This window comes from Salminus brasiliensis, chromosome 17, assembly GCF_030463535.1.
Source record: "Salminus brasiliensis chromosome 17, fSalBra1.hap2, whole genome shotgun sequence".
NCBI lineage: Eukaryota > Metazoa > Chordata > Actinopteri > Characiformes > Bryconidae > Salminus > Salminus brasiliensis.
The window spans coordinates 2,598,428-2,666,945 of NC_132894.1; the positions used below are offsets into that span (position 1 = coordinate 2,598,428).

Below are 68,518 nucleotides of genomic sequence, written 5' to 3' on the forward strand. Positions count from 1 at the left end.
GAGATTGACAAAGAGTGAGACAGACAGAGAGAGAGGGGGGGGGGAGGAAGGGGGTTGGGGGGATAGTATTGACCTGATCTGCTCCCATGCAGGAATGAATGACTGCTGATGTCACAGCTCCAGGTGTGCTCACACGCAAGGATTTCCCTCAAAGAACAACGGTTGCCCGGCAACGCTGACCGCGCGGCAACAAACAGCCTGTTTCCGTGCGTACCTGCTTCCGAAGCGCTTCAGCAGTCTGCAATCCGGCACAGAGATGCACGTCACTGCTAATCAGACCACATCAAAACCACATACAGAACAACAAGAAGCAACAGCAGCAGCAGCAGCAGCTCTTCCCCTCGGCAGCTTCCTCAGCTCATCAGACTAGATCACTTTCACTCATCACCATCGTCCAATCAGCATCAGCGTTCCAGAAGCTGTCAGTCATATCAAAACCAAGCGTCTGCTTTCACTCGATCGTTTTAAACCGTTTAAAAAGAGGAGCGGCCGAGATGACTGTTATCAGTATGCTGTTGCACAAATAGCAGCTTTACACTTTACAGCCAGTTGTGCTCTCTCTGAGTCCGGCTGCTGATGGCAAGCAGCATGACCCCGGATTCAAACCGGTGAGCCTTACTCCACTGGACCGCTCGGAGTCCAGGACTAGATTATTTTGACTGATAAAAGTGTGCTCCATGATCGTGGGCCCATCTTTGTTTGATAGCTTTACGTTATCTTTGAGGGTAGCAGGTCCGAAACTTCGAAATACTGTTCGTCACTTTTTTCCTTTCCTTCAAAAAGCTGCTAAATGCCCATTTCAGCTGGCCTTCTCAACTGTGTCATCTTTGTCTGTGCATTAATATTAATTTTACGGCACAATTTCACTGCATTTGTTTGTGAATTTTATTTTATTTGAATATAGCTATTATTATTCCTCACTCTTAGCTTCATATACAGTGACCCTGGGCCATTATTATAGGGTTCAATTCCCCAGCTGAGCAAGCCCAGCACACTACACCAATAAGACTCCTTGTGCAAGACCCCTAACTCTACATTCTCCCCTCTGTGTAAGATGATCCGCATATTAACCGCTCTGGATTAGAGCGTCAGCCCAACTGCAGAGCTTTATAGGCGCACCCCGCACAGAACGGGGACGAAGGTTCTGCCACTATGATCTTAGGATCGCTGGTTCGAATCCCGGGTAACGCAGCTTTCCATCAGCAGCCTGAGTCAGAAAGAGCACAATTAGTGGGTATATGGCACTTCCTCTCCACATCACTCCTGGCGTCTGTTAGCTGTTGCATCGGAGCTAGGGGAGCTATGCGCACTGGCGACCTAGCATGACCATGCAAAGCCTTCACATGTGTTGCTTTGCTAGTGATTGGGTTATTGGCCTTACAAATTGGGGAGAAAATGGAGTAGATGTGGTGTAATGGTGATTACAGAAGTGCTCAGAATGACCGACTGAGCGCTGTAAGAATCCAGTCTGACTGAGAAAACTGTGTGAAAATGAGGCCATTTCATATTAACACCAAGAAAACTTTATATTTCAAATTTCAAAGCAGAAAACTAGACAAAAACGACTGTAATCAGAAAGCACCGTTTACCTAGTTTCTCAATTTTTGTCATTTTTCATAATAATGTAAATCTGGCTGTTGTTTTTTACATTGTATTCAAATTTGATGACGAAAGGACCAATAGAAATGCTCCAATCTGACCTGGAATAAAAGCTTTTTACATTGATGTCTATGCTAAAAAGTTAAAGCTGCTGTTTTGAAGATGTGTGGTAGAAAATGGTGAGATTTATTATTGTACATGCAATAGCATGTTTATTAATATGACGCTTTATTAAATCCCCTTATCCATAAATAGCATAATCCCCAGAAATAAAGTTCATGGCGCAAGCGTACCTTCGAGCGATTTAATCTTGGATGTTGAGTCCTGTTTGCTTCCCGCTGAGTGATTGGGCTGTGATTGAAAAGGTCCACACGAGTGTGTGTGACAGGGGAGAACACATCGCTGCGTAATGGCCTTGGCGAAGCTTCAAGTCCAGTACAGTGGAAATATAGATTGTGGGAATGATTTATGGGGTAAATGTGATCCCAGGTACCACTGAGGTCTGTCAATGAGTAACACAGCTCAGGGCCTGCAGGGCTGAAACTCTCCGCATGGTGTCTTGCAGTTACGTTAGCACAAACATGACACGTACGGACAAAAGTATTGGGACACCTGCTCATTCATTGCCTCAACTCATTATAAAAAAAAAATTCTCCTTCTTTTGTTGGAGTAACTGTCTCTACTGTCCAGAGAAGAAGACTTTCTACTAGATTTTGGAGGAGGAGCATTGCTGTGAGGATTTGATTGAATTTAGCGTCAGGAGCGTTAGTGAGGTCAGAATGTAGGACTGAATGATGGCCTCATCAATCCCAACTCATTCCATTAAAAAAGTACTGGATGGAGCACCAGCATCCATCATCCCAGAGAGCACAGTTCTTCTTCCACTGCTCCACAGCTCCTCAATGCTTACGCATAGCACATGCTTAGCATTAGGCCTAGTGACCTTAGGGTCAGGAGGTCACTGCTGCCCTGGAGCGTCCAGTGATTGCTTTTCTATGGCGGTTCTATAAGCTTCAAGTCCAGTACAGTGGAAATATGGATTGTGGGAATGATTTATGGAGTAAATGTGATCCCAGGTACCACTGAGGTCTGTCAATGGGTAACACAGCTCAGGGCCTGCAGGGCTGAAGCTCTCCGCATGGTGATGGGTTAGTAGATTCAGCAAGGATGTTAAGAGGCCTGAACCTCAGCAGGGAGCAGGCTTAGTGTGTCGGGTTGAGAGCTAGTGGAAGGTAGCGGCGCCCCCATCATGTCAGTTTGTGCATGTACATTGTTGGCAGTTACTTAATCAGATTTCCAAGCGTTTCTCTCTCACTTTGGGAATGCTGGCGACTCCCTGACGCTGGTTTCACTGACGATTTTCAGTTTCAGAGACCATAAATTCATACCACGTTTTGTGTTGTTGTGAATTTCCCGTCTAATTAACTGTGATTTATCATGTTGCTCCGTTATAATCCATCAGACGACAACTTGCCAAAAGCTGCTCACCATATTTCCTCTCCAGAACAACACAGTTATCCTTCATTCTGCATGTATGTTTGTGTGTGTGTGTGTGTATGTGTGTGTGGCCAAGCAGACCACGAGCACCTTACATACCAGAGGCAGCCACAGAGATTAGATAATAACACAACACTCTGCGGAAACGTCTGCAAGACAACTTTTTGCTCAAACAGCCGTAAGACCAGTATCAGACAGGCAAACAGTGGGCCGGGATTTGAGGGATTTACTAAGTGCTTTCAGGCCCACCTCCGCAGATCTGTCAGAACGGCCAAGTCGCATCCATCCAGCTCAGTCTTACAGTTACATTAGCACGAACATGGCACATGGCATGTGCGGACAAAAGTATTGGGACACCTGCTCATTCATTGCTTCAACTCATTATTTAAAAAAAAGTGTCTCCTGCTTTTGTTGGAGTTACTGTCTCTACTGTCCAGGGAAGAAGACTTTCTACTAGATTTTGGAGGAGGAGCATTGCTGTGAGGATTTGATTGAATGTAGGACTGAATGATGGCCTCATCATCCCCAACTCATCCCATTGAACAGTACTGGATGGAGCACCAGCATCCATCTTTCCAGAGAGCACAGTTCTTCTTCCACTGCTCCACAGCTCCTCAATGCTTATGCATAGCACATGCTTAGCATTATGCCTAGTGACCTTAGGGTCAGGAGGTCACTGCTGCTCTGGAGCATCCTGTCATTGCTTTTCTATGGAGGTTCTATAAGCAGTATAACAGCAATGGGTGCATGGAGTGTTCTTGATGGTCGGGACTGTAAGCAGATTCTGGTTGAGGACCGTTTCTACATCCTTACACATCTTTTCAGCAAATGTTTGAGAACATTGTCCTTTTATAAATCTGAAGGAGACGTACCAAAATATCAACGCGTCACCCCTGGTGACGCACGCCACGTACAGAACAATGCAGGAGAGCCGTGTGTGAAACTACAGGTTTCTAAACAATCGCTCTGTCCTTTGTGTCTGTACTCAAGAAAATCCTGGCAGTCACATTTCACTGAGGAACCTGGATGTTTGGCTCGGAGCCACTTCCTCTATTACATTCCAGAAAGCAGTGCTTTGCACAGGAGGAGACACGGACTGATCTAAGAGCAGGCTGCGGCCTTCGTTTACCTCACTGGCTGAAAATAGCCATCAGGTTTGAACTGGTCAGACTACAGAGGAAGAACACCCCCCCCCCACACACACACACACACACACTCACACGCTGACATCTGCGTGCTAGAATAGCAAACTTTTCATGGACAACGACACAAAGCAAATCAGAGCTTCCTGAGAACCGACCACGAGAGTCACTCAGCCGAGCTCCAGCAGACAGTACTGCACAGCTCAGTCCTTCATCCTGTCACACACTGTAGGTACTGGACCTCAGGTAGTCTAAAAGTAGCCAAAAAGTCTTATAGCAGTCTTAATGCTGTGGCTTCAAAATTAGTCTTAAACCAGTGATTGAGCCACAGATATTGTCTTAAGTCAGTGTTTATTAAAAAAACTAAAAAACTAAAGCAGTGATTTAAAGCCAAAAAAGTCTTAAACCAGTGATTTGGGGGGAAAAGGCTTAAAACAGTGCCTTATCCTTTAACATACTGATTTAGCCACATACATGGTCTTAAGCCAGTGATTTAATTAAGTGAATTAAGCCTGTGAATGCTCAAAGACAATGCTAAAGCAGTGATTTATAGCCACTAAAATATTTAAATCAGTGATTAGGGGATTAAATGTCTTAAACCAGTGAATTAGTCACAGAAAAAGGCTTAAAACAGTACTTAAACCAAAAACAGTCTTAATGCAGTGATCTGACCTTAAAAATAGTCTTTAACCAGTGATTAAGCCACAGATATTGTCTTAAACCAGTGATTGCCCAAAAACATAATCCTAAAGCAGTGATTTATAGCTACAGAAAAAGTCTTAAAACCAGTGAATTAGCCATGAAAAAAGACTCAAAATTTGGGCTAAAGCACGGCATGTCTTTATTTAAACCAGAGATTTTGGAAAGAAATAGTCTTAAATCAGTGATTTAGCCACAAAAATAGTTCTTTAAGACCAAAGAAGTCGTAAAGCAGTGGTTTAGCCCCTAAGATTATCTAAAGAAAAGAGATTTAGCTACACAAACAGCCTGAGAACAGTGCTTTAGGCAAAACAATGTTTTTTATCCAGTGATTTAGCCATAAAAAATATTTAAACAGAGAGATTTGCAAGAAATAGTCCTAAATCTATGATTTAGCCACAAAAATAGTCTTAAACCAGTGATTTAGCCACTAAAACAGTCTTAAACCAGTGATTTAGCCACTAAAACAGTCTTAAATAACAATTATTAGCCACAGAAATGTTCTTTATCCAGTGATTTAGCCATAAAAAAGATATTTAAACCAGAGAGTTTTGCAAGATTTCTACAGATTTGTACAGATTCTACAGATCCCTCCTGTCTTTGTATAGTCTGTATTTTGTGTATATTTTGTGTGTACTTTGTATTTATTTAGTATAATTTTTATATAACTTTATTTTATGTTTAGTATGTACATGGTTTTGTCCTCCTGTAGAGCATCAACCTGAGCCTCACCACAAGCATTTCAATGCATTAATGTCCTGACATGTTGTGCAAATGCAAATAAACCTGAAACTAAACTTGAAGAAATCCTTAAACCAATCCTTAAAGTCTTAAACCAGTGATTTAGCCACTAAAACAGTCTTAAACCAGTGATTTAGCCACTAAAATAGTCTTAAATAACAATTATTAGCCACAAAAATGTTCTTTATCCAGTGATTTAGCCATAAAAAAGATATTTAAACCAGAGAGTTTTGCAAGAAATAGTCCTAAATCAGTGATTTAGCCAAACAAAGTCTTAAACCAGTGGTTTAGCCACTAAAATAGTCTTAAACCAGTGGTTTAGCCACTAAAATAGTCTTAAACCAGTGGTTTAGCCACTAAAATCGTCTAAAAAAGGAGATTTAGCTACACAAACAGCCTTGGATCAGTGATTTAACCAGAGAAATAGTCTTAAACCACAATTATTTGCCACAAAATGTTCTTTATCCAGTGATTTAGCCATAAAAAAGATATTTAAACCAGAGAGTTTTGCAAGAAATAGTCCTAAATCAGTGATTTAGCCACTAAAACAGTCTTAAACCAGTGGTTTAGCCCCTAAGACTAAAGAGTCTAAAGAAAAAGACATTTAGCTACACAAACAGCCTTGGAACAGTGCCTTAGGCAAAAAAAGTCCTAAAGCTCTGGTTTAGCCACTAAACATAATCTTAAATCAGTGATTTACAGCCACAAAAAAGCAGTGATTCACCCAAAAACTTGTAACTGACTAGTGAAGGGCAAGCAAAATTGCTACCCTGCATTAATGAGATTATATACAGTTTTAATGTGCGCTGTTACTCCATACCTCTAGCTAGCAGACAGACTGATCAGGCCGCTACAGTTTTAGCTATGTAGCGTACGATCTTCTCTCTGTAGTTACAGGTAACAGATATTTTGTCAGACATCCAGGTTTTAGCAAAATCAATTTCCAACAAGACTCTGAACCGTATTCTAAATATCCACCCAAACTGCAAATCCACTCATATCAGTGGTCCGTCCTGGAAAACGTGCTGTGTCTACAAGCCCCGTTTCTGTTGGAGGGGTGAGATGCACCCTGCTCAGAGAGGGAACAGCTGTGTTGGCTTTTGGCCTCTAGCTGGGGCCAAGCGGTCAGCGCTATCTGCTATGAAATCTGGAGGCCGGCGCTGGAGTTGAACCTGACATCCGCTTCGCTCCAAACAATGGGCCGCGTGCTCATGTTTGCTGTTGGCTCTGTCTCAGTCAGACTAAAGCAGCTGCTGCTGAGAGGACCACAAGCTGAAGCTGCTCAGCAATTAAAAACAACCTGGGGTTCATAGCGGGGTCTGAGGGGGTAGAGGGGCACTGGAGCTGTGAGACTAATGTAGCTAACAAATTGTTCAAGGTTATAACCCCATATATATTTACAGTATATGGACAAAAGTATTGGGACACCTGCTCATTCCTTGTTCTCCTGACATCAATGGTCTCCACTGTCCAGGGTCAGAATGTAAGATGACCACCCCACCTCATCCCAAAAGTACTGGACACAGTTCTCAACACAGCTCTTCTTCCACTGCCCCACAGTTCCAATGCTGCTGGGGGGCTTTATACCCCTCTATAGCCCACGCCTGGCATTAGGCAGCATGGTGCCAATAGCTTCATGTTGTCCTATTGAGTGCTATTCTATTGGCAGTACTTCTCTACAGGTCCTAGACAAGCTGTATGTGTGTGTCTTAAAGTAGCCGAATGCAATCATTAGAAGGGGTGTCCACAAACATTTGGACACTGGGTAGGTTAGGGGTGCAGAACTCAGGCTTGTGCAGGCCTGCAAATAGCCTATTACTCCTCACACCCTGGCACACAATGGAGTGCTGGAGCACATGGTCAGGATTAGTGTTTATACCACAGCGCGGCACGTAGCTAACACACTCGTCCGTAAATATTTGCCATCGCGAGGCTGTTATTGCCGTACGTGTGGAATATCAGCTGCTGAAGGACGAAGGAATTTTCCCACAAGTCTAAACCATATCTTGATCTCATTGGTCCTCGAAATTTGTTTTTGCTCTAGCCTGGTTATAGACTATATGCTCCATCTGGTCGCTATGGAGACATTACAAAAACAAGGCAGTAAGCAAACAACCTGCCATGTTCAATATTCCTGATCCACGGTCATTTCGGGGGTTTGACTTGGTGGGGTTTTAACGTGGCATGTGGCTGACCTCCACGAGACTAAACAGCACGGCAACACTGCCAGTCTGGACGATACATACGCTGTGTGTCCAAAAGTATCCAGACACTTATTACAGGCAGATATCCTGAACTGCACACCGGCACACAGCTTGTAAAGTCTTCGTAAGAAAAGCATGGCCAGTACAATGTTAAAGGTGGGCTAGAGGGTACAAGGCCCCCAGCATTGCACGTGATGATGAAGCTCCAGCCAATACCTTTAGGAGGAGTCGGAGTCGTGGAACCCTTGATCTGCCATAATATTGAAACCACCAGCCTAGTATTGCGTAGGTCGCCCTCATGCCATCAAAACAGCTCTGACCCATCAAGGCATGGCCTCCAGGTATGGAGACCCTCTGAAAGGGTCCTGTGTCCTGTAAGTAACAGATCTGTAAAGTCCTGTGAATCGAGGTGGGGCCTCCATGAGCATGTATGGGCCTTGAGTGCCAATGACCTTTGGTTGACCTTCCTTGAAACACCTCACAGGACCTGTCTGATGTTCTGGAGATGTTTCGACCCAGTCGTTATCTAGAACATCCCAGTTTGGTTCTTCTTGGTGAAAGTGTCTCAGATTCTTACACTCTCACATTTTTCCAGCACCTCCATCACCTTCAAGAACCGATTCCATCCCATCACCCACCTCGATCAACCCCATGACAGGTGCCATCTATGAGCATGTATGGGCCTTGGGTGCCAATGACCTTTGGTTGACCTTCCTTAAAACACCTCACAGGACCTGCCTGATGTTCTGGAGATGTTCCAACCCAGTCATTATCTAGAACATCACAGTTTGGTTCTTCTTGGTCAGTGTCTCAGATTCCTACGCTCTCCCATTTTCCCCAGTACCTCCATCACCTTTAAGAACCGATCCCATCCCATCACCCACCTCGATCAACCCCTTGACAGGTGCCATCTATGAGCATGTATGGGCAATGGGTGCCAATGACCTTTGGTTGACCTTCCTTGAAACACCTCACAGGACCTGCCTGATATTCTGGAGATGTTCTGACCCATTCATTATCTAGAACTTCCCAGTTGTCATTGGACCCATTGGATATGGCTTTGTGTATATATGCATTTTTTTAATATTATTAAACTATGATCTATACTAATTTATAAGTTGGAGTTAAGAGTGTTTTGCTTGTTTCCAGCATCTACTGAAGGCAGGTTTGTCTCTATGTTTCTGATATGTGCAGTGTGTGTAGGAGACTGAGGGACCCGTCTCTCATTTGGCCCACGGTGTGTGTGTGTATGTGTGTGTGTGTGTATGCTGAGTGTGGGGGACCCGTGGTACAGCGCCAAATTACAACCCTTCCTCCAACAGCTAGTTACAGCAGCCAGACTGCCTATCAATTACTCACACACACACAGCCTTAAACATTAAGCTCCTCTCCTTCACCCTTTTAATGTTCTCCTCTCTCAAGTCCCACAGGCAGCCTGCGTGTGTTTGATGCTTCAGAGGACAGTCATTTTACAGGATCCTTTGGAAGAAGGGAAATAGCTATTTAGATCCATTGTCTAGACTGGGGACTCCTCACAGCATCTTAAAAATGCAGGGCGATCCTTTTTTTCATGGCATATCATGGCAGGAGAAAGCCAATTTCAATGTAGAAAAATAGACCAAATCAGCCATAACATTAGAACCACTGATGGTGGAACGGAACAACAACCGTCAGTTCCTGAAGTTCTTGAAAATGTGATGTTCTAGATAGACGACTGGGTCAGAACATCTCCAAAACATGGGGCTTTCCCAGCCTTATGCAGCGGTCAGTACCAGTACCAAAAGTGCTCCAAGGAAGGACAACCTTTGAACAGGGTCATAGTGGGCGCCCAAGGCTCACTGATCCTCATAGAGGTCCCTCACCTCCCTCACAACTTCCAGGACTTAAAGAATCTGCTGCTATTTTCAGTCTTGGTGCCAGATATCACAGCAGGACCCCTTCAGAGTCAGAGGGGGACCTCCATAATATTTTAGGCAGGTGGTTTTAATGTTATGGCTGACTGGTCCTATGAGAGATCAACCTTTAATATTGATTTGAATTCAAAGGTGATGGAAAGGGGGAATGGTGGCTGCACTTTTTTGACCTGTGTGTGTGAGTGTGTGTGTGGGGGGGGGTCCATTTGCCCCTCCCCTCTAATTTGGCCCTGGCAGCACCACATTTCTGTGAACATGCCTTGAAATCTGAAGGGCATCAAAAAATGACATAATTGCAGACACAAATGCCTCAGCGTCTCCCGCTGATAAGACCACTTGATAATGTAAACACAGCCTGAGTGAGATTACAGAGGGACCACAGCAACTGCCGTGTCCACTGGTATGAGATGAGATGACCCCTCCCAACTCCATGCCAGAGACAGGGTGCATCAAAGTTAACATTACGCAACAAACAACGTCTCGGTGACCTCCTTCCTCTCCAGTACGTGAAGATGCAGGGGGGGTGGTGAAGGCATGAGCCAGGCCTCGTGGATCAGAGCACATGTCGTGGTTTTTCCTCCGTTTTCATCTGCTGAACTGAACAGTAGGTGGCAATTAGGCCCTGACGATTTCCGGCAGCGTTTGATATCTGGATGTTGTATGAGCCCTCAGCCTTTGATTAATGACAAGATGTAATTAAAGAGGTGTGAGACGCATCATTACTGAAGAGTGCCTCGAGGTTGACGGAACTGAGAATGAGCAGCAGAAGACAAGCAGTGCAACGCTCTACGAGTCGAAGCCAGTTGAGTTTCATTGCGACCACATGAAAGTGAATTGACGGTAATCTAGCAATCCAGCAACCAGTTAAGAAGAACACTGTTGTAATAGTTTCAAATTACAAGGAAAGCAGTTAAGCGAGTACAGTAAATTGACAAAAGTATTGGGACGCCTGCCAGGTATTGGGAAATAAGGGTGTTAAAAATAGAGTCGATCCTGCTTTTGTTGGAGAAAGTGTCTCTACTGTCCAGGGAAGAAGAGTTTCTGCTGGATTTTGGAGGAACATTGCACTTGGATTTAATTGCATTCAGCCACAACAGCTTTGTGAGGTCAGTGAGTATATAGGATGCTCCCCACCCCAGCTCATCCTCCCCAACTCCAGAGCTAACGCATCACAAAAGTACTGGATGGAGCTCCACCACCATCATTCCAGAGAACACAGTTCTTCTTCCACTGCTCCACAGCTCCTCAATGCTGTTGGGGGGCTTTATACCCCTCTACTAGCCCACACCTGGCATTGGCCTGACATGAGCAAATAGGTTCATGCTGATCTGCTCCAGAGAGTCCAATAGTATTCTATTGGTGTACTGGGATTGCACAAGCTGTGTGTGGGTATGCAACTTAATGTTTCTGAATGCATTCATGTCCACAAACATTTGTCATATAGTGTATTTTGGCTGATTGAGTCTAAATGTTGTATTTTGATGACTTAGCAGAAGTTAGAAGGGGATACTGAGCTGAAATTCAAGTTCTGGTCGGTCCCATCAGTCTTTTATTAGTCTGATGTTCCGTGCAGGACCGTACGGCGGACGCTTTGCTCACGTGTTCGTTATTAGATTATCATTCAGCAATGTCTGCAATGGCAATAACCCAAAGGCACATGAAGTGAAACATAAACACTGTGAGTAGTAGAGTGTGTTTGGAATCCCAGAGGGTGACGCATATTCGTCATGAGCTGACCCCATGCTGTAAAGGTCAGAGTCACTGGCAGCCGGCACCGGCCTGCCCTTCCCTCCACGAGCATAGGTTGACAACAGAAGACTCTGAGCGCCCTCGAGCCTTTCCCTGCTTTCCCTCTATTGTTTCTTTTTTTTTCAACTTTATGACCCTTGTGAAAGATAACATCAGTGTCTGCGTTTCGAAATCGTCCTTACGTCTTTCGCAGTGTTTGCTTTTCCTTCACTACAGCGAAACTCCTCTGGTCTAATTTGTAACAAATCTGACCTCTCCCTCCATCTTGGAGGGTCAATGTCAACCGTGGTCGTAAATTATGTGCAGAATTCATTAGGACTTCCCCTCCGGTCAGTTAAATCAACGTTTATCGAGGTGGATCACTCCGGGGAATTCTAGGTAAATCAGTTTAGCAGGATTAATAGCAGGCACAGGTTTGGAAGCACAGGCCTGTCCAGCTCATCACGCGGGCCAAACGGCACTGCAATTACTGGCCTCAGCGCTGGTTGTAGTTTAAGATTCATGGCTTACATTTATTAATATCTGTGAGGTAATTTATTGCACTCATTTCAATATGCTTCAGCACAGGCCTTAATATCCTGACTGGTTTCAAGGCCTTAAAATCTGAAGGCCGGTTTTCTTGGACAAGGATTGAGCCAACTCTACAACCACTGGAAAAACTTCTTCTTTTAGACTTAAGCTTGGTCTGGGTCTGGGGAACCTGGGTCTAAGAGTCTAGATCTGGCCCCATAGCATAATATAAATAATATATAATATAATATATTGCTTTAATGTGTTATTTATAAGGAAAGAATTAAGGTGGTGTAACTGGAGTAAAGGTGTGGTAGACTGTAAACTGGAGTTCTCGAGTGAAGGCAGTGGTTCTTTATAGAACCATGGCTCCTCAAAGAACCTCATTTTGTTGTTTTTGTTATATATAAGGAATACCTTTTGTTGATGGTTCTTTAAAGAGATTTGATGCTGGTGATGTTATGGTGGTTGCTGTAGCTATGGTGGTTGTTGTGGTAGCTGTATGTTATTTCCGGTGGTTGAAAAGGTGCTCCATGTGGTCGCTATGGCAGTTGTAAATGTATTTCTTGTGGTTGCTGTCCTTTCTCCAGTGCTTCCAGGTGGCTGATGTTGTTCCCTATGTGGTTGGTTGGGTGTTACTAGTGTATTTGCATCATTGTGACATAAGCAGGGTGCACACACTTTTGCATACTATGCATTCCTATACATGTAGTATACATGAAAGTATACATATTTTTCCACAATATTTTTTTATTCAATATATTTTTGCATGGTGGTAAATATATTTGAAATATATCTTTTTTTTGTCATATATGAAATATATAAAATTGAAAGTAAAGTATATATTTGCTCATACTTTAAGATATACTACATATAGTATATATAATATATATATATTAATAAATGTATTTTCAAATCTGTTTATATTTAGTATATAGACAATATATTCTGAAATACACTTAAATGTGTGGAAAGTATTTTGGAAATGAAATGTAATGAATATGAAATGTTTTTCAAATATATTTAAAAATACTTTTTGTTAATATCCCAAAAAATACTGATATGTTCCATAGAAAAATCAGGCAGACAAATAAGAATGAAAAAAAAAAAATAGTAGCTTAACTATAATAACTTAATTAAATTTACTCATTTAAATGATAAAAATGATCAATTATAAAAATAACTCAATTAGTGCCTAAAGAAAATAAACTGAAAGACTAAACCCTGATGGTTTAATGGAGCACTTCAATCATGTAAATTTAGTCTGAGTTTTAATATACCTGCAGCTTCAGGGGCTCAGCCTGGACCTTCACTGACCTGGACTAAAAAGGCCTCAAGCTGGTCCTGAACTTTTTCCCAGACAGAGATTAAGCCGGGACTCTTTAAAATGCTTTAGTCTGGGCCTAGGCTTTATCTGTGCCCTCAAAGGCCTCCGTGTTCTGGCTGTCATCATCTGATCTTTTAATCTGGTAAACTTATCAGGATGAGCAGCGCGTCACTGGTAAAGATCTGAGGTGAGGGCAGTGTCCTGTAAGTACGGCTGACCTAGGCCTGCCCTGAGCTTCACTGCGGCTCTAATACCGCACTTACAGAACTTTCATTATGTCTGCGGCTGCAGGCTGCTGATTAGAGGCTGTGAGTGGTGGAGCGAGCGTCCTGGGTGGTGGGTGTTCTGGCTTCGTGTGTAGGATGAGTGTCTGCTGCTTCATGGTGGGGAGAGAAATGAAACAGCAGTTTCAAGCACGTAAAGCAAAGGCTGTGTTTTGGTCACGGTCTGTGTAGCAGTAATAAGAAAACTGCTGTTTTATGGTGTTTGAAGGCTGAACGGGACTGAACCGACTTGAAAACAGTCTAAAATCACATCCTGAACAAGTTCCTGAACGAACGACCTCTGATAATGATTTTAATTAAATGAGGTATTTTGAAGTGATACGACCAATAGCAAACTAAACACAGGTGGAAACAATGATAATAAGGCGGGGCCTGGAAGGAGCCAGGAAGAAAAAACTGTGACATCAATTTACGTTACTAATAATTGACCACTGGAGTGTATCCGGCAATCAGCCATAAAATTAAAACAACCTGCCTAATATTATGTTGCTTGGAGCCCATTAAGGCATGGACTCCACAAGACCTCTGAAGATGTCCTGTAGTGTCTAGAACTATTGTAGGTCCTGCAAGTTGTGAGGTGGCACCTCCATGAGCATCAGAGAAAGTTGACCCTGAAGTTGCCAGTTCACTTGTTGTCCTTTCTTTGAGCACTTTTGGTAGGTACTGACCACTCCATACCGAGAAGACCTGTCCCATAAGACCTGCCTGATGTTTTGGAGATGTTCTGACCCAGTCATGTAGAACATCACAGTTTGGTTCTTGTCAAAGTGTCTCACGTCGATTTGCCTAATAGATCCACCCCTGGACAGGAGCCACTGGAAGCAGATCATCAATGAGATTCACTACAGGTGGTTTTAATGTTACGGCATGATCAGGTGATGACTTTTAAGGGTTGATTGTATTCTAGGGGTTCAGCTTAGTTTTGAACAGCTGCAAACAATTAGCAAAAATTCAGACTGGAGGCTGAAGGTCATGAAGGACTCGATTTAGGCCCAGTCTAGACTCGATCTCGACTAATTATAGTGGCGAACGTGCCTTGGACTTGACAAGGGTGGTCTTGACTCCAGCTCTTATTAAATAGCATAAACAATGGTGTGACTCATAGCAGGGCTACTAATCACTGTGTTGGCCATATAATAAGGACGTTTAAACACTTCCTGAAGACTCATTATGTCAGAAGAGTCGAGCGAACTAAAAGACCACAAAGGAAGTGTACCTTCTGCATATTCCACAGATCTCCTCATTGGATGATGAGGGATGGTGGCACTGGGTAACACGTGTGCACATATCAAATGGTGCTTTATATACATTATTTACACATGAATACACCACAACTACCAGTCAAAATATTAAAACCACCTGCTTAATATTGAGTAGGTCCCCCTCATGCCTCCAAAACAGCTCGGACCCATCGAGGCATTGAAGACTCCACAAGAGCTCTGAAGGTATCCTATGGTCTCTGGCACCAAAGACTTTAGCAGCGGGTCCTTTAAGTCCTGTCAGAAGTGAGGTGGGACCTCCATGGATCACATCAAAGAGACTATCACAGGGTCAACAGCACTTTTTACTGGTAGGTCTCCAAAAAGGTCAGTTTTTTTAAATGACGAACAGCAACTCATGCTATAAATCCCTGAGATGAAATGAATACATGTCAAAGGGCTACAGTGAATTAGCAATTCAACATGGTCTACTCAGGCCTAGATAACATCACAACATGTCCTTTGTCATCAGAACCATATGGGGAAAGGGACTAGGTCACAGTCCCAGTCCGTCTTCTCATCGGAGCAAGAATAATTTACGGCCTGGTCCTGACTAAGGAATAAGGCTCTTGGGATATGGGCTCAGAAGAAGGTCTGGACCAGCCAGGTTGTCTTATGAGACCGTTTAACCCTCCTGAAGACATGTGTGTGAAGCCTGTGAGCTCTAGCTGAGGGAACCTCACCAGTTCTCATGAACTGCTTTGATGAAGTGGAGGCCGGAGTTTCAAAGAATGCACTAAATTACCATCCCGGTGTCCTTTCGACTGGTCTGCAGGCCTGCGGTGTGTTTAATAACTGAGAATAGACCTGAGGCATAGATCAGGGCAGGCCTCCTCATATTGGCCTGCCATACATACTCACAAAAAGGGGTCTGTGTTTCTGTATTTACTGAACAGCCATTACATTAAAACCACTGCCTTGCATTAATACTCTTATATAGTAAAAGCATGCATGTGACTGCAGACGTAAACATTAGCAACATTAGCAATGAGCGCCCTGAACACCGCGACTAGCAAAGAGCCACGGCATCATATTTCTATATGAAACTGCTCGCTTGCCAAGACCCGGCACTGAGGGGTCTGACCTGGCACTGAGGGGTCTGACCTGGCACTGAGGGCTCTGACCTGGCACTGAGGGCTCTGACCCGGCGCTCAAACCTTGCTGAAACAGCTTGATTGGATGCTAAATGAATGTATTAGCATTTTTGATCACAATCATGAGGACATAAATCCGTCCCACCGTTCAGCCCAGCGTTCGCTCCCCTTCAGTTTAACTCTCGTTTTATTGGTCGCCTCGTTAAAAAGGACACAGCTGGAGTTGAGCATGGTTAAACTGGATGGAGTGGGAACTCTGGGCAGTGTGTTTGGGTGAATTGTGTTTGGGTGTGTTTAGGAAAAGGCAGCAGCCTCAGCCATTGATTACAACACGACCGGAAGCCGTTTGAACGCTGCTGTTCACGCTTCCACGCTAATGAACACGGAAGTGTGATAGTGGTCTACGGAACCTTTCCTCACACTGAAGCAACCAGAAAAGATCAAGTATAATTCATTACATAACCATAACATGAGCTTAACAACACATGAACCTTTTATTAGAACCCTTTATAATAAGAGACACTCTCTCGTACAAATGGGTTCTTGGTAAAGGCAGTGGTTCTGTAACACCAATCAGATAAATGTAAAGAAGCCTTGACCTTTAAAGCGTTCTGCACTTACACTGTATGGCTCTGTGTAATGACTCTGATTGCCCATGTTAACCGGACCCCTGTGTGATGCTGTACCCCCTGTGATTAAGCATGTGGCGTGAAGAGCTGGGCGATATGGTCAAAATACTATATCACGATATTTATCACGATACATGTAACTACAGACTAAACACATCAGTATCAGATTCTTATAATCTACTGTTCAGATCCTCTCCTGTACTGAATACAGTGATTTATACTCTCTTCATCTAATGAACCCAGTCTAATTACACTGTTAGTAATGAAACCTGCAGCTGATCAGTGTTTATTAAGCACTAACAGTCTCCTCCATATGATTAGAAAAGCTTACCCATTATAACCATAACCAAATTTATCACGATATGATAAAATATCGTCATATCGTCCAGCTCTAACGTTACTAAATGAACTTAATAAAGAATTCAGCTTGCCATTAAACCCGTACAGGTTCTACAGAGGGCTGTTTCTCTCTGCAAAGACAACAGACACATGTGATCAGACGCATCAGTCGCAGGCTGCCCTTTCTCATTCACAAAACAGGAGTCTATGAGGATCTGGCCTGTAGACTCCCTCTGAGCCACACAGCTCTCTTCTGCCCCCTATTGTCATTGCCTATTGTCAGGGCACTGCACTTACTTCATTCACCCAGGCACTGGCAAGCATCATTTTCAACAAAGATCTAACGGCGCCATCTACTGTCTGACCATAGATGACCATAGACAAGACAGATGGGATGAATTTGGCCTCTGCCTTTAGCCCATCCGTGACAGTGAGCACACATGCCCGGAGCAGTGGGCAGCCATTGCTCAGCCAGCTTGTCGAACCCTGTCATCAATAGCCCGGTGCTCTAACTGCTGAGCCGCCACTGCCCCCCACACAAGAAGCAGGGGTACTATTCCATTCGGACCTAACTTTGTCTCTTTACCTTCTCTGAGTAAATGGTGCTGGAAGACTGATCGCTGGGGTCCCCTCTACCTGCGTCCGACCAGCTGCCACCTACCAGTTCGACCAACAGGCCTCCCCACCACCTGTGCCAGACCAGCTGCACACCCTCATGCCACTGCTACCTGCCTAATGACCATGTTAATATCTACTAATCTGCCACTACTAATATCACCACCATCAACCATCATTACTCTGACCATCACTGCCATGATCATATAAGTTATTCTACACCATGATTATTATATTATGATTATGAATATGCTGCACACCTGAGCAGGAGAACAGTTTAGATGGTCTGGTGACTTTTATCAATAATTTATTAATAGTTCTGATCAGAGGAGGACGGGTCGGGTCCCCCTTGTGAGTCTTGATTCCTCCCAAGGTTTCTTCCTCCAGCTCTGAGGGAGGTTCTCCATGTCGTCATTGGGGCTCACTGGGGGTCTTCGATTTTGGCCTTTTTTTCTGCATTTTACTAATTACTTATGAACTTAATATATATGTATATGTAATGTAATATATATATATATATATATATATATATATAATATACACTTTATATACACTCATTATACTCTAAAAGTCATAATGAGGAGAATGATCTATTAAAATGTTGATGTTAAAAATGTTGGGCTGCACTAGGCTCCTGTTTCAGCTGCAGATCTGCCCATTGAAAATGAAGCATTTCAGTAATATCAGCTCTATTAAAGGAGCGTCTCTGTGCTCTACTGAGCATCAACATGAGCTTCATGGAGGAAAATATGAGGAGTCGTTGTCTAGAAGTTTTGTAAAGCTGCAGAAAGTCAGACTTCAGAGGCGAGTGATCAATAAGCTTTATTGGAGTGTAAATGTGGGGCTCAGTCGGGACGTTTCACTGCAGCTCTCTTGAGTCTCTGCCACGGACACAGTCTTCATACTAGACTACAGATGTCTGCTGTGAGCTCGCTGGAGAGTGACGGGACGTGTGCAGGTGTGATGGATCACTTATCAAGTCAAGTCAAATTTATTTGTATAGCGCTTTTTACAACTGTTGTCGTCACAAAGCAGCTTTACATAATTAGTACTTAATAAAAAACAGAGACAGAGAAGAAAGAAGGAATAACATAAAGGATCAGGAGGGATTTTGATGTGTAAACTGAGATACCGGGCAGCCTTCTACAAGGATCATCAGTTCTAGCCCTGGAGAACCGGAACAGTCCCGTCCAGTTTCCAACACATGCTGGACATGTTTCAGCAGGACATCAGATCAGCCAACTGTGCTGGACAGCAGCCCTCCAGGAACAGAAATGAAGACCCCTAGCCTAAAACCTTAGTCAACCATCTACTGATTCATATCAACAGATCTTAAGTATTTGATGGCTTCTTAGACCACGGAAACGTTTTTGGAGACACAGATCCACCTCTGCTAAAGAAAACAGACGCCACACTCACTTCAACTGGATTCAAGACCGAATCCACAGCATATTCATTTAATCATTTCAAATGGATTCTATAAAGTATCAAAAACTGGACACTGCAGGCTGTAAGGCAGAACCAGCAGGATCTAAGAGGGTTTACTGATCTGTGTGTATAAATATTACATTTTACATCCTGGAAATCCAAAAAAACATTTATGAAACAAATCATAGCATAAGAAAATAAAAAGCATGAGGAAATAGCCCAACATCCCTCTGCCCTCCATCATACAAACTCCTTCTCAAGTCCAAACCAGGACTTGAGCCTCATGCAGAATCACAGCAGAGGACACAACGAATGCACATACACTATATCAGCTTCTGCAGACGTCTGGCACCATCACTAAAGACGGGAAACAAAAAACAAAGCTGGAAGCTGCTCTTGTTAAAATGGGAAGTAACAACATTATGATCTAGAGAACTTCTGTGGTTGAAATCCGCCGCCTCACTGATGTTGATCATGAGCTCCTCATTATTTCGTCCAGCTGACTTTAGGAATATCATAATGCTCCGTCAGTGTGTCCAGATGTCTGTTGAATTCCTAGATCAAGAGAAAGATACAAATTATAGCCAAATAATGTTAAAATGGAGCATTTAATTTATATAATAAATAAATAAATAAATAAATTTTACTATACAGTAATAAATCTGCATTAACAGTTATGTGTTTTGTTCTTGCAGTACTTATTCTGTCCCACCGTCCTTAAATCTAGGTTTATGACTTGACTAAATACTGTTTGAGCCTGGACACAGTGGACGACTAGAGACGGGTGGCCTTAAAGTAGAGCTGGGCGATATGGAAAAATGTATCACGATATTTTAGAGACATTTCCTATGATATACAATATTCATCGCAATATTACATCATTACATAGACAAAAATGCACCAACAGCAGTTATTATAATAATTAAAATGAAAAAACAAAAACACACAAGACAAAAACAACCTGCCACTCCAAATACTCTCCCATAGCGAGTCCCGTGTTTTTACTCAAAATATGCTTCATTCAACTCAAATAAATTAGACTGATTTATTAGGCACTCGTGAAACGTGCAGTTAATCAGTGCTCTATAAGCACTGACGATATCCACGATAACAAAATTTCACAATATGATAAAATATTGCCATATTGCCCAGCCCTACCTTAAAGGACCTTAAATGAGCCGAATAAACGCAACGACAGAACGCCCTCTTACCTCCACTCTCCGCTTGTGGGTTTTGGAGGCTTTGTTCAAAATCCGTTCCATTTGCTGGTAGAAAAAAATACAGAATGTTTAAACACATCATACCATTTATTCAGACGTTACAATGAAGCAACAGCTCAATATTTAGCTTAAGCCATGCCTGAGGACGTGTCTTCACCATTACAACTTTAGACTGGTACTTTTAACTGGACCTTGGCTTTAGAGTGAGACGATAAACCAACGCTAATCAGAAAGGAAATAAAAACACACACATACTCTTTTCTCCTGTATCTTGTCAAAGGCCATCTGGGCTGGTGTCCTCTTGTCAACATAGACTTTCTTGGTCTCCTCTTCTTCGTTCTGAGCGGCCAGCACCTGCTCCTCCAAATGCTTTCTCTCCTTGTCCTTCTTCTTTTTCCTGTTTTTAAATAAATAAATAAATAAAAAGTGGACACCTCCATCAGTACAGACAGCAGACCACTGCATCAACAGCAAGCAACAGAACTAATCAACCAAAAGTAAAAGCTATGTAATGCAGGTTATTACTGTGACTAATAAATTAAACTTAAATTTACACTTAAAGCTGTGCCGACCCAGAAGATTAAATTATTATTTAAATTTTGAAACCTCTTACAACAAACAGGTAAACAGGCCGGGTTTAATGACTTTATACGTTATACTCATTTAGTCTTAAAAGGTCTTGGCCATAAAAGCTCATTGTTCTGATACATTTCTGAAGACCCATCTCTTCCAAGACTATTCAGACAGAGTGTAGAGTAGAGCACTGCTCCCAGCGGACAACATGCACACACACGTAAACTACACACACACACACATGTGGAATTTAAAATACAATGTGCAATTAAGAGTCATTTGCAATTACCTGTGAATAATCTGTAAATAATATTGTTATTGCTGTTTATTTCTATTATTTATATTGTGTATATAATGGTAATGTATTAACATTTTTGCATCCAAGTGTCTTGCTTGTTTACATTTCTTACTTGCAACCTGCACTTTATAGCTGCTGCTCTTCATACTTGCTCATACTTGCACATAAAAGCACATGTAACTTTTATTTTAATTTTTTAATTGTAAAAAGGGAAAAAGTTTACTTTAATTTTATTGACTTCAACTTATATTATTATACTTTATTTACTTTGTATATATATATTTTTATTATTATTTGTTAATTTCTTTTTTGTTATCTTTATCTATTGGTGAATGGAGGGACAGCAAAGTAAGAATTTCATTGTACAGCGTAACTGTCTGTTTCTGCTGTGCATATGACAATAAAACTCTTGAATCTTGAATCTTGCTGTCCCTTTTCTGCTGCGACACTGAGAATTTCCCCACTGTGGGACTAATAAAGGATTATCTAATCTTAGAGTACTGTGGTCTCCATCCTAACTTCTGTATTTCCTAGTATCTAAGCTACTTTTGGGTTCGAGCCGATACAAACTAGCTAAGGGTATTCTCGGAGTAAACGCTACAGCACTTTTCTACGTCGCTCTGGAGAAGAACGTCTGCTAAACGCTGTAACAGTAAAAGTAAAATCTAATATCTGGAAGGAAGATCAGAACATTAATTAATGTCCATTTTGTCCAATTTCTCACATTTTGCACCTGACAATGTCAAGAACAATCGTACACTGAACGTTAATTAATTACCGTTAACTACAGTTAACCACAGTCCTGAGATCACGTTATTCGACTTTTATCTCAAGATAAAAGCGGTTTTCTCATGATCACAACTTGCATTTGTTGTGCTCTCAAGATAACCAGCTAATGTCAGGACTCATTTGTCTGCAGATAATAACCTACAGTCAACTTCTTAAGATCATGAATAACATGCTGTGAACTTAACTAAACATCTGTGATCCAACTTTTTAACTTGAGAGCACAAGAAAAACACGTCAGCACGTCATCTGGACTACACAGCTCTTTAACATGGAGAGGACTTGAGCTGTTAGCTAGCTAATTTTACAGCAATATAAACAGACTAGTAGCAGAATTATGAATCATTTATGTTAAATATAGTCTTTTAAAGGGAAACAGGCTTTATATACACAGCAGAAACCTAAATCTGTGACCCTTAATGACCAAAGCCCACAGTAAACAAACGCCCAAACGTTAGCCAGTTAGCCAGGGATGCTAACAAGGCCAAAAACACAACGAATGCGTTTGTTTACTCAGCAAAACATCAGCCAATTTAATCATTTAATACTATTCTAATTCTAACAGTCATATAAGTTACTTTTTCCCAGCTGCAACGACCCCAACTCCTTTAAGCTTCAGTGATCCCTTCTGGACAGACGAATACTCAGCCATCCTCGCCGAGCAGCAGCAGCTGCAGCTGCAGTGACCGCGGGCCTGATATAAGCGGTGCTGCCATCTAGCGACCTGGAATGAAACCGGCTTTCATTTTCTCTCATTTTCATACTTTCACCAAACGCGTGAACTCATATTTAACATAATCTGCGAATAAATATGACACCTATGTGTTTACAAATCGCATAAGTGTGTTAGAAACGATATTATTCACTCGTATCGGGTTTTATTTTGATTCAGTCGCACGCTTGTTAAACTGCGCATGCGCAGGTGCTGAGCGGAACTGCTCCACAGCATGGTGTAGCAGCCTGGGTTCCGCCATGGCGCTGAGGAGTTTATTGAATCCTCTGAAAACAGCAGCGAGTCTTCGTCTTTCTCCTTCAGTCGCCGACAGGTGTGCCTGTGCCTGTGCCTGTGCCTTTGCGAGAGGACCGCTGAATGTGCGCGGATACGCTAAGAAAGTCGGTAAGCTGTGGCGATGCTTCAGGTGCAGGAGAGGCGACAGCTGACCTTGGGTGCTGGAGCTGCAGCAGCGGTCACTGTGCTTCTACTGCCCGCATGTAGGAAGAGTGGGGCGGGATACTCCAGCCTAGGAAGTCCCTGCAAATACAGAAAAACCCTTAACCTGAAGTTCTCACTTTAGAGATCAGCTATGAAATGAAACCAGTATCTTAATATATATAAAATTACCATTAAATTATTATTATTATTATTATTATTATTATTATTGTTATTTAACTAGATGAAATGGCAATTTCCAAAATTTTACATTGTAATAATTCTGTTTAAGTTAAAGTTCAGGTTATGATTTATGCTTTTTTATTTTTAGTTGTAATATACATTTAAATATGTGCAGTTTTATAGAGCTAAAATCGAATCTTATCTAATACAGTTGTTGAATATTATTGATATGTAATAATCTATAAAAAATAAAAAAAAGTGACCAGATTATGATATTTAAAGACATGTAATCACATCAGTGATAACAGGGTTGTGGGTTCGATTCCCGGCTCGGCAAGCTGCCACTGTTGGGCCCTAAAACAAGGCCCGTCACCCTCTCTGCTCCCCGGGTGCTGGAGTTGGCTGCCCACCGTTCTGGGTGTGTGTGTACTTACTGCCCCTAGCTCACTAGTGTGTGTGTGTGTGTGTGTGTGTGTGTGTGTGTGTGTGTGTGTGTGTGTGTGTGTTCACTACCACAGATGGGTTAAATGCGGAGGACACATTTCGCTGTACAGTGTATGTGGTACAGTGACAAATACGTGCACCTTTAGATTCTTATAATCTACTATTCAGATCCTCTCCTGTACTGAATACAGTGATTTATACTCTCTTCATCTAATGAACCCAGTCTAATTACACTGTTAGTAATGAAACCTGCAGCTGATCAGTGTTTATTAAGCACTAACAGTCTCCTCCATTGATTAGAGAAGCTTACTGTTATCACCATCACTACATTTATCACCATACGATAAAATATCATCATATCGTCCAGCTCTAGCAATCTATCATTTATGCTATTCAGACTTGCAGTGAGATCTGGAGTTAAAATGTTGACTGGGTAATCAATTGTAGATCACTTTAATTGGACTTTTTATTAGTTAAAATAAAAAAAATAAAAAAACTCTAAAATCAGTTTATTAAGGATATGTTATATTTGTGTTATAGATGTAATATTTGGGGGTGTCTCGCTCTGGCAGTGGTGGCTCAGCGGTTAGAGCTCCGAGCTATTGATGCCAAGGTTGTGGGTTTGATACCCGGGCTCAGCAAGCTGCCACTGTTGGGCCCCTGTTGAGCAAGGCCCTTTACCCTCTCTCTGCCCCCCAGGCGCTGCTCCCCGGGCGCAGAGCCCACCGCTCTGTGTGTGTGTGTGTGTGTGTGTGTGTGTGTGTGTGTGTGTGTGTGTGTGTGTGTGTGTGTGTGTGTGTGTGCGCCTCTAGTTCACTAGTGTGTGTGTTCACTATCACAGATGGGTCAAATGCAGAGGATGCATTTCACTGTAAATAGTACAGTGATGGATACGTGCCTCTTTAACTTTGGAGAAGAGCATCTGCTAAGTGCCTTAAACGTAAACACTTGTGACATTTTAGGCTAAAACAGCTTGTCTTATGTCACCACTGATGAAATCTCATTTCATTTTTATTTTTTTTTAAATCTATAACCACATGATTACCAGTAAAAAGTCCAGTTATAGATTTTCCATGGCAGTAGAAATGGGTAATTCCAGATTCCAGTCCACACTGTGATTCTCACTGTAAAAACTCTAGCCGTGAACAAATTCTGACTTGTGTAAATGATCATTTAAGATAAAATGTAGTTTTGGCTGGTACAGGTCATATTACTAATATCTGAAACTAGAATTATTACTAGTCAGGATTATAGTGGATATCTGCATAGTTTTGCTGGTAACTGTCACTCAGTTATTGGACTTTTATTAGTAAAAATGTTCTTATAGAGAAATAAATATCTGAATATTGGAATGAACTGGAGATCTGCATCATTTATGCATCTGACTGATTCTTCGTGTTGTGACTTTCCCTGCAGCGGCTAAAGGAAAGAGTAAAGGCATGGTGAAGGATGTACTGAAGGGTCCAGAGGTGTGCAAAGATCCAGCGAAGCTCGTGTCGCACGCCATGGGAGTGAACATCTACAAACAGGGTGAAGATCCAGCGCTTAAACCCAAAGAGGAATATCCCGAATGGTAGGAATATGAAGGGTGATGTTTTTGAGTTGACCGTTTTCTGAGGTCAGCAGCTGCATCTTACTAACGTCACTTGCCCTCATGTTCACCTGCAGGCTGTTCCAACTGAACCTTGGTCCTCCTAAACAACTCAGCGAGTTGGATCCAGAGAGCTATGAGTACTGGAATCGCCTGAGGAAGGAGCACATATGGCGATCCAATAAATTAAGCAAGGGCAAAAAGGTCTGAGAAACTTTGACCAGGAGCTACACACACACACACACACACACACACACACACACACACACACACACACACACACACACACACACACACACACACACACACACACCCAGTCCAGGATTTGAGAACTTTGATGCAGTCTCTCCTCGTTTGAGGAACCTGGTTCCTCGTTGTCAGACTGCGAGACCTCAGCTGCTTCACCCAGCCGTTCGTCTGTATTTTAGCTCCATGTAAATCTGCATTGTCAAGACCACGATCACCTGCGATGAGCTGTCGGTGTGGGGTAGTGCACTGGGGTGTGTTTCGCAATGTTGGATCCTGCTTGTCCAGCAGGAGCTTCATACATCTCCAGTTGGAAGGGGCTGGACTTCTTGCTCCAGTTAGACTAGCCTGGATTGTTGAGGTGTTCACTCTTTAAAAATAAAAAGGTTCTTGGCTCAGATGTACAGAAAAGCCTTTAATGGATACAGAACAGTTCATTAAAGTTCTTTACAGTGTCACATCATCTCGTCGTTCCACTCATTGAAGGTTCTTTAGGTTCTTTTATGGGATCATATTGTTTTTACACACATTTTGAAGAGTGTAGGCCTGAGAGAGAAAGAGAGAGAGAGTGTTCAGCGTGATGCTTGCTTGACCATTTAAGAACCGTGAAAGATGGTTACTTGGACCTGGATGAAGCCTAGTCTTGTCCCAAACTGCACTTCTGATGGTATTTAGGCTTGAAATGCATAAACCTTCCCAGTCTGGGTTTGCAGAACAGGCTCTGGGTGACCGTTAATAAAAGCTGGTGATTTCCATCCAAATTCTCCAGTAAATCTTGACACTGGTGTCAATTTATTTCGTGAAAGAAATCTGATGGATTCTTTTTTGCTGCAACAACAAACACCTTCAGACATTTCAGCAGCGTAATGTTCTGTTTAGTTTTTAATAAAGGTGTATAAAGGTGTAACTGATATTCTGTGTTGGGCCCTGTCCACATGAACTCTCTAATCTATTTTTTTTTAATTAATAAATAAATGTGTATTTTTATTTTTTTTTTAAATTATTTTATGATTTAATTTAATTTATTTAATTTAGCTTTAATTTAACTTAGTGTATACAGTATTTCACAAGTCTTCCTCTTGTTTTTTATTGTTATTGTTATTATTATTATTACAGAGTGCTCCCTATTAGTTGTACAAAATACTTACTTATATATAAACAATTTATTAATTAAATTATCCTTTAATAAAATTATGAAATAAGAAAGCTGCAGGTGAGGTCGAGCTCTTCTGAGCTTTTTTTATTTTTCCAGCTGTTTAAATTATGGATTTATCTCCTGATTATTTTCTCCATTAATTGATATTGTTTGTTTTTTAAACTCTAAAAAAAATAGTAAGAAATATGTGGCTTTATTTTGCATTATTATTTCTGGCACTAATGTACATGGTATAATGCCCATCAAATTTCAAACCTTGGCTAGCGGGGCTGTTGGGACAGTGGTGGCTCAGCGGTTAGAGCGCTGGGCTACTGATGACAGGGTTGTGGGTTTGAGACCCCAGTAATGGTTGGCCACTGCTCTGGGCATGTGTACTCACTGCTTACTATGTGTGTGACACCAATTTCATCTGTGTCACAAATGGTGAATATGTTTGTGTGTGTGTGTGTATGTGTGTGTATATATATATATATATATATATATATATATAAATATAAAATGTTTAGAGTTATAAACTGTCATTTCCTGACTAGTACACTACATTGTGAGCAGTGTGTAATCCAGGATTATGCCTCTTCCTTCCTCTTTGTGGTGTTTTGAAGAGGTTCTTTATGAGGGACTGCCGCCCCCTACTGGGCTGGCGTGCCCAAATCTCAGTTTATCATATTCTCCCCGTCGCACAAATAACCCCACAACTTTACAGGAGAAGCTAAAAGCTAAAAACGTCCTTAGTTTTCAGTGTCAGTCAATACAGAACTATTTCATATCTGCTCATTTCTAACATTTTTATTGGTCATCTGGAAATTCTGATCCAATATCCAGAACAACTGCCAGATTCACACTATGTCAGAAAATGAAAATCAGGCAAAATGGACTTGCAAGGGTCTTGTATGACATCAGCAATATTATGTATTACACAGTAAATAGACAAAAGTATTGGGACACCTGCTCATACATTGTTTTATCTGAAATCAAGGCTATAAAAAGAGTCTATACTGCTTTTGTTGGAGTAACTGTCTCTACTGTCGAGAGAAGAAGACTTTCTACTAGATTTTGAAGGAGCATTGCTGTGAGGATATGATTGCATTCAGCAACAAGAGCTTAAGTGAAGTCAGGATGTCGGATGGTCACCACCCAACTCATCAACATGTACTGGATGGAGCTCCACCACCACCATCATTCCAGAGAACACAGCTCTTCCACTGCTCCACACCCCCTCAATGCAGCTGGGGGGCTTTATACCCCTCTTCTAGCCCTTGCCTGGCATTATTAGGCAGCATGGTGACGATAGGTTCATGATGTTGATCTGCTCCAGAGAGTCCTAATCTATTGGCAGTACTTCTAGTACTACAGGTACTAGATAAGCTGTGTGTGTGTGTGTGTTTTTATGCATTTGCACATCTGTCTCAGCAATGGGTGCAACTTAAAGTATCTGAATGCATTCATTAGAAGGGGTGTCCACAAACATTTGGACATGTAGTGTACAGTGTCTGTCCTTTTCAGTCCCTTACAGAAGAGGTTATTGATTATAGATCAGGACTCTAAGAAGCTTCTTCAGCATTGGCCCAGTTACGTCCCATACCCTGGGGAACCCAGGACCCGCCACCAGAGTACAGCGACTCATCTGAGCTTCACTGCTCCTCAGATTCCCCAAAAATCCACCCAGTCACAAATACACCGACCGGCCATAACATTAGCAGGTGAGGTTATCCAATGATTTCCGGCAAATGCACACATACACACACAGCTTATCTAGTCCACTGTTGGGCCCTTAAGCAAGGCCCTTTACCCTCTCTGCTCCCCGGGCACTGGAGTTGGCTGCCCACCTCACGCTCTGGGTGTGTGTGTGTACTCACTGCCCCTAGTTCACTAGTGTGTGTGTGTGTGTTCACTACCACAGATGGACACATTTTGCTGTACAGTGACAAATACGTGCACCTTTACTGCCAATAGATTAGGACTCTCTGGAGCAGATCATATACCTCGTAAACCTATTGCCACCATGCTGCCTAATGCCAGGCGTGGGCTAGAGGACCCACCTGGAGCCCACCTGGAGCCCCACTTGAGCATGTAGGCTGGGTAGTAGTAGTTAGTAGTATTACTGATCAGTAAGGAATTGGGATGCAGCCCAGATAAGCACCAACAGTGGAAGGTTGATAATTTGGTGAACTACTCCTTTAAAGGCTGAAACGCCCAGCTGTGGTGCAGGGGGTGTGGCTCACGTGCTAATGCCTTTCTGCTATAGGCTGCTTAAAGGTGAAAGTAAAGAGCTGCAGCATGGGTGTTGCATGCAAATGGCTGTCAGAAAGAGGAACTGCAGGAGAACGAGGCTCTGAGGATCGAGCAGAGAAGAGGATGTCGGTCTGGTGTGGATTGTGAAGCTGCTGTCTTGGTGTTATCTTGGTTAATGCTTCTGCAGAGCACCTCTGAAGGTCTAGGAGAGCAGGACTGACAGGTGGAGGAGACCTGTGGAGCACCTGAGCTTCGTGGTCGTCGTGCTGGGCAGGGTCACTTTTACACCCCTGGGGTGTTCTCTCTTTTTTTTGCCTTTTTTTTTTTTAAAGAGCAGCTTCTTTCAGGCCTGTGTGTGGATACTTCCTGGAAGACCCTTCACTACTACGCAGGTATATTTGTCCAGGTTCTGCTGATGTTCAGCAGATGTTGGTGAGCTCTGAGAAAGTTCTGAAGTTCTGAAGTTGAGGCTTAATAATGGGCCCAGTACACTCTGGTGGCTGTGGTGTTGTGGTACCTGTGATGACCAAGTTCTTAGACGTGTTAGATGTGTAACTCCAGCAGCACCAGTACTGAATGGGTCAGGTCAGGATACGAGGATGCCTTGACCTTATTGGTCAGACATGTAGAAAGTACTGGAGTAAAGACTTGAGTAAAAGTACAAGTGCAGCATCAAAAAAGTGACTTGAGTAGAAGTAGACGTGTATTTAAGCTCTGTAGTTAAGTGAAAGTACTTAAGAATTACAAGTAGTTTAGTATTCTAATGTACTACTTAAGTACTGAAAGTAAAAGTACAAGTTTGAGTATCAGCGTTTATATTAATTCAGATGCTTAAGGACTTAAGGACTGTCACAGTTCCTCTGGCTGTAGAGACTTCATGAACATGAGTCTTCAGTTAACTCTCTAAACAAACTCGCCATTCATTCCTCAGGTAGAAGTGAGTGGAGATACGAGGGTTTAACAGACTTCTATAGAAGCTGAAGTATCAACTGAAGCTTTTTACTCCAGTAAAAGTGTAAAAGTACTGGTTTCAGAACGACTTCAAGTAGAAAAGTAAAAGTAATGGAAGGAAAACAAAGGCCGAAAGCTTAGGCCGCGCCACAGGGGTCTATAGTGCACTACTTTTTTTAATAGGAGGAACGAGGCTGATTTTAAAATGTAAGGAGGAGAAAGTTCAGATAATTGGGTGAAAATGTAAGAAAATGAAATAATGACTCCAGTAAAGTTTAGATACCAACATTTCTACTTAAGTAAGATAACGAAGTATTTGTACTTCTTGAAACCCTGAGCTTCACTCTCTGTAACAAAGCTCTAACATAGCGTTAGTGTCCTCACTGCAGCAGCGGAGTGAAAGGAAGAATGGCAGCATTGAGGCGGCCCAATCAAACCCGGTGACAGCGCCATCTAGCGCTCTGGAGGTGATAATATGGCTCTGAAATGATTCGTACCGTTTTTATAACTGTAACGAGTAACGATGCAGCACGTAAACAATGTAACGGAGTAAAATTACTGAACTCATCTAAAATATGCAGTGAAGTAAAAGTGGAAATAGGAGGAAAAAACAAAATAATCCTCCAGTAGATACAGATACAGTATTTTAGTACTTAAGTACAGTAGTGAAGTACTTCTACTTCCTCTGCCTAACAATGAGCTAACCTGGGGATTCCCGCCTTCCCTAGGATTACAATGAGATGAGCTGTTCTTACACAACACTGTTTCCCCCCCTGTGATTCCACAGTTCACTGGGTTTCAGATGACCTGATGATGGTTGATCGTTTAGCATAAAGGAAGTGAACTCATTATGAGTGTCTGGAATGACACTGACAAGCTGTAATATGTGATATCAGTGCCAAGATCTATCAGTGCCATACCTGTCTGCAGGAATGCACCTGTCAATGCAATTGTATGTAATGTTTTAGCATTAGCATTAGCATTAGCTTTACCAAACAAAAGCTGAACTTCTATTAAAACCAGGATGTTCCTCTAAAAAACTCCTGAATCTGACCTTTTGGTGGTCAGGACCCGTAAAAGGTCATTCTTTGTTTATTCTTCCGTAAAGGTCATTTTAGTAGTTAGCTCAGGTGTCGCCGCACAGTAGAACAGTGCTCCATCAGTCCAGACTCCATCTTCCTGAGGTCCTCCAGGTTCTTTTCGGCCCGCCAGGGATTTGAATTTTGCCTTTCTAAAAAAACCCACGAGACTTTGGAAGTTTCCTGGGTCTTCCAGAACCTCAGCTTGACCTTCAGAGTTCCTGTTAACTTTCAGTTCATACTTTTATTACGAACTGAGGGACTGGCCACCGGAAACACTGTGCTGTCTTCTCGTGGTCTGCATTGGTTATTTTTAATGTTCAGGGCGCTCGACAGCAGCTAAGAGGGACCCGGGGCTGCAGCTTGTTGGGACGAGGTTTTGTAAGTCTTTGAATTTGGCATCACCTGACCTGGTCTTTCCTAACAATGACCGTAAACAAGCCACAGCCCTAACAAGCTAATTAAGGTCTGAGGTATTGATAAACGTTGATAGGGCTTTGGGAGTTGAGAGTTTATACAGTTGCACTCTAAATAAGTGCAAATTAGCTTTATTAGCAATGAACCAATCAAACAAGACTGATTTAAATATGTCAACACATCTAATAGAACAAGAGCTTTCTCCACATTCAGCACAGAATACCAGAGTTACCCAACCCCTTCATCACAAGCGTCTTTAGTACTTAGTAGAACCCTTCTGCTGTTCTGACCCGCTGCAAACCTGATGCACAGCCAGACACCGGCTTCTGGCAGCGTTCCTGAGGAATCCTCATGATCAGTGGCCTCCAGTTCACTGATATGCTTGGGTTTGCAGCTGCAACCACTGACTTCTCCAAATCCCACCATAGATTTTCTATTGGGTTCAAGTCAGGCCAGAGGTGTTAAGTAATGAAGTAAATACTTCGTTATCTTACTTAAGTAGAAATGTTGGTGTCTAAACTTTACTGCAGTAATTATTTATTTTTCAGACTTTTTACTTCTACTTCTCACATTTTCACCCAATTATCTGAACTTTCTCCTCCTTACATTTTAAAAACAGCCTCGTTACTCCTATTAAAAAACCCTCCAGATAAATCTCTCCATCCTGAAAGTGTGAGTCTGATCCTGATTGGATGAGAAGTATAAACAGACACCATTCTGACTCCCTATTGGTTTATAAGAGATCCATCACACCTGCACACGTCCCGTCACTCTCCAGCGAGCTCACAGCAGACGTCTGTAGTCTAGTATGAAGACTGTGTCCGTGGCAGAGACTCAAGAGAGCTGCAGTGAAACGTCCCAACTGAGCCCCACATTTACATTCCAATAAAGCTTATTGATCACACGCCTCTGAAGTCTGACTTTCTGCAGCTTTACAAAACTTCTAGACAACGACTCCTCATATTTTCCTCCATGAAGCTCATGTTGATGCTCAGTAGAGCACAGAGACGCTCCTTTAATAGAGCTGATATTACTGAAATGCTTCATTTTCAATGGGCAGATCTGCAGCTGAAACAGGAGCCTAGTGCAGCCCAACATTTTTAACATCAACATTTTAATAGATCATCCTCCTCATTATGACCTTTAGAGAAATGGGTTTTGGGGGGGGGGGGTAGTGCACTATAGACCCCTGTGGCGCGGCCTAAGCTTTCGGCCTTTGTTTTCCTTCCATTGCTTTTACTTTTCTACTTGAAGTGGTTCTGAAACCAGTACTTTTACACTTTTACTGGAGTAAAAAGCTTCAGTTGATACTTCAGCTTCTATAGAAGTCTTTTAAACCCTAGTATCTCCACTCACTTCTACCTGAGGAATGAATGGGAATACTTTTCACACCTTTGGTGACGGCCACTCCAAAAACCTCCAGGATTTCTTCTGAAGCTAAGCCCTGCTGTACGTCTTGGTGGAGGTAAGCTTGGGATCATTGTCCTGTGGAAGGTCCAGTGATGCCCAAGCTTCAGCTTCCTCACAGAAGGCATGATGCTCCCTCCTAGGCTTTCCTGATACTTGACTGAATCCATATAGCCTTCCCTCCCAGCCAGAGGAAGCAAATCAGCCCCAAAGCATCACCGACCCACCGCCATGCTTCACTGTAGGCAGGGTGTTCTTTTCAGCATTGGCTTCATTATTCCTCCTCTAGACATCTGATCGCTGATCCACAGGTCCAAAGGTCACAAACATTTTGGGATGCTGATGGCTCAGCTGATGATGAGATATGAACTAAGTGTCCCCAGAATCTGTCCAGAATTCAAACCTAACCCCCCCTCGCTGTGCTTTGTAGGATTTCTAAGGAACATCGCTGAGAAATGGAAGACTGGAATTTAGGCTTGGAGACGCTTAGTGAGCTGGCTCTGAGCAGGCTCGCAGAGCTGCTGGACAATTCATCGTGTGGCTGGAGGCAACTGTCCGAAGCAGTTACACAGCAACCTCAATTCCGCTACAGGTGGGACGTTCCAGACTTGTTTGCATTATAGCTTTAAGAAAAATTCCAAGCCTTTATGGGGCCCTAAGCTGATTTTCATTTGGGGCCCCGCATACCACCACCTCAGATGCTTCATCATTTCATAGCGAGAGAGATATTGTGCAATATGTGATATTGTCCGGCCTTTATTGACCCCCCTGGTGGCGAAAATCTGCGTTTTTATTTTATTTTTTAAATTTCTCTGCTTTCCCATTTTTCCTATTGATGTCTACCTGCTCTTATATTCTAGATTTTTTTTTATTATTATTTTATTTATTTAATAATTGCCTTTTGGGTGTATCTGAGACCTTGAGGTCTCAGTTTCGTTCCACTCCATGTACCACAAGTGATGCGAATGACAATAAAGCCTCCTTGAATTTGCCCAACAGTGGCAGCAGCCAACCGCAGAAATTGATGAACCTAGTATCGGTGTGCCGACTATGAAAGTAAATTAACATAAAAAACAACACTTTTATTTGTGTAATACCATTTAGTTTAATTATTCAATGTTATTTTTAAAATAGATATTTTTTATCATGATATTTTGGTGCTCTCGGGAGCCCCCTGGTGGCGTTGAGGCCCTAAGTGGCCGCGTAATTCGACTATGCTTTGGGCTGGCTCATACACCTGCTGTGTTCTGGTGGAGATGAATGCTGCAGCCCCTCTCTCTCTCTCTCTCTCTCTCTCTCTCTCTCTCTCTCTCTCTGTGCAGTGAGAAGGAGCTGACCAGCTGCTCCCTCCAGGTGCTCAGTGCCAGAGGGAGCCCAGGGCGGTACATGCTCACTCTGCTCACCGACCGGCACTGCTCCCTCGCCTTCCTCCTGCAGTGCCTCAAGAAGATAGAGCACCATGAAGCTGTGAATTTCCTCATGACACATGGTACACACACATACACACACACACACACACACACACCTTTTCTCTGTGGTAACCTCTGTTGATTCACACTAGTGGTCTCCAAATGTCCAAATGGAGATCTAGGAGACCTTAACTCCACCACATCTGTAACACACCCCAGTTTAGCCAGTCAAGGACTTCTGAAGGCAGTAATCAGGAAGGATGGTCTGTGGGGTGGTAGGTAGCTCCCCTGGAGCAGGGTTGGAGATCACTGGTTGCAGCAGCTCCTCAGGCTTTAGGATGCATTTAGTATTTTTAGCACATAGTATTTTTAATGGATCAGGTATTGGCTCGTACGTTTCTGATCTACTCTCTTCCCTTTCAAAGGTTCTGTCAATACTCTGTCTGTGTTTGTGTTTGTTCCAGTGATGATCCCGATCGAGATCACGGTGCAGCCGCAGGGCCTGCAAGTGCCGGAGGGGAGCTGTGTGATGCTGAGCTGCAGGGCGGTGGGTCCAGTGGGGCTGAACTACCAGTGGTTCAAGAGAGAAGATGAGGTCAGCTGAACAAAACAGACCAAAGTGCAAAAAGTGTTGGCACTTTAAATACTTAATGTTTGTGTTGGATCTGCACCAACCCACCAAACACAGTTCTTCCACTTCTCCACAGCTCATAGCCCTCTAGCCCACACCATGATGCTGGAGGTTCAGAGTTTATAGGCTCATCTGCTTTAGAGAGACCTATTCTTTTGGCAGTATTAGTCTACAAAGACTAGACAAGCTGTGTATTTGCACACATGTGCTTATAATAGCTGAATGCATTTATTTGGACGTATATAAATATGTATGTATTCTGTGTGTGTGTGTGTGTGTGTGTGTGCGCGCACAGGTGCCAGGTGGAAATTCATCAGAGCTAATTCTGAATGCTGTGGGCCCGGCCCAGGAAGGCCATTACCTCTGCCGCGTCAACGCTGGGGCTAAGTGTGTCTTCAGTAAATGGGCCCATGTGCGTCTGGTCCGTTTCACCGGTGCAGGTAATGCACTTTAATACATCAGTCAGATCAGATTAGATTAGATTCAACTGTATTGTGAGAAATATTTTAAAAATATTTAATATATGTACAGAATTTCTACCTGAATAAAATTTATTTTTTTGGTACAATTTTGGAAAGCGTTATTCTACTGAAAAAATATCAGTGATCTCAGTATCAGACGATAGTCAGCATTAAGAGAATTGAATCAGACCGCCGATATTCTTCAGGCTCTGAGTGAGTGTTTGAGTTTCTGTACTTGTGTTCCAGGTTGCGGGGTGATGTTCCCCTCCTCAGCCAGTGGACTGTGTATTACCCAGCAGCCCTGGTCTCAGACTCTGTCCGAGGGAGACACTCTCAGCCTAGAATGTTCTGCTCAAGCCAATCCTCCTCCTCAGTTCCAGTGGTGCCACAACAAACAGCCCCTGGCCAAGGCTAACAGATGCTTACTGAAGGTACTGCGCCAGCTCCAACACCATACATGTCTGATCTGATCTGATCTGATGTGTTGTTGATTTTCTAAGTGAAAATAAGTCACATCCCCTACAGAGACACTTCCACACATTCTAAACATAGCAGAAAAAAAGTAGTATGCCGTGTTTTATTTTGGTGTATGACATTACACACACTTCACTGACCAAAACACACACACTTCACTAACCTAACTAAAGCCCTGATCAGAGTCAGTGTCCTTAATTAGGACTACAATACAGAGACACACTTCTAACTTCTAATAGACTACTAAATAGTATAAAATATATATAAAATATATACATAAACATAAGTGTGTATATTTAGTTTTTCTTAAGTTAATTTCTTAACTTATATACACTTAGAAAATCTACAAAAATGGACTTTGATCAGATATAATTTTTTTAACACTGTATATATATATATATTTTAGTGGAAGGGTAAATAAAATTCAGCATTTCAACACTGAATTCTTTTTATTTATATATATATATATATATATATATATATATATATATATATATGGTTATATATTGGTTGATGGTTAACAGGTCATTTAAAGATTTTTAAACCTTTAAAAATAAAATGAAAGAAAATAACTTCTCTCTTGGAAATGGTAAATATTGTTTATAAAGTCAAATATAATTGCATATTATTATAAATACTGTATATTAATAATCATGACATAAAGCATTTTTACTGTCATATAATTGTTTTTTGTTTTAATGTTTTTACTGATCTTTAAATATTTATTTATTTATTTATAAATGTAGATGTTGTATTATATTATTTAATTTTTTTATAATGTATGGATTTTTTAAAATGCTTTTGTTTTTTAAATCTCTTTACATTAACATACATTAAAGTTAAGACTTCCATAAAGTAACCATCACAGCAGCTAAAATATATAAAAAATACAGTTTAATTTACACACATTGTAATTTACAAAGAAATATCAGATGTACTGATATCTGTTTTATTAAGATTGAGAAGTTTTGTTATTGCAGACTGCAGTATGTTGTAATTCACACTTAACATAATTAACATAATTAAACATAATTAATGATGTCGTTTCAGATACCGTGTGTAACCACAGCAGACCGAGGAATCTACAGCTGCAGAGTTTACAACCTCTATCACGAGCTGTGGAGTGACTCCGTCCACGTGGAAATCGGTAAGAACTCCGATCCAGGTAGATTATACACTCACTGATACTCTGGGCCGCCTCTAGCCTGATTACATACTGTTGGGGATGGAGGCATCCTGGGGCACATTTGCCCACAGATGTTGCAGCTGGGCCTGTAGATCCTGCACACTCGACTCGGTAGGTTGCAGAAGCTGGCATCCCAGCTGGTCCCATAATTGCTTGATTAGCGTTAAATCTGGCAACCAGGCAGGCCAAGGAACTGTTGCAATCTGGCAATCTGAAGTACAGCCAATAGAATAGGACTCTCTGCATCTGCAGCAGATAAACATGAACCTACTGACTCCATGCTGCCTAATGCCAGGCATGGGCTAATAGAGGGGTATAAAGCCCCCCAGCATTGAGCTGTGGAGCAGTGGAAGAACTGTATCCTCTGGAATGATGGTGGTGGAGCTCGATCCAGTACTTTTGGGATGAGTTGAAGAGTTGGGGATGAGGTGGGGATGATGAGGTGAGGTGGTGATCATCATCCAACGCCCTTGTTGCTCAATGCAATCAAATCCTCACAGCAATGCTCCTCCAAACTCTAGTAGAAAGCCTTCCTCCCTGCACAGTAGAGACAGCTACTCCAACAAAAGCAGAGGGGACTCTGTTTGATGTCCTTGATTTCAGAAGAAACTATGAATGAGTAGGTGTCCCAATACTTTTGTCCGATCTCTCTGGTGTGATTGTCCATTTTCATCCAGGTCCTGGGTCCTGCACTGATTCCTCGTGGAGGCCAGAAGAGAAAGGTAAGACTCGTCTTCCTCATCACAGACTGTTACTGTCCCTGCTTCTGTCCAGTCGGACTGTTCTGGCAGATTAAGCCACTTGTGGCTGTGTTTACATTTCAGACACGCCCAACACGCCTCCAAGACAGATGGGTGATTTCTATGGTATGTAGAAGATGGGATGGATCTCAGTCTGTGTTTGTAAGTGAGTCCTAGCAGGAAGCTACCTTCTCCAGCCAATGAAAGCTTTCCATATGTCCTCTGTTCTTCATCCTGCCCCTTTCTAGCCACGGATAAAGTGGCGCTGCTGATGGGGAACATGAACTACCTCCACCACCGGCAGCTGAGAGCCCCCATGGCCGATGTGTATGAGCTGACCAACCTGCTGCGGCAGCTGGACTTCAAGGTGGTCTCTCTGCTGGACCTCAACTGGCATGAGATGCACAGAGCTGTTTCTGAGTTCCTGCTGCTGCTGGGCCGGGGCGTCTATGGTAGGCCTTTGAGGAATTGGGGTTGAGCATAGCTCATTTAAATGGCTGATACTGCAGCTGATGATGGCAACGAGTCGCTGTGCTAGACATGACCATGAGTCAAGCTTCTGTTTTGCATGCATGCATGACCTTCACAGGGCTGCTGTACTACGCTGGGCACGGCTACGAGAACTACGGCAACAGTTTCATGGTGCCTATAGACGCTCCGGCCTCGTACACCTCAGAGCACTGCCTCTGGGTGCAGGACGTCCTACAGCGCATGCAGAAACGCCAGACTGGGCTCAACGTCTTTCTGCTGGACATGTGCCGCAAACGGTATAACTAACTCTAACTCTGTAGTAACTTCACATCACATGCACTATATGTCCAAATGTTTGTTGACACCCCTTCTAATGAATGCGTTTTAAGCTGCACTATTGTTGCATTTGATGCATTTTAAGGTGCACCTATTAGCATCATGCCGAATGCCAGGCGTTGCGCTGTGGTGGTGTTTGGAGTGATGGTGGAGCTCCATCCAGTGCTTTTGGGATGAGTTCGGGAGTTGGGGATAAAAGGATAAAAAGGATAAAGGTGCACGTATTCGTCACTGTACAGTGTGGACTGTACAGCGAAATGTGTCCTCCGCATTTAACCCATCTGGTAGTGAACACACACTCACACACACACACGTGTTAGGGGCAGTGAGTACACACACACACCCAGAGCGGTGGGCAGCCAACTCCAGCGCCCGGGGAGCAGAGAGGGTAAAGGGCCTTGCTCAAGGGCCCAACAGTGGCAGCTTGCCGAGCCCGGGAATCGAACCCACAACCCTGTTATCGATATCCCGGCGCTCTAACCGCTGAGCCACCACTGCCCCGATGATGAGGTGGCGTGGTGATCATCCAACATCCTGACCTCACTAATGCTTGCCCTTGTTGCTGAATGCAATTAAATCCTCACAGCAATGCTCCATCCTCCAAAATCTACTTAAAAGTCTTCTCTGGACAGTAGAGACAGTTACTCCAACAAAAGCAGGACCAACTCTTTTTAATGGCCTTAATTTCAGAAGAAACAGCGAATAAGTAGGTGTCCCAAGACTTTTGTCAATGTAGTGTATATTTTAAAACTACTATAAATCCTGTACGTTAAGTAGGTACAAGTGTGAGAAAGCTTTACATTAAACGAAGGTTCTTCTAAGGTTCCTTAGACCTATAAAATGTTCTTAATATAACCAAAGGGGGTTCTTGGAAGGCATCGCTCGAAGAACCATTTGAAGAACCTTCAGCTTTGACTGTTTTACTGTTACAGAAACCTGAACGATGGCATTATCCAGCAGCCTGGACCACTGAGAGTGACGCCAAACATCGTGTTCGGCTACGCAACGTGAGTCTCACAGCCTCGGTTCTGGTGCAGGAAGTTAGGCCACAGAGAACTTCACTGTTGTTTGATACAACCTGGTAATGTGTCCACTCGCAGGTGTGTTGACGCCGAGGCTTTTGAGGTGAACAAAGATGACCTGTCCAATGGGATCTTCATCAGCTTCTTGAAGACCAGGCTAATGGAGCAGGAGAAGGTCACGGTCATGCTGGACAGAGTGGCTGAAGGTTCTCGGCTTCATGAGTTTGATTTTTTTTTTCAGTTCTTTGGAACTGCGTCTGTCCTGACTGGTGTTATCTGCCGGATGTTGAGCACCTATTAGTGTCGAATTCTCGAAAATTCTTGATCATTCGCGATGTGGTTTTGAGGTTCAGCTCAGTAGTGAATCACCATCACCATTTTTTTTCTTCGTCTAGGCATAGGCTAGACTGTATGTCTCTGTGAAGCTGACCCAAAGGTTGCTTTGTGGTTCTTGGGAAAAGGAAAAATAAAAAACAAAACAGAAACAGCCATAACATTAAGACCAGTGAAGTGAAGTGAAGTGAATCATTATTGATGATCCGGTTCCAGTGGCTCCTGTTAAGAGGTGGTTCAAAGTATCTTCTGTTAACATCTGACGGTGTACAGATATCACAGCAGGATGCCTTCAGAGGTCTTGCAAGTCCATGCCTCAACGGTTCTGAGCTGTTTTGCCAGCTCGTAGACCTAGGCTCTATGGTTTTAATGTAATGGCTAATGTTATGGTGTGTAATTGTTAGGAATTCTTTTGAACTCGGTTGCTCAAGCTGGCGTCATCCGCCGGATATTTGATTGCTGGTTAATGTTATTCTTGGGTAGAAAGTTCACACTGTGGTTTTGAGGTTGAGCTCGGTTGTGACGCCTCTGTTATTTTGTATGGCTGTTGCTGTTGTTTCAGAACTGCAGAGAACAATAGCTATTGTGCTGAATATCCTTTGCTAATTTGTAAGGTTGTGATGCTGTGAGGCTTTCCTGATTCCTGTAGCTGCTGCCCAGGTCATCAGATTCAAACACCTGACTCTGGCCTACAAGGCCAAGACTGGACCAGCCAGCTCCTCCGTACTTGATGGCGATGGTCAAAAGCCTGATCTGCACCAAGAGCCCTTCCAGCTTCAAGTACGGCTCGGCTCGACCCGCCATCCTTTAGGATCCACGGAAGACGAGCGTCCAGACTTTTTTCTGTCCTGCACCGAAGTGGTGGAACGAACTTCCCCTGGGAGTCCAACGCTCGCTGTCCTCAAACCCAGACTGAAGACCCTCCTCTTCTGAGAGGACTTGGGCGGATAGTAGAGTATTATGGTCTCCATATAGACTTGTGTTCAGTAGAGTCTAAGATTAGAGGAGCTTTAATTTTAGTCTGTTCAAACTAGCTGAGGTTCTTCTTGAGTAAACAGTGAAGCTCTTTTGTAAGTCGCTCTGGAGAAGAGCTTCTGCCAAATGCAGTAAATGTAAATGTAGTTGACTCCCAGATTAACTTACATGTGAATTATGTGAATGTAGAGGTAGGCGTCTCGCCCAAGGGCTCTTATTGCTGGGGCTCTTATTTGCCACAGGGAGGGTAGTGTTGTTACCCACTAATAACTATAACTGTTGTTGTCGTAATTATTATAATGATATATTTATAATATTATAATGTAATTATATTATATAATTGGCTGATGAAATGATTGTTGCTGCTTCTCATTTCAGATATGGGGAGGTGCCACCTCACCCGTGGACGCCAGGCTCTGGAGTTGCGCAGTAACCTGTCTGAGCGCCGCGCGCTAACAGATCGCATTCAGGCCATGGACTGTCCAGTTTCGGCCTCAACGCGCAATCTGCAGTGGTCTATTGCACACGGTGAGGAATCTTCTTATATAAGAAAGTTCATGCAAGCAAGCAGAAATGCAGGGAAAGAGCGACTGCAGGAAGTCTGATTTTGTCAGTAATCCGATCAAGGTGTTTACATGCACTTGGGTAATCAGATAATAATTCCAGGTTTACATGAGCCAGGAAATGATCAGATTCTGCTCTGCGACCAGCCACTGAGGCATGTGATGTAAACTTCGGTATATATGCACTGGGTAATCCAATTCCTGAAATCCGATCAATCCAATTCCTCTTGGTCAGATTTATAGTCCCTTATCTGATCTAACAAATCAGAGTATGCTGTTTACACAACCACTTGAATGATCAGAAAACTGCAGAAATAAAAACTGATCAGATTACTGATCAGATTTTCAGTGAGCTTGTGAGCGCACTGACTGTGGCGTGTAACAGTATTAGAACTAGAACTATTGATTATATTGGTAAAATAGTAATCTACCATTTATTTACTGTATAAAACCACATAGCCATTAATGGCAACCCTCAAACCCTCAGAACATGCTGATATTTGATTAAGCCTAGTCCTGGACTGTATTTTCCTAGTCCTAATCCCTGTCTGGGAACCTGACCCACTTATTTTAAAATACAATGTTTTGCTGGTTTTGCTAAAGATCATTTTTACTGCAGATTTCTTTAAACACTTATCCTTAATCAAATTAATAATGCATGCAAAAGAGTTAAATGGTGCTTATAGTTTATTCTGATCCATAAATAATGAATATATGAGTGTGTTAAGTGCAGCTGCACTAAAAGTACAGGTGGGATTTGCCATGGCTGGACCCTGGTAAGTAAAGTCCCAGTCGTGGGATTTGAATATATTTGCATATTTTTCTAAGTGTCAATCAAATCCGTCATCCCACAACGACACCTGCTGTCTGTAATTCTCATACCGACAGCATGCATCCGCAATGCTTGTTTGAAGTCTGTGTGTTTTAAGGAACCGCATTCAAAACTAGGTTTCTTGTTCCTCTTTGCCGACAATGCTTCACTCATGGAGGCTGAAGTCGGGTTCTGCCTGGGTAGACCTTTACAGGCAGCCGGAACCCACATGTGAAAAGGTTAAACAGAACCTCGGTGGTTGTTTCTCTGTGGATTGCCAAAGAAGTTATAATGATACTGCAGAATACACAGTGGTACTAATGTTATGGCTGATCAGTGTATGTTCGTGCAGCAGATTGTATTACCTGTGATGGTATGTGTGTGTGTATTGTGCCTTTTTCCTCACTGAAGCTCATTCACTGGTGTTGTTTCTGGTTCAGTCCTGCCAGAGAGTCGGGTTCTTCAGTTTGACTGTGGTGTGAAGGTGCAGTTGGGTTTTGCTGCGGAGTTCTCCAACATCATGATCATCTATACCCGGATCTTGGAGAAACCCAAAGACATCACGCCCTGCTCGGCCCAACTCTCAGACTTTACTGATGTAGGTCAGGGGTCTCCACTCCACACAGGGGTCTCCACTGATCTCCACTATATGTCCAAATATTTGTGGACACCCAGTGTAATCAATACACTGTGTTGCTGACACAGATATGCACACACAGCTTGCCTAGTCCCTGTAGAGAGGTATTGCCAATAGAATAGATACCAAACACCATGCCTCAAACTTATTGGCACCATGCCTAACACCAGGCGTGGGCTAGTAGAGGGGTATAAAGCCCCCCCCCCAGCAGCATTAAGGAGCTGTGGAGCAGTGGAAGAACTGTGTTCTCTGGAATGATGGTGGTGGTGCTCCGTCCAGTACTTTTGAATGGGATGTGGGTGGGGGTGGGGGTGGACACTTTTGTGGCTGAATGTAATCAAATCCTCACAGCAATGCTCCTCCAAAATCTAGTAGAAAGCCTTTCTTCTTCCCTGGACAGTAGAGACAGTTACTCCAACAAAAGCTGGAGAAATTATTTTGAATACCATTGATTTCAGAAGAAAGAATGAACAAACAGGTGTCCCAATACTTTTGTCCATATAGCGTATTAACCTTTATTTGCATTTGGCTCCTTTATATTAAAGACTACAGATGCTGTGATGTCGTTTTAGGGCCCGGAGATCGACCTCAAACGAACCAATCAGGAGAGCCTCAGAGAAGCTGGGAGCTTACTGCTGACCTTGGATGATCGGCTACCGCAAGAGCAGCCACGGCTCTACACTCGTCTCTGTGCTCTACAAAGACTCAAGGTCTTTATGAATGATAAATATTTCATATATTTTAATATTTAATATTTAACCTGGATGGTTGAGTCATTTGATAGCTCGTTCTTATTCCCCCCTGTAGAGGGAGCTCTCGTTCACAGTATGCCTGCACTACCAGTACGCCAACCTCGACGAGGAGGTCCTGGAAAGGAAAGCGGTGACTGTGGGCAAACCACTGGTGTCAAAACTCAACCTCCATGAGCCGAGGCCACACCACGCCTCTTCATCTTCCTCTTCTGACCTCCAAAGCATGTCAGACTCCTCATCCTTCACGGAGGAATTGAGGGCCAGTTTGCCTTTCTTAGAAACGTCCCTGACCGAATCGGTGGAGAGCTACTGCTTTTATCCACAGGAGGTCTCCTCGAGGATAAACGAACCCGAGGAGAACACCAGCCCAGAGTTCCTCACCTCAGATGAGCCTCCAGCTACCAAGAGTTTAACCCATGCTGATGCAGAGAAACCTCTGAAGTTCACCAACTTCCATTCGTTCTAGTGTAAACGGGTTCAGGTTTAGCTCAGGTTTGTTGCCTTAACGTGGTGCAGTTTACTTTATGCCCTCTTCTTCGTCGAATTTTCCCTTTTTTCTCCCAATTTGGGACCACCAGCAACCCCCTCTCCCCCATTACTCCCCTTGGCAATGCTCCCGACACTAGGAGCAGGGTAAGGATACATGCGAAGCCTGACACCCCCTCTCCTATGGGGCATCCCCAGCTGCACCACACCAGCTAACAGATGCCTGTACCGGCCAACATCACTTAGGATATGAAGAGAGGAGAGAGCGCCATCTACCTACCTGGAGAAAGCATGGCCAGTTATGCTCCCTCAAACTCTGGCCACTGATGGCAAAGTGGCATGGCTCAGGGTTGCGAGCCTTATGAGCCACTGAGCCACTCAGAACCCTTCCAAACACGGACGCCCCTTTCTAATGAACGCATTCAGCTATGTCAGGTTACACCCTTTGCTGACGCAGATGTGCAAATGCACACACAAATACCATATCTAGTCCTGCCAATAGAATAGGCGTGGGTTAGAGGGGTACAATGGCCCCCAGCAGTGGGAGCAGTTTACCCCAGCAGGATAAACTCTTTTTTAATACCCTTGATTTCTGAAGAAAGAATGAATGAGCAGGTGTCCCAATACTTTTGTCCATATGGTGTATGCTAACGACCAGCAGCCCACTCCACCAGAGTCATGTCATGCACCACACTCCGCCTGCCTCCAAGCTATAGTTTCATTAGAATTCATTTTAAATTCATATTAAATAGAGATATTTCAATAGATTTTAATATTAGAGATATTTAATGATTGTAAATCAATTATCATTTCTCGAATTGAATCGGAAGATGATGATTGTAGGTTGTTACACCCCTATTAGTCCAGACGTTTGGTCTGTGTAGTATTTGCCAATAGTATATACAGTGTGCTCTATAGTGCAGACCAGTATACTGTACTGGACACTGCATGCTACCCCTTAAACCAGTATGGCATAATGAAGTGTATTATCCAGTGTGTGACAGTTAACCCTTTCCGTACTACAGGCTTTCTACTGCTCACTACTTCTACTTCACACAGGTGTACAGACGGCCGTCGTTTATTCAGATGTGTTCAGTTTTAATGTCGAACAGTGGGATGTGTTCTTTTTGTAGGGCTGCAGGAGCACAGGCCTTTACTCGGTAACATGTGAGGTCAAAGAATCTGACGCTTCTGAAAAGCCAGTTCATATATTCATACATACATTTCACTTAAATATAAAAATACTGGAAAATATTTTAATAACATGGAAATATTATACTGGTGCCTCAATAAAGAATATTTTAAGTGATATCATGTTGAGTAAGTCTCTTCATATGTACGCGAATTGCAATGATGTACGTATTTATGTTCCTTTAGTTATTACGGCTTTATTAAGATGAAGATTAAAGGTGCTCCTTTATTCTGGTGGCCTGACGCCTAGACTGGGTGATGATCTGATACTGAGATGTTTTCTCATAATTACAAGATGTTTATTTCTTTATTTCAAGACATAATATAAACAATAGTATAAAAACATAATATACAATTTATATATATATAAAATACTTTGTTATTGTGATGTTTTCTCTTAATAAGATGTATTGGATAATACAGCATAAGATAAGAGAGGGGTTAGTGATTAAGGGTTAATGAAGAAGGGTTGGTGACTAAGGGTTATTGTTTAGGGGTTAGTCTTTGGGGTTAGTGATTAAGGGTTAATGAAGAAGGGTTGGTGATTAGGGGTTATTGTTTAGGGGTTAGTCTTTGGGGTTAGTGATTAAGGGTTAATGAAGAAGGGTTGGTGATTAGGGGTTATTGTTTAGGGGTTAGTCTTTGGGGTTAGTGATTAAGGGTTAATGAAGAAGGGTTGGTGATTAGGGGTTATTGTTTAGGGGTTAGTCTTTGGGGTTAGTGATTAAGGGTTAGTGAAGAAGGGTTAGTGACTAAGGGTTATTGTTTAGGGGTTAGTCTTTGGGGTTAGTGATTAAGGGTTAATGAAGAAGGGTTGGTGATTAGGGGTTATTGTTTAGGGGTTAGTCTTTGGGGTTAGTGATTAAGGGTTAATGAAGAAGGGTTGGTGATTAGGGGTTATTGTTTAGGGGTTATTATATAGGGGTTAGTCTTTAGGGGTCAGTGATTAAGGGTTACTATGTAGGGGTTAGTCATTGGGTTAGTGAAGAAGGGTTAGTGTTCAGGGGTTACTATTTAGGGGGTTAGTCTTTGGGGTTAGTGATTAAGGGTTAATGAAGAAGGGTAGGTGATTAGGGGTTAGTGTTTAGGGGTTACTATGTAGGGGTTAGTCATTGGGGTTAGTGATTAAGGGTTAATGAAGAAGGGTTGGTGATTAGGGGTTCCTATGTACTATTTATGTAGTGATTGAGGGTTATTGTTTAGGGGTTATTATGTAGGGGTTAGTCTTTAGGGGTCAGTGATTAAGGGTTAGTGATTAAGGGTTATTGTTTAGGGGTTATTATGTAGGGGTTAGTCTTTAGGGGTCTGTAATTAAGGGTTAGTGAAGAAGGGTTAGTGATTAAGGGTTATTGTTTAGGGGTTATTATATAGGGGTTAGTCTTTAGGGGTCTGTTTAAGGGTTATTGTTTAGGGGTCTGTGATTAAGGGTTATTGTTTATGGGTTATTGTTTAGGGGTCTGTGATTAAGGGTTATTGTTTATGGGTTATTGTTTAGGGGTCTGTGATTAAGGGTTAGTGAAGAAGAGTTAGTGATTAAGGGTTATTGTTTAGGGGTCTGTGATTAAGGGTTAGTGAAGAAGAGTTAGTGATTAAGGGTTATTGTTTAGGGGTCTGTGATTAAGGGTTAGTGAAGAAGAGTTAGTGATTAAGGGTTATTGTTTAGGGGTCTGTGATTAAGGGTTAGTGAAGAAGAGTTAGTGATTAAGGGTTATTGTTTAGGGGTCAGTGATTAAGGGTTAGTGAAGAAGAGTTAGTGATTAAGGGTTATTGTTTAGGGGTCAGTGATTAAGGGTTAGTGAAGAAGAGTTAGTGATTAAGGGTTATTGTTTAGGGGTCTGTGATTAAGGGTTAGTGAAGAAGAGTTAGTGATTAAGGGTTATTGTTTAGGGGTCAGTGATTAAGGGTTAGTGAAGAAGAGTTAGTGATTAAGGGTTATTGTTTAGGGGTCAGTGATTAAGGGTTAGTGAAGAAGAGTTAGTGATTAAGGGTTATTGTTTAGGGGTCAGTGATTAAGGGTTAGTGAAGAAGAGTCAGTGATTAAGGGTTATTGTTTAGGGGTCAGTGATTAAGGGTTAGTGAAGAAGAGTTAGTGATTAAGGGTTATTGTTTAGGGGTCAGTGATTAAGGGTTATTGTTTAGGGGTCAGTGATTAAGGGTTAGTGAAGAAGAGTTAGTGATTAAGGGTTATTGTTTAGGGGTTAGTCTTTGGGGTTAGTGATTAAGGGTTAATGAAGAAGGGTTGGTGATTAGGGGTTATTGTTTAGGGGTTAGTGATTAAGGGTTAATGAAGAAGGGTTGGTGATTAGGGGTTATTGTTTAGGGGTTAGTCTTTGGGGTTAGTGATTAAGGGTTAGTGAAGAAGGGTTGGTGACTAAGGGTTATTGTTTAGGGGTTAGTCTTTGGGGTTAGTGATTAAGGGTTAGTAAAGAAGGGTTGGTGACTAAGGGTTATTGTTTAGGGGTTAGTCTTTGGGGTTAGTGATTAAGGGTTAGTGAAGAAGGGTTATTGTTTAGGGGTTAGTCTTTGGGGTTAGTGATTAAGGGTTAGTGAAGAAGGGTTATTGTTTAGGGGTTAGTCTTTGGGGTTAGTGATTAAGGGTTAGTGAAGAAGGGTTGGTGATTAGGGGTTATTGTTTAGGGGTTAGTCTTTGGGGTTAGTCTTTAGGGGTCTGTGATTAAGGGTTAGTGATTAAGGGTTATTCTTCATAGGTTACTATGTAGGGGGTAAGGGGTCGAGTGTAGCGCGCTTAACCAAGACACCGCGCATGCGCACCTGCAGCCAGCGAGGCCATTTTGTCGCTTGCAGGAGAGCGAGGGTTGAAGCTGGGCTCGGAAGCGCAGTTCTCCAGCACCGGGCTCTGAGATTAACCGTGCGCGATAGGACTCCGTCAGACAGCATTCGCGGAAATTCAGCCATGTCTGAAAACACTTCGGCAGCAGATTCCGGACCCGCCGAGGCGTCTGAAGGCGCGGGGGTTCGCAAACTGTCCGAGCTGAGAGTGATCGACCTGAAGGCCGAGCTGAAGAAACGCAACCTGGACATCAGCGGCAACAAGAGCCTGCTGTCCGAGCGCCTGAAGAAGGTCGGTTAGCGAGCTGCTGACCTGTATATAACTCGTGCTAGCGAGCCACCTCTCTTTAAAACAGACTAAGCCTAAACATAGACCTGGGGCTAGCTGGCGTAGTGGGTCAGCAGGAGAATTAGCTAGCTAGCTAGCTGGCTAACGTTGCTTGTGCTAAGCTAGCTAGCGCTGTGTGCAGGATTTGCGCATTACAGCCTTTCTGCTGTTTTGAGCGTGATTTAATTAGCTAGAATTAATTAAAACAGTGCAATATTAACCTTTCCGCCCGTATTAAAGCTCTGAAGACGACACTAATAGCTACATAGCTAGCTAGCAAGCTACCTTACGGAGTTTACGTTAGCTACGTTAGCTACGCTGCTTGTGCTGCGTGAATACGACGTAGAGCAGGCCCACGTTTTTATGCTGCTCACAGTTTCTGCTTCTTTTGCTCACTTCCTGAGAGAATTACTGCATTTAAAATATTAAAATGATAAAATTACCGTGTATATTAAGTATTTCCAAGCTGCAGTATTCTTAAATAATCAGCTTTCAGCTGTGTTTGAGTCCAAAAGTGCAGAAAAGGGAGCTCTCAGTGTTGCATGAACCACAGACCTCTTAGATACATAAAGCATATAGAAACTAGTCCCAGACTAAATGACCCTTTCAGTGAAGCTGACAGCAGTTCTGAGTGCCCTGTTGGTCAAAACGTGGGCTAATATCTGTCTAAGTATCCTATTTATTATATATGTGTAATATGAGGATCAGTCATATATTGTGATCTGTAGGTAAATGTGTGTATTGTAGGTAATGTATATTTTATTTATTACCATTATAGCTGCGACTTCCACTTTATGTGGGTCCAGCAGTTCCGCAGTTAACGCCGTGTCCAAACTAGGGATGCACAGATCCAGCTTTTTCAGTTCCGATACATAAACTTTGCATATTGGTCGATACCCGATACCAGTGCTGAATTAATAAACCGTGTACCTCACCATGTGGGAGAGACGTCAGGCATCAGGATTGACTTAAACATTACTTTATATAATCTAACAAATTAACACTGTGAAGTAAGTGGATCGGTTCCATGGATCGGCCTAATTATCCGATACCCGATTCAGCTAATTTTGTCAATATCGGGACCAATACCAGATCCTAATATCGGATCGGTGCATCTCTATTCCGAAAATCATGATGTGTGTACCGATAGAAGTGCTTCAGAATAACCTGAAATAAAATTTTGTGCTGCAGAAGAACCAGTCTATTAAAAAAGCTATTTTATATGATATGGCTGAAATGTATATTCCATATTTGAATGATCAATTTCAGTGTATTTCTATGTGACAACTATATATGGCTAGAAGTGAGGTGTTAATAATCAATATAATGGCATATAATGCTATGTATTAATGCATCATTATTTTATAGTACTGCTCCCCTAAATTTGCTGTGCTTCTGCTTCTAGGCCATTGAGGAAGAAGGAGGCAATCCTGATGAAATAGTGGTCCAGCTTGAAATAACTCCCAAAAAGACACCCAGGCGAACCCCTAAAGGTAAGCGTGTCAAGAAGTGGATTCAGTTGCCTCAGAAGGTGTGTTTATGCTGCCGTTTAACCACAATACCTTTTTCTAGGGAAGAGACAAGATAACGATGAATCGGAGGATTGCACAATCGAGGAGGATTCTGTTGACGGCCAGGTGGTTTGTAGTGATCGAGTTCTCAATAACAATAATGATAAATATATAGCCTGTATGGTTAAATGTAAATAATGTACATATTCTCTTCCACCAGGATGATCCTGATCCACAGGCAGAGAACCTTCAGGAGATGGACATCATGGACATGAACATTCTGGACGAAGCCGATATCGATAACGAGGCTGAAGGCGATGACTATGATGAGAACGAGCTCCTGGACATGATGTCAAATGACGCAGCAAACGACGACGCTGCCGATTCTGCAGCACTCGAGTCACCTGGGAAACCTGGGGCAGAGGAGGTCGGTGCTTAGAAGGCTTTGATGAAGGCTTTGATGAGATCTCCAGTTGTCTGTGGTCCTGATCTCTAACTGCGCTGCGTTGATTTGTTTCAGGAAATGGAAGCGAAAGATTCAAGCTTTCAAGAAAAGGTGAAACTGGATTCTCTGGTATTCAAGAAAATGGCTTGAATGGTGTTACCCGGTGGATGTTCGCTTGCTTGTGCTTTGTATTGCAACTCAAATATACGCCTTGTTTATTTTGTAGGACGGTCAAGAGGAGGAATCTGAAGACATGGCTGGAGAAATAGGTACTGTATGGAGAAGAGAACATCGTTGCTTAAATGCAGGGCCAGTTTATAAGCTCGATCAGTTGTTAAAAGTACCTCTTAGTGCTGAACAAGAGACTGGAAATCCAGAGATGGTTACTGGCTTTGTGGGTAATGCCTCCTGAATTTGTTTAATAGGAAAGTTTGTGATGAGGGATGGTTGCTGAGCTTGTTTCTGCTCTGTAGGGTTATGCACAGAGCCAGTAACGAGGGGTTAAGTTAGTTTCTAGTGAAGTCTGTAGTTCTTACAGGTGCAGTTCAGTGTTTCTAGGTTGCCTAAAGAAGACCTCAGAAGAGAAGACGAAGACACGGATCTATTAGGACTCTATTTGTTTATTGGAGATTCACTAATGGACTTGAGAATTGCTTGATTCAAAAGAGAGAAAAAAGATACCTTTACAGCACAAAAAGCCCTCTTCTGTATCACGGACACTTGCACTGCAAAATGAACCAACGATGGACACTACTACTGGATCTGTGTGCTGGTCTTGTGGCATTCTTCACACTCGGGTCTCAGCTCGGCATCAGGTGAACTGACAGAGGTTCCACTTTAGTCAAAGGGGTTGCTAGCTTTCTTTGGCCTTTTCCAGTCTCTTATAGGGTAACTGCAAATGCCTGTCTTATGTGAAGCAGTGGGTCACGTCCTAGTCCAGTTCCACAATAACCAATGCAATGTCTCAGACGTAATTAAACTCTGTGCCATTCTATTCCTGTTACATTCGTAGAAAGTGACAAAGTAGCCGGGTCTTGTAGATCAGAGCTGCATAAAGAAGAGTCAACTGAGGAGTCGAGCGAAGAGAAGAAAGCTTCAGTCTGGGATTCTCACAAAGAGGAAGGCAATGTGTCCGGCCTCAGTAAAGCCGAGGAGGCTGGCAATATGGAAGGCGAGTCCTCAGCTTGTGAAGCGGACGTTGACGCGTCGAGGCAAAGCGAAGTCGAGCCGACATGCGAGGACCATCAAGGTGGTCAGGACAATGCGACTGATGCCGAGAGCGCATCCGCTCGGGCAGCTAACACAAACGAAACGGGCTCGCACGAAAATGCAAACGCAGCCGATTCGGAAAGCGCGTCAAAGGCGGAGGGGTCTGAGGAAGACAAGAAGACTGAAGAGAGTGCTGCAGAATCTTCAGAAGTGAAAGAGTCCTCTGTAGAGGGTGATGATCAGAAAAAGAGGTTTGTTGTTTTCTGTATACTAGAACAATGTCTGTTACATTGGCTCCTTTGTTAACAAGTTTGGGTGCTCTTGGGAGGTGTAATGGACTGCGCATTTCGTCCCTCATTATTTTTATTTTTTATTTTTATTTTCATTCCCATTTCCCTTTGTCCCCTTCGTTAACTCCTTTAACCGTTTGATTGCCATCTTCTAAGATGCATTAGTGGCAGGTGTAGAGAAATTTGGCTTCAAATGACTTCAAGGAAAAACATTAACAACAAAAAATACGTTAAGTGTTTGTTCAGTGCCCGAGGCCGCCGCCTCGCCAGGTGGGTATTTTTATGAAGCTCCAGAGTCTCCAGGTCTCTAACCTGTTTGAAATGCTCTAAACTGTGTGTTTTCTTTTCCTCTAGCGGTGATGAGAAATCAGGTAAAACTGAATCAAAAGATGACAAAGGTAAGAGATTCAGACTGATCAGCGTTTTTATTGTTGTTATTATTATTAGATCAAATGTAAACAAAACAGCATTTCTGCTTCATTTAATAGCTAATTAGACCTCAAAGCAATACAATTGTAACCTTTCCACCTTGTATTTGGGCTCTGAATACAATACTAGTACTTTACTAGCTACCTTACGGAGTTTACGTTAGCTAATACGGCGTAAAGGCAGGCCCGCGTTCTTACTGTTTCAGCTCCTTTTGCTCACCTTCTGAGAGAGTTATGGCATGGAAAGTTAGATCGTCTCTGTGATTAAAATCGTGTACATTATGTATATGTAAACTGCAGTATTCTTAAATAAGCAGCCAAAAGTGCAGAAGAGGAAGCTCTTGATGTTGCATGAACTAGAGACTAGTAATAGAAACTAGTCTAGCTGAAAGCAATTCAGAGTGCTAAACTGGGTTTATAAATGTGTAAGTATCATTTATGTATAATATGTGGATCAGTTATATATTGTGGTCTGTAGGTAAATATATGTAAAGGTGAATATCAGTTATAGCATGTGTGTATTGCATGTATCTTCATTATTGCTTTTATATATACACATATATATATTATACACACCCTCCTTAGCAGGGGGTGCTGTAGCATGGCTGATCCTACATGAGCTGACCCTGGCTTCCTAAGCTGGTGTTTACAAAAAGAAGAACTGTACAAATATTATTATTAGGTCTACACTATGTACAATTCTTTCACTGTACTGTGCAGGAGTACTGTTACCACATTTCCACATGTCACATAGGCAGATTTAATCAAATGTCATGTTACAGTTTTAATGCACTGTTGTGATTTTCCATCATTTCTGCCAGAGGAAGGTTATCTGCCCAATATCACTTCTTAAAAGCTGATACCGATCCATTAAAATTGCCTTGATCAGTAATAATAATAATAATAATAAATATAGTAATTAGGGATGTCCTGATCTATATGATCCAGATGTCCTTTGTATATGGCAGAATAAAATATTGCATGTTTTTTTTCCTAAAGTTATGTAGGTATCTTTTATCCTTTATTGTTTTTTGCCTTATTTGAAAGTATTACAAAAGCATATTTGCTTTTTCTTGTGGCATTTGACACCTGAACGATGGGAATAAAACCTGGGCCTTTAATTTCAGCTACAGATGACCAACATGTACCTCTCATCCTAACAGGTAGTGCTGCAGCTAGTGGAAGAAACCTTTGGGTTAGTGGGCTGTCTTCAACCACTAGAGCGACTGATCTGAAGAACATCTTCAGCAAATATGGCAAGGTTTGTGTCCTGTAAGGAAATGTGGGCTGGCTGCCTGTAACGATCTGCCCAGAGAGAGTTATATAAGCAGGAGTGCTGCTGCTGTTCTGTACACCCTTCAGCCATAACATTAGTACCACCCTCCGAATAATGAGTAGGTTTCCCTCATGCTGCCACAACAGATTGGAGTGTTTGAGGCTTGGTCTTCACAAGACCTCTGAGGCTGTCCTGCAGATCTTTAGTGAGCCTTGGGAACCTGTGACCCTGATGCCAGTTCACCAGTTGTCCTTTCTTGGAGCACCAAGCACTGCATACCAGGAACACCCCGATGTTCTGACCCAGTCGCCCAAAACGTCACTTGCCCACCCCATGACCCCTCTGGTGCTAATGTTATGGCTGATTGGTGTATGAAGGCTAATCAGTCGACAGATTTTTAATGCATCAAAGTGAAGCTGGTTGTTGGGTCCCGTTCAAAGCTAAACGATTGACTCTTGTGTATATTTGCAGGTTGTTGGTGCAAAGGTAGTGACGAATGCCCGCAGCCCCGGGGCACGCTGTTACGGGTTTGTTACAATGTGCTCCACAGAGGAGGCTACAAAGTGCATAAATCACCTGCACCGAACTGAGCTGCATGGCCGAATGATCTCTGTTGAAAGGGTAAGTGTGCTCTTGGGGTATTAACTGTTCCTACAGACACTGAGACACTAGAGATCAACAGATATTGTTTTTCTATAAACAATGCCGATGTTTAGAGGTCGGGGCCAGCCGGTGGCCGAAATGTGCTGCCATATTTTTTATTTTTTTGTCCCCCCTGATATCTAAAAGTTAGCTAAATGCAAAAGTCACGCTAATAAGAACAAGTGGATGCGCAACATGTCTGAATATAACGTCATTTATTGAACACTGATGTTAAAACGTATTGAAAACTGAAAAATAAAAACTTGTATATAAATAATACTGCTGTAAACACAACTTTTCTTTTTTATATATAAAACAAAGTCTTCAAGTAACAACTGTGAAAAGTAGTGCACTTTTAGGACAATCTTTTTTTTTTTTTTTTTAGTGCAAATGACATTGCAGCAAACCCCTTATTTCTGAGTGAAGGAAATTATTTAAACGTTACGGAACAATAGAAAAGGGCATGTGCTTTAGATTTAACTCAACTGCAGCCCCTGAGTCTTCATCACTTTCCCCATCTTTCACTGAAAGTTCAGTCCTCCTAGAATGACAGTCATGCAGGAGGCAGGAGACCTCTGCATGTTCTCCTGCAAAGCGGCTCCTCTTGTCATAAATATTCCCAATCTCACTAACTACTCTCTTGCTGGGAACAGAGGAGGGGGGGGTGATTCTTTAAGATGGTTGAGGCACTGGGAAAGGGACAATATATTATTATGTATGTATGTGTGTATGTGTATATATATATATATATATATATATATATATATATATATATATATATATATATATATATATATATATATATATATATATACATTCTATATATAAATAAAAATCAGAACTATTGTTGCTGTCTTCCAAAAGTTTGGGCTTGAGGTCTTTCACATGCGGCAGCAATACTGCACCAATAACATTCAAATCGTCACTACTAAACACGGATATCGATACAAATCGATGCCAATACATAAATAAAAAGACCAATATCGGCAGACCTGTATGTCGGTCGATCTCTAATACTGACCCCTGATGTTACTACGTCTAGGCCAAGAACGAGCCAGCTGGAAAGAAGCCTGCAGACAAAAACGATGCCAAAAAGCCCGGCGGCGACCGGAGACACTCTTCCGAGTCCAGGACTGAAAAGTAAGACTTTGTCATGCAAGACTAATAATGTTGTTGCCTTCTTTCATGATGAGCCAAAGATCTCACCCCAGCCCTTACTCTTGTGCAGATCTGACGACAAAGATGAGAAGACTGAGGGCTCTGATGACAAAAGTGAGTGAACAGTTACTTGTTCTAGGTTGTTTTCTTTGTCCGCTCTCCACTGATCATGCAGAGCTTTATGGAAGTGTTACAGTGTTCATCAGGCTTGTATCTGTGCTGCAGCTCGTGGAGAAAGGACTGTCGTGATGGACAAATCGAAAGGCGAGCCAGTCATCAGTGTCAAAACGAAGAGCAAGGAGAGGGTAAGGAACTCCTCCTCCGTCAGTTCTGTTGCGGTCACTGTGTGAAGCTTGACATGTTTCTGAGGCTGAACCTGTCCTGATTTGACTCAACTGGGCTCAATTTCCCCAAATCTTATCTGGTAGATAGTGTGATTCTCACTCTGCCATTTCCGAGTCCTTCATCAGTTGCCCTTGTCAATTGAGTAAAGCTTATTGGAGCAGGGAAAGTACTCGCAGGATGCCCAGCACTAGCAGGAATGCTTAATCTTCATCCATAGTGGCTGTTTGTATTTTATATAGTTCCAGGCATCATTTTAAAAGGCCTAACTAGCATCTATCCTTCTAAATCCTGGGTCTAGGAGTCCCACAGGGTCCTATTTTAGGACCTATGAAATTGATGTTAATTTTGAGAGCAACGCAGATATGAAGGTGAAAAACAAAGGAGTTATTGCCAATTGACATGTTAGGTAGTGTTCTGTAGCATAGCCTTGCATCTCTCAGCCTCGTGAGTTCACAATTCACAATTTTTGTGGTGTTTTTCCCATTATTTGGGGCTTCACTACCTAGCATGCATTGTACAACTGTCAAAACATCAGCAGTCTGGCTTCCTTCATCAGAAAGCAGTTTTATTAGCCTATTTAGTATTCTGAGAATCTCACTTTATACTATCGTGGCACATCTGTAGCCTGCAGACTGGCTGGAGCTCCCATTTTAATACATTAAAGAAGTATCTAAATATTTGAATCAGGTCTGTTTAGATTCAGTGTGGATCCTAAACATCTGCAGATGTCTTGTTTTTGTGTCCATGTCTCTCTATTAAAAGACTGTTGTATGTGTTGGTGTTACAAGTCACTTGTTTTTCTGTCTGTAGAGCTCAAAGAGTCGTGACCGCAAGTCCTCAAGCAAAGACAGGAAGGACATCCTGTCATTTGATCAGATCAAAGAACAGCGGGAGCGCGAGAGGCAGAGGCAACGGGAGCGAGAAATCCGGGAGGTGGAAAGACGCCGGCACTCAGGGTAGGTTTTGATGGACGACCACCAGCCTTTCTTCCTTCTTTTTTAGTAGTAATGATCTGGATAATGTGGAAAATATTTGAATAAAGCCTTAAAAATAGGATGACGTGGGAATTATACAGAGTGCAGCAAAATCAATAGAAATCACTGCTTTCTAGTTTAGTGTTTTTTTGTTTTTGTTTTTTTTGTCATTGTTTTGACCTTCTGGCCAATAACAAAAAAATGCCCCAAAGTTACACTATGGTTGATCTGTCATATTTGAAACCTTTGGTATTTATGGTTGGTGGTTAATGTAGTGCAACAGAGAACACCACTACCTGCCAGTCAGCTACCACACCATGTGAGAGACTGGGGTTCGATTTCAGAGCAGGGTGACTATGCTGTGCTACACCAATATAAGTCCTTGGGCAAGACTCTAAACACTACATTGGCCCACCCCTGTAATACTAGTAACCTTGTAAGTCTCTCTGGATACAAGCATCAGCAAAATGCAGTGAATGTAAATAGATATTTTAATAAACCAAGAACAGAACAAATTGTTTAACCCTTTGTTTATATCTTACCTGAAGATAATTATTTAATCATGTTGTTGCAGAGGTCTCCAAAACTCCAAAACTAAAACTGAAGGGTTAGTCTGCTTCTTTTGACCTGTTTTATCTGGGTATCAAAATATTGTTTATAGCAAAAATGCTATAAAAAAAATGCTTTTTTTTATAAACCATATTTCCACCCCTAGCTGCAGTCTGTGCTCTTGAGCAGATGACTGCTGTGTGTTTTTACTCTGCATTTTCTAATTTGTGCTTCCCGCCATCAGTGACCGCGACAGCCGCAGCGAGCGCGAACGCATTCGTCTGTTCCGCGAGCGCGAGGAGCGAGAGAGGCTGTTGCGCAAGCGCAACTGGCTGGAGGTGGAGAAGCAGCGCCTGGACGCCGACCGCATGGAGCGCGAGTTTCTGGAGCGCGAGCGCATGCGTGTGGAGTACGAGCGGAGGCGCGAGCAGGAGAGAATTCACCGGGAGCGTGAGGAACTGCGCAGGCAGCAGGAACAGCTTCGCTATGAGCAGGATCGCCGCCCGCTCAAGAGACCGTACGACATGGACGGCAGGTGAGGCTTACGATTCACAGTGTGTGCTGCAGGAAAAGCCTCGGGTTTTACATTTGTAGTTTTGTATTTCTTATGGAGATTTCTAATTAAAGAGGCTAAAGGCGTGTTGATTCCTGTTGCTCACAGGAAAGACGACTGGCAGGTTAAGAGGATGCCCATGGATGATCGCTACGGACGGTCAGACTTTGGACGGCAGGAGCGCTACCAAGACTTTGACCACAGAGACCGCAACCGCTACCAGGATGACATGATGATGGACAGGTAAGGCTGGATGATATGGTAAAAATGCTAGATCAGGATATTTAAAGACGTTTTTTGCGATTCACGATACTGTAACTGCAGACTAAACACACCAGTATCAGATTCTTATAAACTACTATTTAGATCCTCTCCTGTACTAAATACAGTGATTTATACTTTTTATAACATCTTATACAGATTATAACATCTGCTGCTCTTCATCTAATGAACCCAGTCTAATTACACTGTTAGTAATGAAACCTGCAGCTGATCAGTGTTTATTAAGCAGTAATAACAGTCTCCTCCATATGATTAGAAAAGCTTGCTGTTATCACCATCACTACATTTATCACAATACGATAAAATATTAACGTATTGCCCAGCTCTGTGGACGGGTCCTTGTTCATGTTTCATTCTTTTTCCTGTTCAGGACCTGTTGAAGCTTCTTTTGTGTGACTCTTATATTTCCTTTGGCCGTCATTTAGCAATTAACTTGTGGTGTATAAAGTTGTTTCACTATATTTGCAGCTGCCTTTCATATAATTATAAATGTTATTGCAATCATTGTTGATCTGGTTGCTTTTGAATTGTCCTCAGGAGAGATGGTGCCAGAGGAGGTATGCCAGGAGACAGAGACGGCCAGGTAGAGATTTTTAAATATTTATCTTATGATTATTATTTATTTATTTATTTTCCCATGCATTCTACAGAATGCCCACAGTAGGGATAACCTTTCTAATGATGAGCTTTTGTGTGTGTGGTAAATTGACATTGGCCTGTGTGTTTCATCTCTCTCTCACTTTCCAGCATTTCTCCGATCGGGACAGACATGCGAGAGACTCTCGTGACAACTGGGGAGGTGGAGGCACTTACGATAAGCGTCCCATGAATCCCACAAGGCCAGTGCCTGGCAGGTAAGATGATTTTCACAGGTTTTCTTTGATTGATGAATGCTTTTACAGAGGACTGTGTGTAGAGTTTAGGTATTATTCCACTTTCAAACCACAAGAACTCCCCATGGAATTATTTTAATATACTGCATAAATGAAACCAGCAAGAAATAATTCAATTCTAATATCCAAAAATAAATATAATAGATTCTTCAGCAGCAGTGGACAAAACTGCAAAATGCTTCTCAACTCTGGTTGCGTAGAGTATATTACCTCCATGCTCGCTGTGAATGGATTTTATCTCGTTCAAAGTTTCTAGTTTTTATACCAGAGCTGCGTAACACTGCTGCAGTTATTCTGCACTAGTGAGCTGGGGCAAGGTACTCTGGACTCTACTCTAAATTTCTACTTTCTAATAGTTTTTTTTATTTTCTGATCACTTTTTTATTAGTATTAATATTAGTATTATTATTATTATGTATTCCTATTATTTCTACTCCTATCTTAGTTTTATTTAATAAATCTACGCTTAAGTCTTGATTTTACCAGTCTGTCTTGTTCCCAGCTACATTGTAAACCCAAGCTTGAATATCAGTACGTCTACTCATGTATACTATCTTTCTTACTGGTGCAGAGAGAGCAGAGACTGGGAGCCTGGACGCAAGATGGACGGGGATAGACCTTGGCAAAGTAGGTCCAGCGTGTTACATCTAGCTCTGCCTGCTGGACAGTTTCATCTGAACCTTGTTTAACGTATGCCATCTCCATCACAGGTGCAGAACGAGGCATCCCTGGTCAGAGTCATATAGCACGAGGGGGAATGGCGAGGTAAGGATTGTTCAGTGGCCGTCAGGGTCTATGATTCTCACAGGGGGTCGTTTGTTGATACGGAGATAAAGTGGAGCTGGGCGATAGGATGATATTTTATTGTATCTTGTTTAATTATGTTATGATGATAACAGTAAGCTTTTCTAATCATATGGAGGAGACTGTTGTCACTGCTTAATAAACACTGATCAGCTGCAGGTCTTTAAATATCGTGATACAGTATTTTTACCATATCGCCCAGCCCTAAAGTGAATTAACTCATGTTGACCTGCTATTATTTTTAGCATATGTTGTTGATGTCCATATAAACGCTCTGTATAAAGGCTGTTCCTTTAGGTTGTAATTAGAGGAATGGCCATGTTGTCACTGTTGAACCCTGTCAAATGTTGCGGCTAACGCTGTTCTCTGTCGATCCCCAGCCGTGGTGGATACATGCAGACTGGAACGTCGCAGTCTCTATCTGGAGCCTTAAACCGACAGAACCAGATGATGCAGGGTGGTGGGATGCAGGGAGGAGGAGGAGGTGCCTTCGGTCGGCGCTACTAGCCTTCACTTCTCTCCCTGTCCCTCTCTGTCCTGTTTTGTACCTAGTTGTGAGCTCGCGGCTTCTATGTAGCCTCTGAAGCTTTGTAAATTTGTTCAAATTTTTAACTTTTTTCCTTTGCCCATTAAAAGACAAGCGGCTATTATAAACTGTAACGTCCGAGATTTTATGTTTTTGTGTTTTGCCATCCATTCCAAATATCACTTTTAGAACCTTTTGTTGTTCGGTGGGTTAGTCTCAGTGAAGGACTTGTTTGCTGAGCTGAATCTTGTGTTGTAAACAGTCACTCCAGTGCTTGTTTCTATCAGAATAAAGGGTATCGTGATTTCAGACCACTGGCAGTCCTGCCTCTTTTCTCAAGTATCGATCACTTTCAGTTTTTACTTTTTGTGTTTGTATTTATTCCTAAACAGGATTTTACTTGCAAAGATTCCACATAAGCGATTGGTGGTGGTGGAAGTGGCGGCTCAACGGTTAGAGCTCCAGGCTATTAATGACAGGGTTGTGGGTTCAATACCCAGGCTCAGCAACCTGCCACTGTTGGGCTCCTAAGCAAGATCATTCACCCTCTCTGCTCCCCAGGCACCACAGCAATGGCTGCCCACTGCTCTGGGCACATGTGCTCACTGTCCACTGCATGTGTTTCACTGGTGTGTGTTCACTGCACAGATGGGATAAAGGCAGAAGCCAGATTCTATCTGTGTCCATCACAAATGGTAAATATGGTTGTCTTGTCTTGGAAGAGCTTCTTTATTTAAAGTAATAACATGAGGTTTTCAGGAAATTTTATCCTGAATTCCTGAGCAGAACTACAGGACACGGGGCGCACTACATTTCCCACAATGCCCCAGTAAGACCCCCCTCTAAATTCTCTGGCCCAGTACTAGTCTATAAACGCCCCTGCCTTACAATCTGATTAATGCCTTGGGCCAAAACATTATATATATACTTTTAAGCCACATTATGCCATTATTGGCAGTGCACACAGAGTTGCTTTGCCTGGTGTGGACCGTAGTCAGCCACGTGGGGGCAGTGTTGTGTAATCCACCGGCCTACACCGGTGACTGTCTTTTGGGACCCCCCTTCCACACACACAGCTTGTCTAATCCCTGTAGAGAAGAAGTACTGCCAGTAGAATAGGACTCTCTCTGGAGAAGATCAATAAACATCATGGCACCATGCTGCCTAATGCCAGGCGTGGGCTAGAGGGGGTTAAAGCATCTCTGGAATGATGGTGGTGGTGGTGGTGGTGGTGCTCCATCCAGTACTTTTGGGATGACTTTGGGAGTTGGGGATGATGGGGTGGGGTGGGGTGGGGTGGTGATCATCATCCAACATCCTGACCTCCCTAGCGCTCCTGTCGCAGAATCCAGGCAAATCCTCCTGGTGAGATCTGCTATTAAAAAAATGCTAATACTATGTGTGGCTTTTCCTCTGACCACACTGGTCTTACTGCAGTGTCCAGTTCCAGCTTCCCTGCACCTTTTTTGTGAAATTGGACAGGCCTATGAATAAAGTTTTCTGGGGTGTCCTAGGCACTGTGATGCTTTCCCACATACCCTCATCCCAAAAGTGTTCAGACGCCCTTTCATGACTAAGAAACATCTCACAAATGGATGGACAAACTCTCTGACAAATCCAGAATCTAAAATTCTACAAAACCACCTCAATCTAATGGGGAAAACCCTTTTTTTGTCGTACATTTTTACCCAATTCTCTCCCCATTTTAGTTAAGCCAATCCCCCTATCCCACTAGGAGGCAGCCAACGCGCCCTGAGAAAAGTGCCAGACCCCTAGCTCTGGTACATCAGCCAGCCTGTGCCTGTGCATCAATCTGTGCTGGCCAGCATCTCGATGGGAGTAATGAGGGGAGGAGAGCATGGCCGCTGATGGCAAAGCAGCATGACCCGGGGTTCGAACTTGAGATCCTTGGGCCCCCATGTCTTCAAGCTTGGGAATAAATGGTGAAATCACTGGTTGGTGTGGCGCAACAGATAACACCACTACCTGCCAGTGAGCTACCACACCATGTGGGAGACTGGGGTTTGATTCCTGGTCTGGGTCACTATGCTGCGCTACACCAATAAGAGCGTCAGCTAAATACCATAAATGTAAATCTCCAGATTGAGTCACGCTGCAAATGTTGATTCTCAGGTGCATGTTCCTCAAGACAAGAATGACCATCTTTAGTGCCAAGGTCACCATGAACTTCAAGATTCTTGGAGGTCAATGGGATCAGTTCACTAAGAGGCAGTATAGGCCCACGGGCAGACCTTCTGTGGCTCAAAATAGGGTTTTAATGCACAGTAGGACATCTTTCCCCAAGATTAAGTCTTCAAAGCAGGTTCTGGAATTTTTTTAATCAGCTTCTGCAGAATTTAGCTGGATTCTGATGATTATTAACCCTTGGTTTGATCCAAAAGGTTCTACGAAATGGACCTTTCAGTTCTGAACACCTCCAGTTTCCTGTGGAAAGCATGTACTGCTGACTGCTGATGCTGTCTGTTGGGCTCTTGCACTTGGACTTTTGCTCTAGTACCCTGCCTGTGCTGAACCAGCTTAGATTATCATGAGGGAGCAGATCCTTCAGAGGTTGCCCTGACCTCTGCCAGGCAGGCTGTTGCAATGTAGATGATTTCTGAGGACGGTTCTTCGAGGCTTGCCCACAGAACTGTCTGGTGGATTATGCAATGGAGGGCTATCATGTCAAGATGAAGATCTTTCCAGCACTGTACCAATGCCCTCGCTCTTCATACCGGTCTTTTCACAAAACCTCTAGGATTCCTCATGCTGCAGAGGCATCTAAACCCAGGTTTTCCATCCAGCATCATCATTTCACCATTTCAGCATCAGAAGAAGGTTTCTTGTGATTACCCAAAGCCCATGCCACTGTATTGATCCCTCAAGTGCTCTACAAAAGATCCTTTCTGTCTCTGAGACTGAGGCTGAGGCCGAGGCAGAGGTCCAGACCCAGACCACTGTCTGCCCATTGAGCACCCTTGGCCTAGGGTCACTGGGTCACTGGTTTCATGAATAAGGATGGGCTAGTATAAAGCCCCCCAGCAGCATTTGGTCTGTCCGGAGTAATGAGCCCCATGCAATCCTTTTGGGATGAGTTGGAGCGCCAAAACTAATCACCAACCCTTAATGCCTGAGCTCACCTCTGCTCTTGTCATTGCTGAATGCAATCAAATCCTCCTCACAGCAATAGGTGCATGTTCCAACATCTCGTTTGAAGCCCTCCCAGAAGGGTAGAGGCTGTAGTTGCAGCAAAGGGGGAGGGAAACTTCCAGGCTCTAGTCCATCCCTGTCCATGAGTACAATGACCTGGGCCATGGGTACTCAATGGGCAGACAGTGGTCTGGGTCTGGACCTCAGAGTAATGTAATGTAATGTAATGGATGAATAAACACCTCTGGATTCCAGGTCTTAAGGGCCTGTGTGCCCAGGCAGTCTGGGCGAGGTTGCCCCCCCCGAGCTTTTCGCTGTCCGACCTCGTGCTGAACGTTTTGTTTTTTTTGTGCCCTCTGGACTGACGCACATTGTGAATGGCAAATAGAGAAGACCTTGGATGTCCTCCACAGCCAGATGCAGGCCGAGACGTGCAAATCTGCCATGTCCACAGTGAACTTAGTTTGCTCACTCTGCACTCAGTATTCTCAGACTGTGGAAATGACAGATTCCCAAAGACTGGACTTTAGGTTTAGCCTTCATTCCTGCCCTGTGATACAGAGCACAGAGGAGGTGGAGCCTAGACGATGATCAGCCTCCGCTGATGACCCACTGTTGACAGTATTTCAGGCTGGATTATGATTTGCATTTATGAACAAGAGTTCAACGCTGGATAACCTGGCCGTGTCAGACATTCTTCACCCTGTAGGGCTGGTTTGTGTCTTGTGTTGTACACAACAACTGAAACACTCCTTATAACTTCCGTGTAAGTGGGCGGGGCTAAACTGCACTACACTGTGGGCAGTAAATGAGCTAAATAAGCGTATAAATGTAAAAGCATTGGTTTTATCGTCACAAAAAAACGCCTCATTGTTGTGTACATGAGCGTGTGTATGGACTCGGGCCTTTCTAGATGTTTCTATTAATTTCTAATAAGTGAGGAAGATCCGATTGGTGGGTTATCTTTTTCATTTCTGAGCTGCTGTGCAGTGATTTGCATTGTCTGGCTACTTCTTTTTGGACCCAGTCAGTCTGGCAGTGTGCACGCCTGCAGGAATTAGTTGGAGGGCTTTGACTCATGTATTGAATCGTGACCAAGTCGCTCTCTAAGAAAAACAGCTGAACAGAAGGTCTACAGTTCTACTCTGTTGTCTCAGAGAGACATTATGAAGCATTTTATCTTAAAATAGCAGCGTCAGAACCACTGTGATGCTCCACTGCCGGCATCGCTATTACGGGCTCGGTACGCTGCTAACTGCAGTATGTAAGTTTGGAGATTCGGGCGTGAAAACACTACTGCCTCTACTGTCCATGCACTTCTTTGTACCTATCAGTGACGTCAGGCACACTGATACTGCCCAACATTCTCTGCTCTCCATAAACTCTCTCTTTTTACCTTCTCTGAGTAAATGGCCACCCAGCCTGACCTGCTGGAAGATTGCCCGCTGAGGTCCCCTCTACCTGCGATAGACCAGCAGGCCCCCCACCCACCACCACCCATACCAGATCAGCGGTACACCCTCCTACCACTGCTACCTGTTTAATGACCATGTTCAAACCTAAATGGACTCCTAACTATCTGCCACTATTAATATCACCACTATTAACTATCTGCTGTATCTGATTTGGTAATTTTTTTTATCAATAATTAATAAATAGTTCTGATCAGAGGAGGACGGGTCGGGTCCCCCATTGTGAGTCTTGGTTCCTCCCAAGGTTTCTTCCTCCAGCTCTGAGGGAGGTTCTCCTTGCCACTGTCGCCGTTGGGGCTCACTGGGGGTCTTTGATCCTTCATGCCTTACGTTATTTTTTCTTTTTTTTCTGTCTTTTATTAATGACTAATTATGTTAAGCTGCTTTGTGACGACAACAGTTATAAAAAGCATTTTATACAAATAAATCTGACGACTGTATCTCTCAGCTTATCCAGAAACACGTGTCCTTTCAGTGGCGGGGTGGCTCAAAGTGCGAACTACACTTCTAGACTCTAGGGGGAGTCCAGGAGCAAGAAATGCCAATTCCACAAGGCCTAGCGTTTCCTTGAAGCAGTACTGTCTCTAAAGCTCAAGCTAGATAGAAGGTGACAGCGACTGTCCTTCTGGTTGTCTGTCCTCTGCTGAACAACAGTGTGATGCAATGATCTGAACAATCTGTCACTCGGGTCACCCGTGCAGCAATCTGACAGGAGCTGCTGATAAGGATGAAAAATGGCTCTCTTGAGAAGCTGCAGCCTCCTTTGGAGAGTTCAGGATAGTTGGGTAAGCATTTAGGAGCATTTGGTCACTGGTTCTTGGAGAAAACGTTCAGTGAAGAATGCTCACAGTCTTCCCCTTGCCCTAGAAAGTAACTAATCAAGCAAGATATGTCCGGTGACTTTGCACTGGAGCTGGGAGGATCATGTGGATGATTTGGCTGTGGAGTGATGGACTGCGAACATCTCCAAAACATCAGGCAGGTCTTGTGTAGGTCCTGGTATGCAGTGGCCAGTACCTACCAAAAGTGCTGCAAGGAAGGCCAAACGGTGAACTGGCGACACGGTCATGAGCACCCAGGGTTCATGAAGTGCTCATGGAGGCCCCACCCACCTCACAACATACAGGACCTAAAGAACCTGCTGCTAACGTTAGTCTTGGTGCTCCTGCAGATACCACAGCAGGACACCTTCAGAGGTCAGGGCTGTTTTGGTGGTATGAGAGCAAAAGGTGTGAAAAGTATTCCCATTCATTCCTCAGGTAGAAGTGAGTGGAGATACGAGGGTTTAAAAGACTTCTATAGAAGCGGAAGAATCAACTGAAGCTTTTTACTCCAGTAAAAGTGTAAAAGTACTGGTTTCAGAACAACTTCAAGTAGAAAAGTAAAAGTAATGGAAGGAAAACAAAGGCCGAAAGCTTAGGCCGCGCCACAGGGGTCTATAGTGCACCCCACCCCTCCCCAAAACCCCATTTCTCTAAAATTCATAATGAGGAGAATGATCTATTAAAATGTTGATGTTAAAAATGTTGGGCTGCACTAGGCTCCTGTTTCAGCTGCAGATCTGCCTATTGAAAATGAAGCATTTCAGTAATATCAGCTCTATTAAAGGAGCGTCTCTGTGCTCTACTGAGCATCAACATGAGCTTCATGGAGGAAAATATGAGGAGTCGTTGTCTAGAAGTTCTGTAAAGCTGCAGTAAGTCAGACTTCAGAAGCGTGTGATCAATAAGCTTTATTGGAGTGTAAATGTGGGGATCAGTCGGGACGTTTCACTGCAGCTCTCTTGAGTCTCTGCCACGGACACAGTCTTCATACTAGACTACAGACGTCTGCTGTGAGCTCGCTGTCTTAATGACAATGATTGATCTGGATAGCAAATGAAATAGGAGGAACGAGGCTGATTTTAAAATGTAAGGAGGAGAAAGTTCAGATAATTGGGTGAAAATGTGAGAAGTAGAAGTAAAAAGTCTGAAAAATAAAGAATTACTGCAGTAAAGTTTAGATACCAACATTTCTACTTAAGTAAAGTAATTTAGTATTAGTATTTGTACTTCATTACTTAACACCTCTGTTTGAAAGGGGCCTACTTAATATTTGGCAGGTGGTTGTAATGTTACGGCTGATGATGCAGTAAAGTAAATGTATTACATTGCAGTGGATGCTCAGACGACACTGTAGGTTCTCTGGTGGGTAGGACAGTAATAATGGCTGTAATATGGACCCTGTGGTCTGGGAACAGATGCCTGGATTGTAAAGAAGGGCTGTTTGACGTTACAGCCCCCCTTCATGCCCTAAAGTAACCTCTGCAGAAGTCCAAGGGGCTGGCCCATGCTCATGATGTCATTTTCACAGATCAGGCTGTTCCACATGGACCAATCCAAGCAAAGTGGGCGTGGCCTACATTCTTATGGCAATATATGTTTTAAATCATTCTCCATATGGGCCGGGTGCGTATTGTTATGGCTGTGAGGTCCAAGGTCTTTCTCAGCAGCTATATTGGTGCCTTCCTGGCTGTGGATAGCATGTATTCATCAAAGCCAGTGCACTTCTGATGCATAAGGCTTAAAATATGTTTAAATGCATTAAAATAACTGTACAACTATCCAGTGAGTATTCCTGCCATACCCACCACAACCCTGACCAGGACAAGCGTGTGAATGAATGGACGAGTTATTGTACAGCATCCTATCCTATTTGTGTTTTTCATTGTTTTCACGCCACTACGGAACGGGCTGATATCATTTCCTTAAGAGACCTTCTGTAATATTTGCATATCCTGATAATAACAACAACAGGACAGTCCGGGACTTACTTTGGCACATGTTCACCTCTGAAACAATGTTGCCACAGATGGAAAGCAGCAATTGCAGCACATCCTGCGGGGCAGATAAACTCCATCTTCAGACAGCCCTTGGGAAATCATCTCCCACCTGAAGTCCATCTCTAACTCCAAATTCAGCTCCGTAGGAGTTTCCTGCAGGAAGGCACAGCTCTGCAGAGCTTTCACGCAAACCATGGGAAGGCTGCAGCCAAGTAGGTACAGATTGAGTCCTGGAATAAAACCGTGCCCCTAGAAAAGGATGTTTTGTATAAAGATTATTTTTTTGTTTTTCTGCACAAAGGCCTTGAAAATGTGAGAAAATCTTTCTCTTATTCCTACAACTAAATTAATACAATCCAGTGAAAGAAATGACACATATTACGGTTATGCACATTTTTATTTTTTGAGCAAAATGATCTAATATTATATGGATGCCATCGCAAAACTAAAAAATTATATCAAACACATCATGCTCCAACGTTTTCCGGCTGCACTTTTCTCTGCACCTTGACTCTATCTACCCACTATATCGGCCCACGTATGAGGAGAGCATTATTAATATCAGGTTGGATCATGTTGGACTTCTGGGGAAAATTTTTTTATGTAAATAGAGAGTGTGTATAGTGTGTATATGTATAGCATGAGGTAAGGTGTAAAAATTCAGTATTTCTATTTTGTAAATATGTTTTCTTTTTTACTACCATGAGGGATGTGAGGGATATATATATATATATATAGGGACATATATAGGGACCTAGCCATATATATATATAGGGACGATTTCACCCACCTTCACACACACACACACACACACACACACACACACACACAC

General features: G+C 42.9%; 4 protein-coding genes across 7 annotated transcripts; 3 read left to right on the plus strand and 1 right to left on the minus strand.

Moving 5' to 3' along the window:
* Window positions 1-18,573: 18,573 nt before the first annotated feature.
* fam32a (family with sequence similarity 32 member A) lies at window positions 18,574-22,597 on the minus strand. Its single transcript, XM_072660755.1, has 4 exons — window positions 22,485-22,597; window positions 20,505-20,646; window positions 20,241-20,294; window positions 18,574-19,584 (listed from the first exon to the last, which is right to left on the minus strand). The coding sequence occupies exons 1-4, from the start codon at window positions 22,556-22,558 to the stop codon at window positions 19,516-19,518; spliced, it is 339 nt and encodes a 112-aa protein (XP_072516856.1). The 5' UTR covers window positions 22,559-22,597; the 3' UTR covers window positions 18,574-19,515.
* A 232-nt stretch (window positions 22,598-22,829) lies between these two features.
* On the plus strand, window positions 22,830-26,416 carry mrpl54 (mitochondrial ribosomal protein L54). The gene is made up of 3 exons (XM_072660754.1): window positions 22,830-23,023; window positions 25,100-25,256; window positions 25,352-26,416. The coding sequence occupies exons 1-3, from the start codon at window positions 22,879-22,881 to the stop codon at window positions 25,482-25,484; spliced, it is 435 nt and encodes a 144-aa protein (XP_072516855.1). The 5' UTR covers window positions 22,830-22,878; the 3' UTR covers window positions 25,485-26,416.
* Window positions 26,417-28,943: 2,527 nt separating this feature from the next.
* malt2 (MALT paracaspase 2) lies at window positions 28,944-45,405 on the plus strand. The gene is made up of 17 exons (XM_072660816.1): window positions 28,944-29,300; window positions 33,193-33,354; window positions 34,085-34,251; window positions 34,636-34,766; window positions 35,098-35,242; window positions 35,510-35,694; window positions 36,788-36,884; window positions 37,601-37,645; window positions 37,748-37,789; window positions 37,912-38,115; window positions 38,253-38,430; window positions 39,403-39,477; window positions 39,571-39,698; window positions 41,179-41,328; window positions 42,615-42,772; window positions 43,384-43,521; window positions 43,619-45,405. Exons 2-17 carry the CDS (start codon window positions 33,218-33,220, stop codon window positions 44,027-44,029), a joined length of 2,391 nt encoding a protein of 796 aa, XP_072516917.1. The 5' UTR covers window positions 28,944-29,300; window positions 33,193-33,217; the 3' UTR covers window positions 44,030-45,405.
* Window positions 45,406-48,031: 2,626 nt separating this feature from the next.
* safb (scaffold attachment factor B) lies at window positions 48,032-60,552 on the plus strand. 4 transcript variants are annotated; one of them, XM_072660108.1, is made up of 22 exons: window positions 48,032-48,322; window positions 49,764-49,851; window positions 49,931-49,998; window positions 50,090-50,296; window positions 50,390-50,425; window positions 50,541-50,583; window positions 51,327-51,774; window positions 52,168-52,211; window positions 53,405-53,502; window positions 53,989-54,138; window positions 55,202-55,299; window positions 55,388-55,431; window positions 55,543-55,622; window positions 56,473-56,618; window positions 57,211-57,243; window positions 57,430-57,720; window positions 57,847-57,981; window positions 58,558-58,603; window positions 58,768-58,874; window positions 59,485-59,540; window positions 59,624-59,678; window positions 60,098-60,552. In XM_072660108.1, the coding sequence occupies exons 1-22, from the start codon at window positions 48,155-48,157 to the stop codon at window positions 60,222-60,224; spliced, it is 2,568 nt and encodes an 855-aa protein (XP_072516209.1). In that variant the 5' UTR covers window positions 48,032-48,154; the 3' UTR covers window positions 60,225-60,552. The 4 variants fall into 4 exon arrangements, with proteins under 4 accessions (XP_072516209.1, XP_072516210.1, XP_072516211.1 ...); XM_072660109.1 differs by having other exon boundaries at window positions 49,931-49,995; XM_072660110.1 differs by lacking the exon at window positions 57,211-57,243.
* Window positions 60,553-68,518: the final 7,966 nt, after the last annotated feature.

Excerpts from the sequence above, each read along its gene's own strand:
- safb (XM_072660108.1), top strand. The coding sequence starts at position 48,155 with ATGTCTGAAAACACTTCGGCAGCAGATTCCGGACCCGCCGAGGCGTCT. Across the intron at positions 49,852-49,930 it reads ACCCAGGCGAACCCCTAAAG|GGAAGAGACAAGATAACGAT; the intron begins GTAAGCGTGTCA and ends ACCTTTTTCTAG. Across the intron at positions 57,244-57,429 it reads TCCAAAACTAAAACTGAAGG|TGACCGCGACAGCCGCAGCG; the intron begins GTTAGTCTGCTT and ends TCCCGCCATCAG.
- fam32a (XM_072660755.1), bottom strand. The coding sequence starts at position 22,558 with ATGGCTGAGTATTCGTCTGTCCAGAAGGGATCACTGAAGCTTAAAGGA. Across the intron at positions 20,647-22,484 it reads GTCGTTGCAGCTGGGAAAAA|GAAAAAGAAGAAGGACAAGG; the intron begins GTAACTTATATG and ends ATTTAAAAACAG. Across the intron at positions 19,585-20,240 it reads CCCACAAGCGGAGAGTGGAG|GAATTCAACAGACATCTGGA; the intron begins GTAAGAGGGCGT and ends CTCTTGATCTAG.
- malt2 (XM_072660816.1), top strand. The coding sequence starts at position 33,218 with ATGGAAGACTGGAATTTAGGCTTGGAGACGCTTAGTGAGCTGGCTCTG. Across the intron at positions 36,885-37,600 it reads CTCCGTCCACGTGGAAATCG|GTCCTGGGTCCTGCACTGAT; the intron begins GTAAGAACTCCG and ends ATTTTCATCCAG. Across the intron at positions 39,478-39,570 it reads ATCGTGTTCGGCTACGCAAC|GTGTGTTGACGCCGAGGCTT; the intron begins GTGAGTCTCACA and ends GTCCACTCGCAG.
- mrpl54 (XM_072660754.1), top strand. The coding sequence starts at position 22,879 with ATGGCGCTGAGGAGTTTATTGAATCCTCTGAAAACAGCAGCGAGTCTT. Across the intron at positions 23,024-25,099 it reads CGGATACGCTAAGAAAGTCG|CGGCTAAAGGAAAGAGTAAA; the intron begins GTAAGCTGTGGC and ends CTTTCCCTGCAG. Across the intron at positions 25,257-25,351 it reads AAAGAGGAATATCCCGAATG|GCTGTTCCAACTGAACCTTG; the intron begins GTAGGAATATGA and ends GTTCACCTGCAG.